Source organism: Antechinus flavipes, chromosome 3, assembly GCF_016432865.1.
Source record: "Antechinus flavipes isolate AdamAnt ecotype Samford, QLD, Australia chromosome 3, AdamAnt_v2, whole genome shotgun sequence".
In the NCBI taxonomy this organism is placed as follows: domain Eukaryota; kingdom Metazoa; phylum Chordata; class Mammalia; order Dasyuromorphia; family Dasyuridae; genus Antechinus; species Antechinus flavipes.
In genome coordinates, this window is record NC_067400.1 from 22,281,934 (window position 1) to 22,354,022 (window position 72,089).

The 72,089-nt window shown below is 33.5% G+C and overlaps 1 long non-coding RNA gene across 1 annotated transcript; it reads right to left on the reverse strand.

The window, feature by feature from the left end:
- Positions 1-7,244: 7,244 nt before the first annotated feature.
- LOC127557727 (uncharacterized) lies at positions 7,245-45,194 on the reverse strand. The gene is made up of 2 exons (XR_007952602.1): positions 45,081-45,194; positions 7,245-7,531 (listed from the first exon to the last, which is right to left on the reverse strand). It is a non-coding gene; the product is annotated as an uncharacterized LOC127557727 (long non-coding RNA).
- Between the last annotated feature and the right edge of the window lie 26,895 nt (positions 45,195-72,089).

Sequence of the window (72,089 nt, forward strand, 5' to 3'; positions counted from 1 at the left end):
TGGACAATAGATCCCAGAAAGCTACTGAGATTAAAAAAAAATTCACTGTGACTCAAATGGAGCTATGATCTCACTTGGCTATAAGTTTTGAAATGCTATAACATCCCAAGAAGGACTTTTGTAATATAGAAGAAATGAAGAGGAATATAGTGGTGAAACATTGAACTCCTATCCCTAACCCTGATGAAACCCTTCTGATTCCATCCTGGACCCGATTAAGATGAAAGTGAACAATATTTAATCAACTAAAAAAAATAAAGTCATGAAAAATGTTTATATGATCCAAGGTAATTCTCTAATAAACAAACAAATAAATAAATAATTAAAGATCAATCAACAAATAAATATATTTAAGCATATTATGTAAGTAAATATGTATATGTACACAAATGTGTATGTATGTATGTGTATATATATATATATATATATGTATATATATATACACATTCATACACACACACACACACATAGTTACATATATCCACTCAAGTACACTTACTTGCTTATATCATGAATGTTATATATATACATGCACATAAATATTGCATGTGTTTATGCATATATAAACATATATGTGTAAATAAATAATCTGTGAAGGTGCCATATAATCTTACATTCAAATATAATTCAGTCATAAACTTGGAGGAGAATGGAAAAGCCTATAGTAAATGTAAACAGCTATTATTACACATACATAGCTGTTCACATTTACCATAGGCTTTTCCATTCTGTATTATTACACATACATACACACATACTCACTAGATTCATAGATAAATAAATAGATGGTTTAATAAATAAATAAATGAAAAATAATTGAACCTATTAACTTGATTAACTTATTGAATTTTAAAATTATTAAAAAGAAAAATTATCAGTCATGAGACCTACCAGAGTAGGGAAAAGTAGAAAGATATCCATATGCTACAATGATGTATAATTCAAAAGTCAGAAGAACAAAAGGTACAAAACAATTGGCCAAGGATATGCTCACATAGTTAGCTGAAAATGTTTTTGAAGGAGGAATAAATCTACACATGTGCCCTATGCATATATTCACAATAGACATATATAATACATATGTGTATATACATAAGAAACATGTACATACATACACAATAATGGGTAGACATGGTCCAAGTTAAGCCTGTGATGCATCCTAACTATGAGATTTTGGACAATTCATTTAGCCTGCTAGTTTTAAGTAACTCTTTTTGGCATGTTAACATGGAGTACTTGTAGTAGGAAGGGTGATTATACATTGTCAAGTTCAACTCCTTCATTTCACAATAGAGGAAGCTGGAGCCTAAGAAATTTCACAGTCAAATTTTCCATACTACAACACAATGAAGATAACCTTGGAGTCCAAGGAGCCAGGAACTTGAGAGAATCTGAAGCAATGGGAAAGAAGCAAGTGGAATGGATCTAGCTTTAAATATGTCTCCACACAGAAACTTTGTCAAATAAGAACCTACTAGAATGAAGGAGAGATTATAAAGGGTCATAAAGCTAAGCGAGTCACTTGACCCAGATATAAAACTATCAACAGACTCTGAAGTGTGATTTCTATAAAACCTCTGACCTCTCCTGGCTGTATGATCCTGGGAATGTCTTTTAATATCTCAATGACCCAGGCATCTCTCAATGATTACAAATTACAGAACAGGTGCCAATAACCAATGGTACAGGGGATTTTCTCCCTTGAACTTCCTTGAATTAAAAAAAAAAGATAGATTAAACAAACTCAAAGGTAAGAAAGTGGGGTGGGAATGCCATTTTCATTTTGTAGTAGCATTTTATAAGATAGAGATTTCTAAATTTCTCCCTGTCTTCCTTTGTCTCTGGTTCTTTGTTTTTCCTCTCTGTAACTCATCATCTTTCTGTCCCGTCTCTGTCTCTTTCTGTTCCTGTCCCATTCTGCCTTTCTCTCTATCTCTGTATCAATCTCTCTGTCTCTCTTTATATATGTCATGTTTTTCTCACAAACTCTGTGCCTCTGTCTGTCTCTCTGTCTCTGTCTCTGTGTGTGTGTGTGTGTGTGAGTGTGTGTGTGTCTTTCTTTCTGTGTCTCTTTCTATTTGTCTTTGCCTCTGTCTCTGCCTGTCTTTGTCTCTTAGTCTCTGTCTCTGTCTTTCTGTGTCTTGTTCCCTCCATCTCTCTCTTTCTCTCCCTCCCTCCATCTCTCTCTCTCCTTCCATAGCCCTCACCCTCATGCTCGCTATACCTGTCTGTCTCTCCACTGTGTCTCTCTGCTTTATCTCTCCCTCTATCTCTCTATCTCTCTCCCCCCCCCTCTGTCTCACACAGACTCTGTACCTCTGTCCCTCTTTCTCTGACTCACTGCATCTGCCTCTTTTCCTGGGCAAATTCCTCAAATGTTCTTTAGTCCTTGAAAAGAACTCTTTTTGCATCTGTTTGTAAAAAAAAAAAATTCTTAGTGTATTATGATTAATCTAAGTTTCCAAATGTAAACCCCTTATATAATAATATGTCAGCATATTGCAGTTACGAAATCCTTACTTTTAAGTTAAAATTTCTTTTCCCCAAATCAGTGTATCTTTAGTTCTCCCTGCTTGAAACATTCTCATTTCTGAAAACAAAACTTTGTTGGAGATTTATTGGTCTCGATTGTCCCGTTAACAGATACCAAGGTTGGAACAAATATGCACACATACCTTCATGTTCATGTGTATGCATACATGGTTAAGGATAATAATTTGGAATCAAGATTCCAAATTACAGAATTATGTTTAATAGCTAAACTTGCTTTGAGATTCTATAATGAATCATTCAATAACTGGGAAAAAATAGTTCTAGGAAATTTAGAATTCAAGAATAGGATTCTATAATAATGTCTCATATTTATATCCACATTGAGGACTACAAATCATTATATATATATATTGTCTAAATCTGAACAAAAATAGCTAATTTTTTAGCTTGATGAAATGAATTCTAATACTGACATTTTTCTTATGTGACCTGGTCAAAATCAATTATCTGACCTCTATTTCCTCATTAATAACATGAGGAATTTTACTAGATAGCTTTAAAAGTTCCTTCAGGAGCTAAATCAATGAAGCTTATTAGGTTCATTTCATTAGATTTCATTTTGCATACCTGACTGAAAGTCCAGGATCCTATTTAATGTCTACCTCTGTACCTTTGCAGAAATAACATTAAACATATTGTCTAGTTCTATATCATTTTACAAATGTGGAAACTGAGACTTAGAAATGTTGTGATCTGCTAGCATCAGCAATAAAATTACAATAGCAAGTAAGCAGCAATTTCATTTCATGAATAACACTCAAGTTTCTCAATTCATTTTCTTTTCAGGGACATCATATACTTCTTATTCTTATTAAATAGTCATGCCCATTATTTTCATCGCGGTCACCAACTACTGGCTCTTATTCTTGGAACCAGAATTGGAGTTTGAGTTTGAATTACATAGATATCACATGATAACCAGCTTGAGGATGTAGATGATTCTCTGGGTTTGGAGTCAGAATGATACAGGTCCAGTGATCCTTATTAGCTATGGAATCATGTATAAAATACCACTTAATCTCTCTGAGTCTTAATTTCCCCTTTTATAAAAATTTGAAGTAAGGGAAAAGTACTTTGAATATATTAGGGTCATAAATATCAGATAAGATATTATTACAAATAGGCAGCATTATCCAGAAACTTTAACTATGGCAAGGCCCAAGATATTAATATTGCTATACCTCCTTTACCAAAAGGTACTGAAGTGGAAAAAGTCATAAAAAAGGTCAGGTGTTTTTTTTTTTTTGTTTTGTTTTTGTTTTTGCCAGTTTTCCTTGGTGGAAAATTGGAGTTGGAAAGGGATAAGGAATCATCTAGAATCTAGGTAAGGGAACATATGAATAAATCATGGTTGTGCTTCTTATTACCCACATGACTGCAGGAAAGTAAGTTCATGTCTCTGAATCTCAGATTTCTAGTATATAAAATGAAGGATTTGTACCTACTCTTCATCTAGGTCCCTAAGCCTATTGAGACACTGTAAGTAGACTTTGGGGTGAACAAATATGGAGGGATGTTACTTGCTTCTCATTAATTTGCCAGTTAGTATGCATCAAATAATATCCATTTGTTCTGAAGGATTATGGCAATGGTGTTCCTCAATCTCTTAAATGTGCCCAGATATCCTTCTGCTGTCTTCCCAAGTTAACCCTTAAAGGCAGGAGTGGACATGATTGACACCAGTGCAGATTCATCATTATAAGAAAGATACGCTAGATGAAGCAAATTGTCTCATTTCCCTCTGACCATCCAAAGTCTTGGCCATGATTTCTTCAAGTTTATGAGTCCATTTTTTGATGCTTATTCCCTTCTTAGTGCTCCTCCTAATTGTTAGCTCAGCCCTTTCCATCCAACCATGGTATTGCCAATACCTCCATTTTGGCTGACTTTTCCTTGGCATGCTGTACAGTTTCTGCTTCTTGGCTTGGTGTTAGGTTTTTGTTTGGTTTCCATTCCCAGTTCCATTTTCCCCGGCCCATTTTCCAAATAATTATAAAGTTACTCCCTCTGTCTGGGCCTGTTGGACATAATGGTCATTGAATTTCCCATCCATGACTTATAGAATGGGTCCCTATCACAGGTTTCTTGTTTGAACAAAGTAATTTCCAAATTAAAAGATATCTGGAAATTGATACTATTTAATACCCTATATCATGACTGTCATTTATTTTCTCAAATTTAGGGATAAAGTGAGAATGTCAGGAACAAATACCTTAGTTTAAAATTTAATAAAATGTGTATTGATAAAGCTAAGCTTTATATTTGTGCTTGAAGCTTAGGATCAAGTTATAGTCACTGAAGATAGAGATTCCTGGTTGCCATGCTTAATAAAGTCAATATTAAAGTTTAGATTTTAGAGTGAATTATATCTGTGGGGAGAACTCCAATATAGAAAATCCTCCTGACTTCCATGACAAATTGTAGCTTTAAGTTCAAGTTAGTTATGAAACAATTAGAAGACAATATCCCCTAAGAGGAAATTGAGGTATTCCATTTTTTTCACATAATATATTGACATTCTTTTTTCTTGCTATTTACAAAATATTTGTTAGATCATTAAAAAGTATAATTGTCATATTAATTAGCAAGTGATTTGGAGATTCACAAAGGTTTTATGTATTGGACTCCTGATTATAAGTTCTCTGATTTCCTATAATACTTGCTTTCTTTTTTCTTTTGATTTCTTATTTTATGTATTTATTTCTCTTTAATGAACAGTGCTTTTTAAATTATGTTGGGAGAGACAAATTAGATCCAAAGGGAAAATCAATGAGAGAGAAATAAAGAAAAAAAGGAAGTTAACATAGCATGTGTTCATTTACATTTAATCCCCATAGATCTTTTTTTTTTTTTTGGATATAGATGGCATTTTCTACACAACATTGCCTTGGACCATTGAACTGCTGAGAACAACCAAGTCTTTTATAGGTGATCATCACACAATCTTGCTATTATTTTATACAATTTATTTCTGGTTCTGCTTGTTTTGCTCAGCATCAGTTGGTACAAATCTTCCCAGCCCTTTCTGAAATCAGCCTGTTCATCTTTTTTTTTTTTTTTTTATAAAACAATAATATTCTATTGCCTTCAAATACCACAACTTGTTCATCTATCTCCCAAATGATAGGCATCTTACTCATTCTCTACTACTTTGCTACCACATAAAGATTTGCTACAGACATTTTTGCACATGTGGGTCCTTTTTTTGAGATACATCTCAGGAGTAGTACTGCTGGGTCAAAGGTTATACACAGTTTTATAGCCTGTTGGGCATACTTCCAAACTGCTAATATTTGCTTTAATGATTTTTAAAGTGATAATGGCTGAAAAGAGAGCAAGACAGAGTGTTGCTGGGAAGCTAATAGCTGTAAAAGTATGTAAGCTCTAAAAGGACATGAAACAAATGTCAATCTCTATGTGAAATAACTTTGAAATATGTTATCTATTTCCAAGAAACACAGTAAGATGGTGATTTTAGCCACATGAACAGAAAAGAGAATAGAAATTTTTTTACTACAATGCAGAGATTTTTTAAAAAATAAGTCCTTAAATGAGATTGTGTAATAAAACAATTTATTTTTATTTCTTTAGCTTAAATGAATCATTTGGGTACTTACTTTTAAAATATGGTTGTTAATTGATTAAAAAAGACTAGCTACATCTTCAGCTTTAACTAGTTTCAAGTCCATTTAACAAGATGGAACTCCCAGGATCAACTCATTACTTCTGATCTCATCACTATGCTGCTAACTCAAACATCAGATATTTCCTTGGCATTTTCTCTCTTCTGATGGCAGGACTGCAATGTATTAGTAAGCTTTCTTTTATAAAAAACAGAAATCAGACTGCCAAGTCCCACTGCTTTGGATCTGCAGCTCTGACTGGCTCCATTCTCAGTCATAACTAATATCACAACACCACTGTCCTGTTTCCTTTTTTGTGTGATCTTCTCCCTTTAGATTATAAATTAATTGAGAGCAGATACAGTCTTTCTCTTACTTCTTTGTATTCCCAGATTCTAATAGTGTGCATGGAACATAATAGGTACTTAATAAATGTGTATCAAATTGAATTGAAAAAAATCAAGGAAACCAAGTTTTCACATTCTAGAAATTTGAGGAATGAAAAGAAATTTTGATCAGATTTCACCTCTCTCCCATTTGTCCTTGAATAAAATTGTTGTTGATTACTGTTCTCTCTAGATGCCTATAAAACTTATCAGAGTATGGTTTAAGGATAATAATTTCCAAATATCTTGTTATTCTCTACATAGAACATGTAAAATATAATAAACTTCTAAAATGTTTTCATATTATTTACCCCAAAACATTCCTTCTCACATTGTAAGCCATAATACTTTGTGGCACAAATGAACTATAGAGATAGGAAATTTTTAGGGCCAATCCTGAGATTCCACTGGGAACCTCTTTCTTCTAAGAGTTAACTGTGTTATGTCCATAAATAAATGGATTCAAAGTACTCTTGTCAGTTAAATGCTTTAAATCCTATAAGCTGCTTTGATGGTAATATGAAAGATGCCTGAAATCACTTTGGTTATGGTGTACCAGCATGGGTGCAACTATTTTGTCTTATAGGCACATTTTACAAAATGATAGCTTACCATGGCACAGACATAGCTTTGCTGTGGACTAAAGTTTAGCTTGAAAATAAACGATTTAGCAAGATGCACCAGCCTTAATCAGGAATATATAATTGACTTCCATTGATTGCACCTGTTAGTAATTTTGTTTTCTGTTTGTTTTCCCTCCTTTCCCTCCTCCTTCTTGTTCTTGTTCTTCTTATTGTTCTTTATCTTGTTCTCTTTCTCCTCCTCTTCTTTCTTCTCCTCTTTCTCTTCCTCCTTCTCCTTTTCCTCCTCCTCCTCCTTCTTCTTTTCTCCTCCTCCTTTTCTTTCTCTTCCTACTCTTCTTTCTCTTCCTCTTTTTCTTTTTTCTCTTCACTTTTTTCTCCTCTACATCTACAAGATATGAAATAGCAATAATTATGATGCATAAATATAAAACATAGAAAACTATGAATAACATCCATATAAATGTGATAAGATAAAAAATTGCAGGATGAATTACAGTTAGTTAATTAAAATGGAGTTGCAGAGGACACAGGGGAAGGGATAGGAAAGAGAGTAGTTTATGTTTAAAATGAAATGGGTTGGGATTTTGAGAACAGGATGAGGTGAGCTGAGCACAATTTACCATAAAGATAGTATAGATAGATACTCAGTAGAAGCTGAGGAGATTTTCAGGGTGCCAGATATTAAAAAACTCACAATTTCCTAAGAGTGGAACAGAAGTACTTGTGTTGAATTTGACTCTGTCCCTTCTTTAAATTTGTTAATGGAAGAGGTTTATGATAGTTTGAGGGTAGACAATGATGATTCCTTGTTCTCTCCTTCTTGGGGATCATAATTTGAATAATTATTTTAAAAGTCAGGAAATTTAACATGTAATCAGCATCATAGACTAATCAAGAAAGCACTTTAGATGTTAACTAACTCATACTGTTCATTTTACACAAAATAAATCTTAGTGTCATTGTTAGGATACCACTAGAACTAGCTAAGATCAAAAAGACCCATATTCAAATCTTTCTTCAGATATTTAATAACTGTGAACTTTGAGAAAGACTTTTTTTTTAAGGTTTTTGGGTTTTTTGTTTGTTTAGTTGGGTTTTTGGGGGTTTTTGGGGTTTTTTTTGCGTGTGTGTGTGTCAAACTGAACAGGCAAACTTCCTCTTAGCTCATTTCCCCCTCTAAATATAAGAGCTTATGCATTCAAGGATCAAGCAGATTGAATTGTGATTTTAAATATGAAAGATAAATATGAAAGATAAAGAAAATAAATTCAAACCCATATCCTTGGATTGGTAACATGTGGTCTTTCCCTTAGTCTTTCAACTATTGATCTTTTTTTTTCCCTTGTGAAATAAGGAATTTGACTGAAATCAGTTTTGATCTAAGCATTAAATTTCTGATAATCATATAAATCATCAATACAAGGAGAGGTGTGATCAATTTATTTTGTTCATTAACTGTCATTGAACTATTTATTTGTTGTTCCATTTGCTGATGCTACTGTTGTTTTGTAATTCAAATAAGAGCCCTGAAGATTCAGAAAGGAAGGAGATTAAGAATATTAATAGGTGATGATTTAATTGCCCACACAATTCCCCTTGCTCTTTGTTTTGATGGCTCATTTCTCTAGAATACAAAAATTTTCATAGTATATTTCTTGGAATAACTCTGTAATATAGCTAGTGTGAATATAATGACCTGTATTCCTGCAAAGAGGAACCTAAGATCTAGAGTGGTTTAGTGAGTTTCCTACTGTGAGCTTCACAGCTAAAAGTGTGGCTGAGAATTGAACTTAGGTCTACAAAATATCCTTTCAAATACCAGACTATACTTTAGAGATGGGAATATCACAGAATCACAGAATACAGGAGTTGGAAGGGACCTTAATGTTCATAAACTCCAACCTTTATCTGAAAGGAGAACCTATGTTTTCCTTGATAAGTATTTAGCAAGCCTCTGACTAAAATCCTCAAATGAGGATGAACCATCATCCCTTGAGGCACTACCTTTTATTTTGTAACAGTGCTAATCCTGAGAAGGATTTTCCTAACAATTTTAAACTAAATTTGTATTATGTCATTATTGAAATTTTACATTATATGTGTATTTTACAGCTATTCATCACAGGGTATAGTTGTCTTCTGAACTTCTTTGCTTATGTTAGGAAAAAAAATACTGGGAAGGCTTATAGAACCAACCTCTCACTCTCTATTTTTTTCATGTATGAGTATGCTAAATATACCAATTAGATTAAAAAAAAAAACTTTGACATGAAAAAGCAGTTTTCTCAAGTTTTAAAATATATTTGGAAAGAATAAAAACAATAATATAAAGATTTACATGGCACTTTAAGGCTGGTAAAAAATTTTACACATGCTGACTCGTTCATTGGCTCATGATAAACAGGAAATAAACCAAGGCTTAAACGTTAGAGTCTTAAAAACAGAAAATTGTCCAGTGGTTACTAATGGTGTATCTCTTCAGGGTCCAATTATAAACCATGATTGCATGCCATGACATTATATTATGTTAACTGGAACAAATGCTAGTTAATATTTTTAAACTTTCTATCTTGGTAAATCCATCCTCCAGAGATGGAGTAGTTTTGTCTAGGATTTTCTGTTTTTGTTTTTGTTTTTGAAATATTTTGAGAAAATTAATACCCAATATCCTGGGAGAACACTCTTGCCCAAATGAAAGTAAATATGAAAACTTTCTAGAGCTCCAAATGTGAAAGGAAGATTCATTGACAAAAGTCAAGGAACTTCAGTCATCTATTTATTACCAGAGTCTGACAGGAAAGCTTAAAATAGTTTATTTCAAGTTTTTACAATCAACCCCTATAAAGTGGCCCGAAGGTGAGTAGAATGCAGCATTTCTTTTCTTTGTTGACCATTGTGCTAGATTGTGGTTTTCTAGATGGGCCATTTTGCTATTTTTTTTTTCTGAATTCAGTTCAGTTCATCCCTAATCATCTTATCAGGTTCACATTTATATCCAAATATCAGAACATACCTATTATCTTCTTACTATAAAATTTATATTATATTTTAGCTTAATTTAAGCAATAGATTTATTAATGAATGCTTATTCATTATATGCCTAGTGTGTCTCAGGCACTAGACTAAGTACTAGAGATGAAAATGAAACTGCCTTTATGTTCAAGGATTTTATTTATGCAACAAGTTAATCATCATAGCCATTATGCATTCTTTATTTAATATGATATTCCCTCTAAACACACTGACCTCCTAACCCCAGTTTATCTATTTACTCATTTTCATGTCTTCCCATAAATTCAGCATGCTGGGGGGAGAGAGAGCCTTCATTAAACATGTTGATAGCTTTCTTTGTATTATCTTAGCATCATCCTTTAAAACTATTCATGTACATTTAATTCCAATATACTTGTGTTGAAAAGCATCTAAAAGAAAACTATGGAGACTGAATGTGGATTAAACTTAATTTTCACTTTCTTCTTCTTGTTTTTGTTTGTTTGCTTGTTTTTTACAAATAGGTGTTAGACAGCAACACATACCCTAAGCTTATATATACCTTAATTCCTTTATTAGGTTAAGATACTGTTAAAGACATATTAGTTGCTATATATTTTCCCCTAATGGAGAGAAGAACATGTACACACATACATACATACATACATACTGATAGATAATATATAACAGTGTTACACATATGGGATTAATTTTGCATGAACTTTCAAATGTAAGTTCTCCATGAAATTTCAAATGTAATCTTGAATTCTTAATTCTTAATTTTACTTGAATATTTTACTTTTTTTTACCAAAAAATCCCCCCACATATAAAGATTTGGATTTTAAAAATAAAACCTATTGATAAAACTTAAATATGTTTAAAAGAAACAATCAATTTCTACATGCCTTTTGATGGATTCATTCAGTCAAATGCATAAACTTGGTGCGAACATTCCAGTTAATCAAGTTTAAATGGATTAAAGTGCTTCTAGCATTTGGATGAAATCAGATGATAAAGTATATTGATGCATTGGGATTAATTATATAATTCAATTTCTTCCCATACCTTTAAGAGTCTAGATCTATGACAAACAATGCCCTCACTTGGGGAATAGAGGGAGAAATTAGACACAGAGTTTCAGCATCTTAAAACATCACTGAGGTCTTATCAGAGATATAAAATGCATAATGAAAATTTCATGTGCATTATACAAAAAAGATGAAGAAAAAAACTCCTTATAAAGAGGAAGTATGAATTATGTCTTTATCACATGTTCTCATCAAGATTTAGCCAGCTTTTCTTTATCTCTAAAGATACCTGTGAACAAGTATGTCCCTTATTTGGGAAAAATGATTTTATATCATTGTTACCATACTGATTTTTAAAAGAGAATTAACTGTGATTAATTAAAATTAAGTAATAATCAATGGAAATCACCATGATAGAGAGTAATATTAGACTGTAGTATAATATTATACTACAAATATACCAATACTTCAACTACTCCTTGATCTCTGAGGAGATATGTATAGTTAGCAAAGTGAATGTAAATTGGAAAATAATCCATGGGAATTATAACTGAAGTCATCTAGTCAAATTCTTATCTTTTTCAGATAAAGAAACTGAGGCAGAGAAATTGTTTATAAAGTAGAAGAGTTACAATTTATCCCCATGTTTTCTATCTTTAAATTTATTAGTCTTCTTCACTTTGGTCTGTTGTGGACTATGAGGGATTATTTACATGTTTTCTGAATTATTCTGATACAAGCCTTTTTCTGTCCTGTTGCTATAAAATTTTTGGACAAAATGAAAGCCTTGAATCACTCCTCTCCCATTCTTTATATTCAGTTGGGGCAGGGTATAGAAGAAGAATAGTTTCCTTTTAGTTTAAAGCTGAAAGAGTCTATTGATTTTATCTTCCTACAATTGCCAGGAAGGAGAAAGAAAAAAATAAAGATAAAAAACTTTCTAATATTAGCAAAGATCCTCAGGATTCTATATTCATCACTTCAAGATATAAGATACAATACAAATACTAATGTCCTCATTACTGGTCTTGCCCTCATGATAAATCCTAGTGTTCCTTCAATCTTGCATGAATTAAGATATTCTTCAAGTCAGAAAATAACCAATCAATTAATACAGATAAATATATAGGTAGATAGATAGTCAGACAGACAGATAGATAGACAGATAGATAAATGGAGGAATAAATGAATAAGAGCATAGATTTTTTAAGGAAATAATGAATGAATGAATGACATCCTAAAGGGTAGGTGCTATTTTTTTTTTTAACTTATCTATTGCTTATCCCAATGGCAGGCAGAAAGTAGTCATTTAATAAATCTGTGCTGAACAATTGATTGATTTTAGACAGCCGAATTTGTGTGAATAAAGGGGTCTCTTCCTGACCCTAAGATAGAGTGGTAATACAGAAAGATAAACATGTAGGTAGTTATCATTTCAATAATTGCCTCAGACATTCTTCTTCTAAATTTTCAAATCCCATTCACATATAAGAGATTAAGAAAAGAAAAACAGAAAGGCAGTTCACCCCCCCCCCAACTCTGGTTATGAGAATCAAACAGAGTAAACTGATTTTTTTTAATGAAGTTTATAATTACAAGCTAGTCACCTTTGTGTGGACTATGAAAATTAAATAAAGTCTGCAATCTATCTAAGCCACATATTCCCCTATATTTTTTTAAAAAGCCCAAACAAACATTACTTATATGTCATATTGAGTTAGACTTTCAAAGAAATTTAGATATGATTTTAAAAATTAAAGTAAACTCAGCAAATAACCACGTAGTGCATTTTCCCAAGTATGAACAGTCAGTGTGCTTTATTTATTGTCCTTGCCAGCTTAATAGAACTCCAGGAGATCCCACTGCAAATCTTGTAAACCATTTCTACTCTTAGATAGAATACTGGACAAATTTCCTTAGCAAACCACCAAAACAATTCTGAGTCCTGTCGCTAGGGTCATGGATATGGACCATTTTGTTTATTTATGGGGAGATAGACATGATGATAGGATAGGGAGCTTCAGCCTTCACTCATCCAGCAAGATTCTTCAGGGTCATTTTCCCTTAAAGATTCCATAAACTCAGACCTCTTTGGAACTCTTGGAATGACAGTTTTCTTCAGAATTCTCCAACTGTTTTGTTGTTTTTGGTACTTTAGATTCCAACTTTGAAAAAACGTAAAAGAAGTCAAATCTACTTTGGGTTGCTGAAGGAAAACAAAATTCTGGAAGGTATGAGAGAAACTGGCAGTTTGCATTATGTCTCTACCTCAAATCAAAATATTCTTTTTTTTTATTTCCTAGGAAAGGTGAGACATTAGGTATAGAGTATTGTATACACTATCAAGTAAGTATTTATATTCTTTATTTCTGCTTAGTTTTATTTCCTCTTTGATTTAAAGAAAAACTTGATGTGTGTTATGGGGAAGTAGGAAGGAAAAGGGAATGTCTAGAAATGACTGTTGTTTCTTAATAAAACTTAAATCAATATGTCTGCCTTTGCTTTGTTAAAAAGGTTCTATGCTGTTTGTTGTGAATTCAGCATTGCTGATTTGAGGTTAGGGAAAAGGTTAGAGACCATATTTGTGTGGAAACTAGCCATGAAGTTGGCTTGTCAGTTTGGTTAAAGAAAGAAAAGCCTGAGGTCAACCTTAGATAAATTTGACAAGCTTTGGGGCTCTCCTAGGACTGAAAAGTAGATCCTCAATTCTAAGGAAATGAAACAGAAAGAGAAAAATAAAACCTTTGTGGTATCTAGGGCAGAGATAGGAGAGAAAGAGACAAAATCCTCAACCAAGTCATCAAATTCTAGATTAGAGTAAATTAAATTTGCAGTAAGGTCTCATCTTAATGCCTTAGTTAAGTAGATATCAGATTTGACATCTCCTGCTTTACTCACAAAAGTTGTAAATTTCTGTTATAGGCAGAAATAATATAAAGATTACTCACTACTCCTAAGACTTCAGACTTTTCTAATTGTCAGTCCCCTGTATGGGATCTGAGTCTATTAGGCCATGAAGTACTTGAGAACAGAGGATGCTTCTCTTATTTGTATCTCTTACATTGAACATAATGGCACCATTTAAAAAAAAGTATATTATTTTGTCATTTACCCATTTATAAACTATGTATAGGCTTATATAGTGTCATGGGACATTTTGAGATTGTGACTTTTCCATTGTCCATCATCAACTAACCATCCATCTGTCCATTTATATCTGGATATCAGTTTCTTATCTGAAAAATGAGTAAGTTGTACCACATTATTTGTTTCCATTTCTGAATTTTGAGATGAAGTAAAGTATTTTAAAACAAGTATTGAAAGGAAATCAAGTTTGCCATTGTAATCTTGTTTAAATGTGTCTGAGAAACTTAGGGAAGATTAAAAAAAAAACTGTAGTATAGTAGAAGAGTGTTGGATTTGCAATTAACTTACTTCAGGTAGTCACAGAAAAAAAAAATAACTCAACTGTAAAGTCCAGGCTAGCTCCCTGGAAGCCGCAGAATCAGCCATTATCAGTCAGGATAAGCAAAAGTCCTCGGACTTTAGGGGGAGAAATGAAGGAGAGGGACAAAACTGCCAGGAGTTTTGCTAAGGATCCTTCCTTGATTCCAGAATCTCTACGAATCTCCACACTTTTCTCCTCATCCTGAGGCCAACTGAAGTTCTCTCCCTCTCTCACTCCAGCCTCTAATCCTTATCTACAATTCCCTTAATCCCAAGCATTGAGCTAGCATTAACTGTGAGAAGAGAAATTCTAAACATGCGAATAGAGTTATTGCCTAATAGGAATTAGCCTTAAGTGCTCTGTTGTCTGATTCAAGTGCACTTATTCAGCGTTTCAGTGCTTTACATTCAACAATCTTGGTGTGATGTACCATTTGCCTCTGTTATAAGATCCTGTCTGTTCAGTACTTGAGGAGGTAAATTTTAACTTACTTTGCATAGGGCTACCCCCACCCCAGTCTGAAATGCCTTGACTTCATGTGGACTGGATATCATATATCCCCAAGTAAACATTAAGTCATATCAATGTGACCAAAATTTACAAGAAAGCACCTTTAACATCTAAGTAGCTGGAACTTTAGTCTCTCTCTGTCAAGAAAGTCATGGGGAGAGCTTCTTTGGCTTTTAGTTCTTTACTACTCAAACTTAGAAGACTAATTGGAGAAGTAAGGTAGAGAAGAGAAAGCATTGGACATATGAATACTACCATATGTTTCTAATTAGTATATCATCTGCTTCACAATTTTCTTGATACTGAACATTGGAATTGTTTTGCAATCACAGATGCACAGAAAACAGTCATTCTATGTACTATCAATTGTTTTTTTTTTATTTTTAAATAATTTCACAATGAGTTTGAAGATGCTATCCCCTTGTTTCAATTGATAAATATATTTTACATGCATTTTCCCCCAATGATCATTATTTGAATGCAATCCCATCCACACTGGAAATTCCCTGTTTGATTTATTCCCTCATGTTTCCAATCCATGGACTCTTAAGTCCCCTGAAGTGGAGCTCCAGAAACTCATCTGGAATATATAGGCTTATATAATAACACGGGGCACCATGAGATTAACTGACTCTCCCATTGTCCAATAACTATTCATCAGTCTGAATGTGAGCACAGGTCTCCCTGACTCCAGAGCTGGCTCTGTATCCATTATGCCACTTTTCCTCATAAATCTTCCAAACATTTCTTGTTCATACTAAGAAAGCTATAAAATGACATGATTTGAATAATGAACTTGGATTCGAGATAAAAACCTATTTCAAATATATAGTAATTGTGAAACTATCAGCAAGTTACTTTGTCTCTCCAAACCTCAGTTTCTTCATTTGTAAAATAAAAATAATCATACAAAAATGACCACAAAAATTCAGGGAAGAGTTCATCTCCTGGAAGACAGGGTTGTTGACAGAGTCAAACAGGACAAGAAGCACAAATACTGAGTGTTACACATTCTCACAAGAAAACAAAGAAAGAAATAAAAATCTTCTTTTCAATCTGACAATTAAGAGACCATTTATCACTCTGGAGAGAAAAATTTCAGTTGAGAGATGAGAGATAATGTCAGAAATCTGTTAGTAAAAGACTGAGGTATCAATAAGAAAAAAAGAGGCAGCACTTAGAGATTTTTTTAAGTCACTTTGGCTGAGAAAGGAAAGAGAAATACAAGGTAGTAACAAGAGTGGATGATGTTTCCTTGTAAGGGTTTGTTAAGGATAAAGATTTAGCATAGGAAGGAAGTTGAAACTTTTCCCTTTATTTGTATACACAGAATGTAGAATTACAGTTGGAAAGGATGGTCTAGATAGTATATTGCTTGGGAAACAAATATGAAAGATAACCCGATGGTCCTAGGAGATTTTGCCTAAGAAGATCCATATAATTGAAGGCTACAATGTTTACATCTGCTATGCACATTGTAGCAATTTCCTAAAACTATAACAGGCCTTGTGGACAAACCAACATATATCATCATCACTTATTTTCCCATTAATTTTAATCACTGAGATGGATAGTATATATAACCTTAATAGTAAAATGTATTATACTAACTTCGAATTAAATAGAAAAAAAATTGACAGAAAAAAACTTGAATAATCATCCTTTTAATTAAATCTTACAGCCCTATATTCCTTAGATGCAGATCTGAATTTATTTCAGCTGAACTTAGTCTAGTCAGGATACCTTAACATGTTTTTTGAAGATGCTAAAGTACATAGGTATAAATAAGTTCCAAACTAGATAAAGGATTTTTAAGATGAGATTTGGATTCCTTGATTCAACATATAATGCGTACAGATAGTCCTATTTGAGACTATAACAGAAATATTATTAATAATGGATGAAAACTACAGATTTCACTGGACAAAATTCTTGGCCCCTTTTCTATCTGTATTCCTCTTCTGGTGTGCTTATCATTGTGCTTTGCCCTTCTATCCACTTTCTGGATAGTTTTCTGTTGTTAAGTATAGTAGGGCACAAGTCCTAAGCCTTCTGTATAGAGACCTGATTTTTTTTTTCCTTTCCATTACAGAAGAAACTCCTGGTCTTTTGCTTTTATATCACTTCATAAACCAATCTTCCTAATTTACTCTCTGGTGGATCTGCACTCATCTCATTAAATTTACTGAGTCTATTATTTAATAACAAGGAGGAATACTTCACCTAGGAATCAGAACATAGAATACCTTTTTTTTCTATATTTTTGTTTAATTTGAAGTGTCCAATGCACACAAACATACACACACACACACTCACACAACTAATAAAGAACAAATGAATAAAGAATGAAAGGAGAAGAAAAATATAGGTTAGAGAGGAATATTGCCATCAGAAAATCAAAATAGTTCCTGAGGAAAATGAGAACTTGGCTAGAGTTATTAAGAGAACTAACTAAAAGAAAAAGGACAATTAGTAGTATGTGGCAATGTAGAAAAAAACCAGATTCCTGTATGGCTGCTCCTTTGTTTTTGCTCAGAATTATTACTACATGTTTTTATCAATCTTATTAGATAATTGTGTAACAGAAGTAATGTCCCTATGAAGATTCTGTTTACTTTCATCTCAAAATATCTGGTAGTTTATACAGTTATATTTTTTTCAAATTATCTTTAGATTGTTTTAGTTAGCCTCAATCTAAATCAGGGAACATAAAGTAAATGTGAATATGTGTGATATACTTCTTTGTCAGCTAAAGCACTCAAAGAACAAACATTTTAAATGAGTAAAATAAAATATGGTTATAAATGAAACAAAATATATTTAATTTGGAAGAATATCATGGACTCCAAGTTAAATTCCCTAATCTATATCACTTAGTTAAAATATCCCTCCTCAAGCTTTTTCTACCTGGCAAAAATTAAAATAGTATTTAAATATCCTTCCCACGTAACAGACCAAAACATAGCTAATCTCCATTGAAAATATTGTGATAGAGTGTATCTATCTTTCACTGTTGGTAAAACATTTTAATGCCATATTTATAGAGGTAATTACATATGATATTTCTCTCTCTCTCTATCTCACACACACACACACACACACACACACACACACACACACACACAAAGTGTGTTCTTATTTGTAGTGACATGGAAATCCATGTAGAGCCATAGTAAAGCTTATGGACCCCTTCTCTGTATATTATTCTTAATGCATAAAATAAAATTAACAGAATTACAAATTAAGTCAGTCACTTTTAAATGTTTATTAAGAGAAAAAATAAAGCAAAACAAAACATGGACGCAGATAAAGAATCCCTTGTCTAATTTCAATCCAAGCAAGTATTTTGAGGTAAGCCAAATCTATGGTCAGAATCTAATCAATCAATAGACAAGATGCTCAAAAGATCAGGGCCTAATTCCATTGAAGCCTGAGACTATTAACTCTATAACATTTTAAAGATAATTCTAAATTCTCATTTTCCTTGACTTGGTCCCTATGTCTAATTGTTCTTGCTGAGTCTACGAACTCTTCAAAAGCCTAAGTAATCAATAAAACAAAGGACACAGATTTATAGATGGAAATAATCTTAAAAGCAAAATAGTCCAACCTTCTCATTTATCACTTGAGGAATTGAAATCCAAACAGATTAAGCCTCCTGGCCAAAGTTATAGATGTTCAAAGTTGTTGAGTTGGAATTTCAACTGAAGTGCCATAACTCTTAGTCTAGCAGAATTTCCACATCTAATATGATCTTTTATTTGGTCTACTGTTTCCCAAGCAGTTACTGAATAATAGGGATATAATGCTATACTTCAAATAGTTTTGGGGTTTGTTTCAGAGCCACCAGAGGAGTAGACATTCCGGATAGTTGAGTGTCCTTTTCATTGTAAATCTGGATGTGGTACACACCAAGTGGAGCAGACCACCAGCCTTATATTTTTTCTGTCCTTCAAAAAAATGTGGAACCAAAAGATGCAGCCTGAAAGGAGGTAGTGCCACTTTGGGCTCTGAGCTGGCAAGCAACCTTCCCATGGCACCTCAAATTAGAATTCCAATTCACAAATTATCATTTTAACAGTATTAAAAAAAAAGGCATTTCTGACAAGTCTCCCCTCTCTATGTTCTCTCTGCTTCCATTTTCAATGCATGGCTGTGAAATATATACACTATGTGCATAAGTTAAATCATAGGTCACTTAAATTTCCTTCATTTAAAAGAGACAAACTTTAATGGAAAAAAAAGAAAACAGAAATTACTTTCTGAATTATTCAGAAATATCACAGGAGATGAAAACTGCTTAGTAGTTTCCACTGTGTAGATAATGCATCGTGATCAATAAGTAAATGGTAACCTTACCTTAAGAGCAAATATAGGGATGCATTATTAAAGAGGAATAAAATTGGTAGGCTTCATTATTCATGCAAATTTAATGGTGTGTGTATGGGTTAGAAGTCATACTTAAAAATTTAATCCAGTACATTCTAATTGGGGGAAAGATAGAATCCAAAGTAGTTTTTACACATAACTATGTTTATAATTATTACTATTTTTTTAAATCAGTGAAGCTGCAGAGAAAGAACTTTTGTTGCCATAGAAGCACAGACATGAAGTGACCATTGTCTTTCTCAAAATAGAGAATAAAATGGCTCCAGGCAGTTGGCAGCTTTCATCCTTGTAGCTTCCTGTTAAGGTATAATAACAGAATCACAAAATAGCAGAGTTGGAATGAGACCTCAGGAAACATTTAGTCCAAATCATGCCTGAAAAGAAATTCCCTCTCCCACCTACCTGACAAATGATCAATCAGTCAGAGCTTAAAAGTTCTAGAGAGGAGAAATTCTCAACATCCATATAGGACTATTTTAAGTGAATTCTACTATTTTTTATCATCATAACTCTTAGGAAACCCTAAAGCCTATATTTGATTCTTTGCAGCATGAAGTCATCTCTTGTAGTTGCACTAGCAGTGAATCTCTCACTGGTTCCAAAAGAAAGTCTGAAAACTTGAATATAGCTATAATGTTCCATTGCCTAACTCATTTTTTCTTCAATCCAAACATTCCCCTTTCTAAAACACACATTTTTGTTGCCCTTGCCCAACAAGAAAGATGAGAGAGGTACAATGACATTCTATTGATGGAAACAAATGCAATGCATTTTTAAAAGGAGAATCAAGTTTTAAAGTCCTTCTAGTCTCATCTCCCAGAATATTTTGAATTGAGACAGCCTTAACAACAGATCTAATCACAAAAGGATTATTTAATTAGGATAGCTAGATGGCATAGCAGATGTAGCATTATTCCTGGAGTCAAGACTTAAGTTTAAATTCAACCTCAGAAACTTTCTATAGAAAGTGAATTTGGTCAAGTCACATAACCACTATTTGCTTAGTTTCCTGTAAAATAGGGGTAATGATAGCCTTTAACTTAGAGGGTTTTTGTGAGGATCAAATAAGATTATATTTCTAAAGTATTTAGCAGTGCCTGGCACATAATAAGCAGTATATAAATTTTAGCTATTATTATTATTATATTATTAAATATATTGGTATTATAATCAATCATGTATAAGATACAGATTTTCAACTCTTTTTTACTCCTATCCATATCCCAATTCTTTTAAATTAAAACAATTCAAGAGAAAACTGTATGATTTTAAGCTTCCGTTTTTTCTTTGCCAAGAACAAAAGGAATATTGATTAAAATCGCAAGTCCTTTGCTTGAAATTGTCTTTTTTTGCTAGGTGAGATTTTTGATTATTGGAAAACAAGATATGCTTTCTGAATTTTGAAATGGGAAATATATACATGTAGTTTCAAACTATTAGATTATGTCAATATATATGAAGTTAAACAAATGGTTTGTTCACTAATAGATCTGGCTATGTCTACAACAAGCCATGTTTGCTCAGATGAAATTTTGATTATTACTTCTTTTTTCTATGTGTTTATAATTCTCTGAAGGCTTTGAACCTCCATATATACAACTTCAGTTAACCTTAAAGCAGGGAAAATGTTTACTTCCATCAATGAGCAGAACTCTTTGTCACACTTTTCTAAATTAAAAGAAGTCACATTTATAGTACTTGAAAAATAACAAGCACTTCTTAAATACTTGGTGACTGAATATTTGACCTTTTTGCTGATAACTAGAAGTAGAGGCAGGAATGGGACCTCTGTTTGTTAGCAATAATCATGCAAAATAAATGAGAGAAAGTTATTTTTCCTATCTTGCAGTATAGGGAATTGAAACTTAAAGAACGATAGACAAAATTAGAAGAAATATCATAAAGAAATTTAGTTCAACTTTCTTATTTTATAGGAGACTGAGGCTAGAAAGAGTTAAATGGTTTGTTCAGTGTTACCCACTTAAGAAGTCCTGGAGCAAAATATTCTGGCAACAATTCTTGCTACTCTTCTACCACAACACCCTGCCTAGAGAATAAGTACATTCTATACCATTGTATACTTACTCTCTGTCCCTCTGTCCCCTTGGTCTTAGGCAACTTCCTTAATTAGCAGTTAGTTAGTGTGGTACAGGTCATGATTTTCAAGGCAGAATATAGTTGTCTGAGTTTTGGCATTGCTGCTGGGTAACTGTTTTATTCTGGGTAAGTCAGTAAGTCCATAAGTATATCTTGGACAGATATTACAAAATCACAATGACCTAATTAGGTATAAATTCGAATTAGAAGTAAAGAGATGACTGGATTGTCTTTAGAAAATTCTGTATTACCTTTAATGATTCCAAGCCTCTCTCTTAGAAAGGAAAAAAAAGTGAATCTTCAAAATTCTTGCCTTATTCATGTAGTATTGCATATTTGAGAAGGCTGGGATATTAGTCTTTCATTAAATGAAATTTAAAATCACTTCACAAGAAATGGAGAACTTCGTGCACGTGAACATGATACAACATGTAGGAGCATTGTAAAGCAGAGACTTCAAACATATAGACTGGGGCCATATTAGAGCCCTACTCCTGCCTGAATCAGATTAAAATATAATTGGGAAATATTTTTTAAAAAATAAATCAAAAGATAATGGAACACAGATAACATTAACATCTGGTTTCCCTAACTCAATATACCCTAGTATAGATTCTTATAGATGCCCCTATTCTTATTTGAGTTTTGTAGAGGTCAGGAACACTGAAAAGGTATACTTAAGGCTCAGTATGATTGATTTAATCCTACAACAAGGTGTTGACTCAGTGGAATTGAGGAGACAATGGTTATCTAATTTACATATACTTAGTACTTAGCATGGTGATGTAACAGTTCTATAGTTGATGTAACAGTAATATGCAGAGACATTCCATCTCCCACCATCCTGGTGGCTCTCCTGCCTCCTGCATTCCTCCACTGAAATCAAGACTCATCTGAAGGTCCCCCAGAAAGCTAGCCTGGCCTCAGGAGAAGGAGACAGACTGAAGAAGATCATAAAGATTTTGGACTTTATCCCTGACTATTCTCATGGTGATTATTCTGCTGGGACCAAGGCTAGTCCTAAAATCTCCAGAAAGCTAAAGCAGATCACTACAGAGTTTAACAACATATGTGTAATTAATGAAATCTTGAAATGAGTGAATGAAAGGGAAGATGACTTTGTCATTGCAAGATTGCAAGATTAGGGGATGAACAATGCTTACTTATTTGGATAAAGTAATGGGAACATGTGCCTTAGAACTAAAGAAAAATAGATAGATACAGTTATGTTGCAGGCTTCATTGTTACATGTCATTCCCACATTACTAAAACCATAGTTTCATTTGAATGTTGGAATAAGTTTTTTTTTCCTTGATCTAAAACCAATCTTGATATTCTCAGATGTTTCCCAAAGGTGTTATCACAATTGCTCCTAAGTCCATGGTGTACTCATGCTCTTTTTATCCCACATCCTTCCTTGAAATAAGATAATCAAATCATTCACATTAAAATAGTAAAGATCTCTGAAATCCATCACACACTTCAGTATGGTCCTAGACAGAAGCAGCTGCCACATTTTCTAGTTTAGTCACAGTTACCCCACCAGCCTCAGCACATAGAGAAATACCAGCTATAGAAGCCACACTCAGCATCAGGTATACTGCAAGACCTTCAGCAGAGCTGGATACTACCTACCTAACTCCCCTTAGAGTATCAACAGAAACTTGGGGCCCCTGGAACCCTCAACACAACATCAATGCAGCAACCAGGGAAACAACCTGGACTTGCAGCCTCTGGCACAAAAAGCCTGAAATAGTGCCCCACCCTAGAAGTATTGATCAAATTTATATTTTAAAAAGATAAACAAACAAACAAACAAAAAAAACCTAAAGAAGAATCTGACCAATGAAAATTAACAAGTGACAAGGATGATCATGATTCAAATTCACAAGAGGCCAGAAATATCATATACCTCTGGAGAAAATTCCAAAGCAAAATAGAAAATGTTCTCAAGCTCAGAACTTGTTGAAGAGCTCAAAAAGGAGTTTTAAAATCAAATGAGAGAGGTAGAATAAAAATTGGGAAAATAAATGAGAGCTATCTAAGAAAATTATGGAAAATGAGTGATCAGCTTGGAAAAAAAGAACACACCTGCTTAAAAAGTAGACTTGCTCAAATGAAAAAGGAGAATACAAAAATTCACTGAAGAAAGCAACTTTAAAATATAATTGGCCAAATGTAAAAGGAAATACAAAAACTAATTGAGGTTAATAACACCTTAAAAGTCAGATTTTGGCAAGTTAAGTGAAAGCTTCTGTGAGACATCTAGAATCAATTTTTAAAATCCAATAGTATTTTTAAAAAGTAAGAAAATGTAAAATACCTTATTGGAAAAACAAGTGACCTGGAAAAGAATTCAAGGAGAAACAATGTCAGAATTATTAAACTGATTATAAGCCTATCAAAAGGAGGACTTGGAAACATCTAGTAGTAGATATTAAAGACTAGCCTACAACCCCAGTTTTCCTCACTTCCTTATACCAATTATGCAGTAATCATGCTGACTACATAAGCAGATTTCAGGTGGAAATATTTTTATCTTTAGCTCCATTGTTTCTAATTTCAGTGCCAGCCATTAAAAAAAAGTATTAGATATGCCTGTATAGATTTAGTGGCTAAATTATGAATATTTGAATGTCTAGACTTCATCTGTTCATTTTGCGGACTTCTATTAAGGATTATCTGTATGACCTAGCTACTAAGAGAGTACACTATTTCAAGAATAAATTTTCACAAGATTGGTTGTGGTATTGCTCATTTTCCAGCGAATTAAGGTGAGCCAGCAACTTAGTAAACAATAAGCTGCATATTGATGATCATGCAATTTTTTGAAACATCAATGCAGAATCATTTAATTGTCTTCAAGAAATATGTGAGCGAATAGAGGTCCTCAGAAATTCTTTTGGAAATTTATTTAAGAAGGGAAGAGCAGTAGTTCTAAGTTCTAGATAAGTGGGACCCAAGTAAGGATTTAACTTGAATTATTCATGTGACATCTTTAATTTTCTGCTTCACTGTCCACCTGAGGAAAGCTAAACTTCTAATGCAACACAAGTATACCTCACTTTACATACTTATTTGCAAGGTATTAATGGGAGGCAGCTAAGATAATATTTGTGTCTGGTAAAACAGCTTAAGGATCTAAAAGGAAAATCAGCAAATAAGAATCAAATCACACTTGTAGTAATGTAATATTTCTTTTTGCAAGTATTTCTGTTATGTAAAAGACAAATTTCTTTCAACAACTTCCATTCTCTCAGGAAATTTTCAAGAAAACAATTAAGGAGCATATATGTATACATACACGCAAAAACACACAAATATTTACTCCTAACCAAAAATCCAAATGCTTATAATAATATAAAATCTTTTGCTCCAGATATCTCTTTTGCTTTGAGATGTTGACAGGATATTTAACAAAAAGCCAGAGGGCTATGTTGGTATCTAGAAAAAAATATTAGAAGAATCAAAGAAGGGACAGCTAGGGGGTACAATAGATAGAGTACTAACCCTGGAATCAGGAGAAGCCCGAGATCCAATATGACTTCAGATAATTGGTACTTAGTAGCTGTGTGACCCTGGGCAAATCACTTAACCCCAATTACACAATGACAACAACAACAAAGAATCAAAGGAATGATTTTATCATAATGGATTGTTTTTAGAAAGACAGAGAAGTGGGCAAGATGATAAGATCCAGAAGAGATGAGGGCTGGCTTATATAGAAAAGATTATAAAGTAAAAGAAGATAGGGAACCCAGAAGTCAATGTATAATTAAGTAATCTGAAGCTTATAAAAGTTAAATGAATCTTTGAGAGTCACACTGTTAAGGCTCAAAAGGAGAACCGAACAGGTTGGGGTTGCTGACTGATGTCACAAGGTGTTGCAAAAAAAATTGCAGGCTTCAATCCATCTCCCAGTCAAAGGGAAACGTTTATTATAATTGTAATGCCAATTGAAGTGAGCTAAGTTCCAAAAGAATTTAGCAAATAATCAGGAACAAGAGATAAATTTATAGAAAAAAGACAGACCTGATAGTTCATGTAATTGACTTGCTTATGTTTTAGAGGTAGATTTGAGGAGTGGTCTAGTATGTGCTTCATTATTTGTCTCAGAAACCCTGTTATCATTGATCAATAGATTGTAATCTAGCAGTCAGCAATGTTTGTAGAACCATATTATAGCATATAGTATGGAGACTTTAGGATCCTTGACAAAGAGATTGTTAGAACAATCAAACTCCTAAAATCAAAGATCCTCGGGATTACTGCTACCTTTCTCCTAGATGTTGTACTCCATTAAAAATCTTCTAATAAGTGAATAAGGAAAGGGATAAAATCAGATTTCCTTCATTCCAAATCCAGGGGGCTCTCATCTTCTGTGCTACCTCTACAGAATATATAGTGACAATGTTGTACTATGTGGAGTTTAAATCTTATACTCATAACGGTTCTGTATTCAAGCTCTGCCACTAATGATAACACATTTTCTAATATCTTAGAATTAAATTTCATATTCTGAAAAATAGGAATTAAAGTACTTTTAATATTTGCCTTATAAGGCTTTTTTCATTCTCAATTCAGATAATTTCAATAAATCTTTCTGTCTATTCTAAGGTAAAATATAAATGTCAGTTATTGTTTCTAATCAAGCTATCAATTTTCAATAAATTTCCAATAAATACCATTTTTTTTTGCCTAGGAACATGTCATGTACAAATCTGAATAAAATCTCTACCCTTAAAATTTAGAGTTAAAAAGATAACGTCATCATCATCATCATAATAGTCAGTTTTTCTATAGCATTTTAAGTTTGCAAGATACTTTCAGATTTCACAACAATCCTGGGAGGTAGATGCTGAATTATTCTTATTTTTCATATAAAGAAACTGATGCAGACTCAAGTTAAGTGAATTTCTCAGAATCACAAATTACTACTAATATATTCGAACTTGGGTTTTCTTTAGTCCAAGTCTAGAACTCTATTATATCCATGCATAAGTAAATATAGAAGAGATTTTGAGTGATTTAAAGGGAAGGTTTTAGCAGATAAGAGTACTGAAAAATATTTCAAGTAAAACCTGTTATTTGAGTTGAACCCTGAAAGAAACTAGGGATTGTAAAAGACATAGTAGTGTGTGATTGTTAATCCAATAAAGCTTTTCAGCATTGGCAGAAATGTTTCTTCAGAAATAAAGAGGAAGTGGATTCAGTGGATTAAGTCAAATTTTTAAACTTAATAACAGGCCATAATGTTTCTTTAACATCATCAAGGTTTTTGCACAGGCTTGTATAGACACACACACACACACACACACACACACACACACATCACAGAATTTGAAATCTGTATTTCCTTTAGCCCATATATCAGTTCTTCTTATAATGGCAACAGCAAGGCTATGCAAGGCATTTAAGCAATGATTATCTTACCCTTATTATTATTATTCTTTATTGCATAATATTTATTATCGAGAAAGGCCTGATTACCGCAAACTGAACATCTTGATTCTGTCTTGTTAACCTATTAGTTCTCATACTATTGGCACACATATAGGCTTTTGACTGTGAGCTACTCAAGGAAAGAAGAAATACAAAAAAGCTTATTGCACTGAAATGGGGGAATCCTGATAGACTCCAAGAAAGTCATTATACCTTTGTTAATTAGAAAAGTGTGCTTTAGCTTGGATTAAAGCTAAAAAGGATAAGAAAATAAATTATTTCTTTCTCTCAAAATTAAATAGATTCATTGGAAATGAATTCAGTCATGTGTTGAACATCTTTAAAAGTTTAGCTGCAATTGACAGACCAACAATGGGCAATATAAATATATTTATACACATATTATATTTCTTTATACACACACATACACACACACACACACACATACACACACACACACACACACACACATATATATTCCCTACACTTGATCACTGAATGATCACTGAACTACCTCAGTCTGAGACCTGGGAAAGATCTTAGCTTAACAAGGCCAAGGTCTCCCACTGTTTCATGGGCCATTTTCAGATGTCGTGATCTATATCTTTCTAGTAGAACCAGATTTCTCTCAAGGAGAGCATAAGATTGGTAACTGTATAGCTCCCCTTCACTTACAAGTCATGGTATCACTTTCCTGATTTTATGATCAGAGCTATGGAGAAACAGCAATTAATAGGAAACAGGAATAATCATTCAAAATTACTTTAGGAAAAATATTAAAAAAACAACTTTTTCTTAAAAGACTTTCTGCTTATTTAACTTTCAAAAGTTTCGTCCATTGGGATACAATTGCTTCATTCAAAATAAGGGAAGGGTGTATATTCTGTGACAATGCAGCCGGAAGAAAAAAATCAGAAGGAAGCCCAGATTTAGAATGAAAAAAACCTGAGCTTGAATTGGGACTCTACTACTGCCTCTTTGGAAGAGATTAGTTAAAATATTTTTCTTCTTGGTTTCATTATGTTATTTCTACAGCAAATTTTAAGATCTCTTTCTGTTAGAGATATGACAGAATAGGAAAGAAATTGTGATTGTAAGAAAACTTCCCTTAGATAAAAGCCAAAGGAAAAATCTCTTACATGAGACAATTTTTTCTTCAAAGGAAGATCTGGTCAAAGCCATTGGTCATAGTCTATGAGTATGCTTCTGTATTCAAGTTTATTATTTACTTGAATAGTCTACTATTAATTATTGTTATGTTTTTATGTGCATTATTTTTATTATTTTAATCATCATCAATAAACACAAGGATTTCAACATACAAAGAACAAGAAGCTTTAAATATAAACTTTTTTTGAGTTTTTCACTATACAGCTAAAAAAGTTGAGGTGACATTCAAAGAGATTGAGCTTACTTTTAAGATCTTGAAATTTAATTATGGAATTTGTGTCAACATGGAAAACATGTATAAAATTAATAATTATAGTGAGATTTTATGTCGCATCTTTTCTCAGTGTTTTGAAAGATGTTCTAAGGACACAGAGGGGTGGGAGGAGGGAAGATTAGTAGAGATAAAACATGATTAGAAAAGGCATTGTGAGAAGATATTATTTTGCTTTATTGTATCAAATTCTTTACAGAAAACTAATCTCACTACAGGATAATATTTTCTCAATTTCATTGCAATTTCAATATCAATTTACATAGGTGACTCAGGATTTGAATGAATTTTTATTGCCTCTAACATAGGGAATGAATATGTATCAAACTTGTTTCATTTATCTGTACTTTGAACGTTATTTTCATGCATTATTCAAATTTAGAAACCATTTCTAAACATATATTTAAAGGTAAGTTTCAAATGTCATAGATAAAACTATTTAGCCATTTTTACCAGGCATAATACATTCTTAGATTGGTGACTCTTTAAAGGATACATGACTCCTAGAAATAGAGAGATACAGTAAATTAAAAATAAATAAACCAGTTCACATTTTGCCTCCAAGAAATTTAGGAAAGTAAAATGTCAATAGAAACATTTTACTTTTTTTTTTTAATAAAGATATTTACAACTGCTATATGTATAAAAACCTAGCATTCGTGATAATAAAAAAAATAAATTTTCCTTTTATATGGACATCAAATTATATTTAATTGGTATAAGTTCAAAAGAACTGAACAAAAGTTTACATCAATTGCATAACAACTATAACTTTAAAAAAAACCTTTTTTTTTTTTCACATGGAAAATAGTAGTCAGATACAAAAGAGGAATACAGTGAACTAAGGTTATTTAATGCCCTTTCTATAATTAACCTAAAGCATCAATGTAAGTGAGGTCATGCAGTTAATAGGATTCATAAAATATATTTATAATTATTAATGCCAATGAGCATTTACAGAACACTTTAAAACATGTACTTACTTTGTGGCACTTAAATGAATCTGTGGCCATGGAAATAGAAGTTAACCACCCTTTAAATTATGTTAGTCAAGGTATTGTCTTACAACAGGTGTTCAGTCGTGTAGGTAAACTCAATGCCCTCTGTATGACTAAAAGGGAGGGAGTGAGTGAGGGAGGGAGTGAGGAAGGGGAGAAGAGAGGGATGGAGGGAGGGAGAGAGGAAGAGGGAGAGGGAGGGAGGGAGCAAGGAAGAGAGTGCCTGGGGGAATGAGCCGGAGAGCACGGGGAAGCAAGCGGTAGCACACTGGGGATAGAGGAAAAAAGGGAGGGAGCGAGGGAAGGAGCAAGGGAAAGAGTGAGGGAGAGAGTGAGGAAGGGAGAGAACAGGGAAGGGACAGAAAGAGGGAGGGAGGGAGGGAGAGAAAGGGAGGGAAAGAAGAAGAGAGAGAGAGGGAGAGAGGGATGGAACAAGGGAGTGAGTGAGGGAGGGAGCAAGATAGGGAGGGAAAGAGGGAGGGAACGAGGGGGAGAGAGAGATGGAGGGAGGGAGAGAGGGGAAAGAGAGAGAGAGGAGACAGGGAGAGAAAGGAGAGAAGGAACAGGGAAGGGAGCGTGCAAAGGAGTGAGCGGGAGCATGCAGGGGAGCGAGTGGATGGGCGGGAAAGCAAGTGGAAGCACGCTGGGGACAGAGGAAAAGTAGGAGGGAACGAGAGAGGGAGTGAGGGAGAGAGGGAGGGAGCGAGGGAGAAGGAGGGAGGGAGCAAAGGAGGGAGAGAAGGAGGGAGGGAGGGAGGGGGAGAGGGAGAAGAAGAGGGAAGAAGGGAGAGAGAGAGAGAGAAAGGGAGGGAAATAGGGAGGGAGATGGAGAGAGGGAGAGAGAGAGATGGAGGGAGAGAGAGAGAGATGGAGGGAGGGAGGGAGGGAGAAAGAGAGAGAGATGGAGGGAGGGAGAGAGAGAGAGAAGGAGAGAGAGGAGAGAGAGGGAGGGAACAGGAAAGGGAACATGTGGGGGAGTGAGCGGAAGCACATGGGGAAGTGAGTCAAAGCGCCATGGGGAAGTGAGTGGAAGCACCCTGGGGACAGAGGAAAAGAGGGAGGGAGTGAAGGAGGGAGCGAGGGAGGGAACAAGGGAGGGAGAGAGGGAAGGATTTAGGAAATTCAACAGATTTGACTCTTTTTAAAAATAAATAAGCAACTCTATCTTTAGAAGTTAAAATTTATGCGAATTAAGTTAATTTAAAAGAAATAATACAACATATGATAAAATCTTGGAAGAAATGTTCTTTTGCACTTTAAGTAAATAATACATTCAAAGAATTATGGGTGGTAAAGCAGGCGAGAAATTGTTGAAGAACAACAATTCTTGAAGAAGTTTTCTCTAGATATTGGAGTATATAAATAATCTTTAAATGTGATTATGATAGCTGTAAATCAAGGGTGATATAATTGAGATAACAGAATACCATGGATAAGCGTGTTTTTGTTTGGATATTGTGACTGGGAAAATTGAATAGACTAATGAAGAAAAGAATATGAAAGGTTTTAATTCCATTAGGTTTAATATGATTGGATAGGCAATAGTAACCTATCAGAATAAGCTGAAAGGACAAAGCTCATTGAAATAGAAGCGAGAGGCTCCCAAAGTCAAGAAGTAATATTAGATGAGTTTTCATTCTTTCTTTTTTCTTTCATTCTTTCTTTTTCCTTTTTTCTTTTTTCTTTTCTTTTCTTTTTTCTTTTTCTTTTTCTTTTTTCTTTTTTCTTTTCTTTTCTTTTTCTTTTTTTTCTTTTTTTTTTTTTGCTTAGAGTGTCACAACTAGTAATCAAGGGTCTGATTTTGAATTTGAACTCAAGTCCTGCAGACTCCAGGGCTAGTCCACTGCACCATTTAACAGCCCCACCAATTTGATGAGACTGACTTTGTTCAGGTCTATGCTCAAGGAATACCACTTTGTATTTTTCTTTTAAAAACATTTTATTTTTTATTGATATGTTTTGTTTTCACATTTAGTTAGCCATTCCTCCCCAGCCCCACTTCCTACATAGATAAGTTTTTTGTATTTTTTTTTAATCTTTGTAACCAAAGAGGGGAAAAAAAGCAGTTCAATAAAATTAGTACATCTATCACGTATATAAACTGATGAGGGATGTTACTGTAAACTGGGGGATGGTTGGGTTTGAGGTGCAGAAATTTGAGGCAAGGAGGCCAATTAAGAAGCTTTTATTTAAGTTAGAGATATAATCTTTCTTTGTGACACCTCAACTAGGTTAGTGGTCCTTTGAGTGGAGAAAAAGGGATAAAAGGTTAGATAAAGTTGCATAGATAGAAATGACTTGGCTGATGATTGAATAAAAGGAGAGAGGGAAAAGTTTAGGGGGACTCCAATTTTGTAGACCTGGCAGTTAGAAAGAGTATTAGAGAGAAAGTGTGTGATGGATAGAGCACAGACTCAGGACTGGGAAGCCTTGATTTTATTCCCAGATCTGCCATTTATGCACATGTAGCTCCTAAGTCTTGTCAGTCCCCTTAGCCTCAGTTTCCTCTTGTAGAAATTGGGTTCCTAATTCGGAACTATGATCAAAAAAGGCATCAAACTGTGCCTACCCTTTGATCCATTAGTTTTTCTACTGGGATTATATACCAATGAGATCTTAAAGGAGTGTGCAAAAATGTTTGTGGCAGCCCTTTTTGTAGTGGCAAGAAATGGGAAACTGAGTGGATACCCATCAATTGGAGAATGGCTGAATAAATTATGGTATATGAATGTTATGGATTATTATTTTTCTGTAAGAAACCATCAGCAGGATGATTTCAGAAAGGCCTGAAGAGACTTATATAAACTGATATTAAGTGAAATGAGCAGAACCAGAAGATCATTATACACGGCAACAACAAAATTATACAATGATCAATTCTGATGGACATGGATCTATTCACTTCATCACTTCATCACTTGTTCAGTGATAAAGAGAGCCATCTATACCCAGAGAGAGGACCATGGAATCTGAGTGTGGACAACACCATAGCATTCTCATTCTCTCTGTTGGTGTTTGCTTGCATTTTGTTTTCTTTCTCAGTTTTTTTTTTCCTTCGTGATTTGATTTTTCTTGTGCAGCAAGATAACTATATAATTATGTATACATATATTGGATTTAACATTTATTGTAACATATTTAACATGTATTGGATTACCTGCCAGCTAGGGGAGGGGGTGAGGGGAAAGAAGGAGTAAATTTGGAAGAAAAGATTTTGCAAGGATCAATGTTGAAAAATTAACCATGTACATGTTTTATAAATAAAAAGCTTTAATAAAAAAAAAAAACTAAAAAGTAAGTGGGCTCCATAATATTCAAAGGGCTGTTCTGCGAAAAATACTTTGTACCCTTAAAGCTTTATAGAAACTAAATATTGTATGACATTGTCAGGAACTAAAATAATGGGAGCTATTATGTGCCTTAGCTGGTCGGGGTGAAGACTTTTCCAAATTCAGAATATTTTTTTAAATAAAGCTCTGAGCTTTTAACCATCCATATATTTTAGTTAAAATACCATTAACTGAATGCCACCATTTTGTGACAATGCTTATATTGTCATAAGATTATAGATTTAGAACAATTTTTCAAAATGTGTTCTTAGAACTAATATTACAATTAATTTCTTATTGAACAAAGCCCAAATTAGAAGTCTTAATTCTAGTTCATTCTCTCTCTCTTTCTCTATCTCTCTTCTTTGCACATATAAATATACATATATAAGTAGAGATTTATATTTTGATGTATTGATACATTGATACCTATACATGAATATCTCCATATCTATATAGCTCTAAATCATAGTAATAAGTATAAATTATCAGTACTTAAATTATCAGTAAGATCTAACACATACACTTATACCCACATGCATGCCTGGGTATGTGTATGGATAGACAGATAGATAGATAGATGAATAAATAGATAGATGGAAAATGGAGAGACAGAGACAGAAAGGCAAGGGAAGAGGGGGAGAGAAAGAGAGAAAAAGAGAGAGAGAGACAGTGAGAAAGACACACACAGAGAGACAGACAGAGACACAGAGAGACAGAGATAGAGACAGAGACTCAGAGAGAGAGAGAAAGAAAGAGACAGAGACAGAGAGATTGCTAAGCCATTTAGGTGATTCAGTAGCTAGAGGGAGTGCTGGGTCTGGACTCAGGAAGACATCTTTATGAGTTCAAACTGGACTTTGACACTTATTGAGCTGCCAGATCCTGGGCAAGTCACTTAACCCTATTACCCTCAAATTCTTCATCTTTAACATCAGTTAGAAAAGGAAATGACAAGCCAATATTTTTGCCAAGAAAACCCCAAATGGAATTACGAATATCTGGACACAACTGAAAAACAGCTTCATAAAGGGCAGCTACGTAACGAAGAGGATAGAAAGTTAAGTCTAGAATCTGGAAGACCTGAATTCAAATCTGAACTAAATTATTTACTATATCTGAGCCAAGTCAATCTCTGCCTAGGAAGAGCTAAGTGGCACAGTGGACAGTCAGAAAGAAAAGAGTTCAAATTTCACTACATCATTTTATCTGTTTTCTTTAACATACTGGAGAAGGGAATGGGAAACCATTCTAGCGCCTTTGCTAAGAAAACCCCATGGACTTAATGGTCCATGGAAGAATGAAGTAGTGAAAAGTTAAAGACTAACTAATTAATCAGTGTATATTGGCTATAAAATCTCACACATTGTAATAAGTATTTTATGAAAATTTGTGATGACTGTGTATTTAAAATCAGCCGGAGTCAGGAATTCAGGTTAAGGGAAAATCTTCAATCTTTATTGAAGTGAAGAGATGAAAAAGGATTGCGATAGCAATATGGGCAGCTGCGACAGGAAGCCAGCTAGCAGAGGGGGATTGCAGATGAAGGGCCGTTGCAATAGCAATGTGAGCAGCTGTGTCAAGATGGCAGCCAGCAGTCTCTCTTTCTGCTTCCTTTTCCACTCCCCTGCCTCCACCCACCAAAAACGTCATTTCCTATATAACACATCAGGACTTGCACAAAGAGTGGGCGGGGACCATTCTTTCTCCAAGCATATATATTAATAGAGTATGGTTCAATTACTATTTAGCCTCATGTGCTTGGGACCTCAGTGCATCAACTCAAGCCTCAGCCCATTACAAAAATTGTTTCATTTGATCTTCACAACAGCCCCAGAAAGTCACTGTTGTTTTGAGGAAATTGAAGCAAACAGTTTATATGACTTACTAAAGACCAAACATCGAGTGTCTGAATTGGATTTGAACTTGTCTTCCTGACACTCTACTATGCTCTCTATAGCTCTTAATATAAAGATAGTGATAGCTGGTGTTTGTACATATTGGTTTACACCTTATCTTCCTCCACTGGAATATGAGCTCCATAAAGACAAGGGCTGTATTTTTTTTTTCCATCTATGCATCTCCAGAACTTAACATAATGTAGACCATATGGAACACTTAATACACTCTTACTGATTGTCAAAATAGCTGTTGTCTGTTGGAAAATCTGTAGATTATACCTTTGGGATAGTTCAAAATTTTGATTTCTATGGTTTTTATAATTCCATCCATGTTGATATCTCTTTCAGTAGTCCAGATATCATCCCATCTATGTTTTCGTTGTCACTATTGCATATGCATTCATCAGTCCTTCAAGGGCTCCATGCAAAAGCTTTAAGGCTTTTCTTGAGTAATCTGAATTCTACTTAGATACCAAAGTAGCTACTGACTGAATTTCATACGATACCACATCTTTATGTACCTTATGTTCTTTAACATATATTAACTCATTTTTATTTACAATTATGATAACAGATCTCTATGGATTTACTGTAACATATTCAAGCTTTAAATTGTCAAGAATTCCAACTAGTATACATTGTACTTGAAAGTGTTAGGATGAACATTACCAAAAATATATAAAAAAAGAAAAGGATAGAAATCTTTTTATCTAGATACACAAGCTTACACAGTAATTTTAATAGATTGTGATTTGGGAATAATATTATGTTAATATTCCCAAGTAGGAAGCATTTCAACTTTAAAAGTTACACAAGAATTTAAATTTCAGTGTGTTCTGGTATCAAAGCTTTTTTTTTTCATTCTACAGAAATGTATCCAATACTTCATCTAGCTGATTGGGTATGTCAATTTATATGTTTTCTTTGGAAAGTTAGTTTTAATAACCCTTCTGGAATGATTTATTTTTAATATGTTTAGCAATTTTATTTTTTTTATTTTTGATCTCTTGTGTACATCATTTAAATTACTTCCTCATAAGAGTCAAACCTTGTTGCTAACATTTAATGATTTACGGGAAGATTTTTAAAACACATTAAATTTTTGAGCAATTCCTCTCTTCATATTTTTAATGCAATTTGTTGAAAATCTAAGGATTTTCCCCATTCTCTGCCAAAATTGTTTGCCCAGCATTTTACTTTTAAGTGGATGATTATTCAATGGCATATTAATGTCTAATTTTCCCATAGATATTTATATATTAGATTTCAATTTCCCTAGAGTGTAGGTGCTTCCTATCCTAAAAGAGAGACAATATAGGCTGCTCCCTTCAACCTTAGCTTAACATTTCCTAGAAGACAGTCTTTGACGTTAGTTTTGGCTGAAGGCCACCCCCTCTTCATGACCAAATCTAAAATCAGGTAGGCTGTTTTAAAAACAAAAACAAAACCAAATAATCTTACATGTACTCTAGCTCAGTATATATTTGAAACTATTCCATTTTTGTCAAACTTCTTGGAACTTATGTTCTAGATATACTAAAGTTCAAGACTAGTGGTCCAACAACAGACATTTACTGATATATAAGTGATAAAAGTATAAGAAAATTTTTAAAAAATATTTTGGAATGGCCAATAGTCACAGAAAATCATGCTCTACAATTTGGATCTATGCTCAAAAACTTATCAAACTGTGCATATCCTTTAACCCAGCAGTATTCCTACTAGGATTATATCCCAAAGAGACCTCAAAGGAGGGAAAGGGACCCACATGTGCAAAAATGTTTGTGGTGCCCTTTTTGTAGTGACAAGAAACTGAAAACTGAATGGATGCCCTTTAATTGGAGAATGGCTGAATAAATTATGGTATGTGAATGTTATGGAATATTATTGTTCTGTAAGAAACGATCAGCAAGATGATTTCAGAGACGCCTGGAGTTATATGAACTGTTGCTAAGGAAAAATAAGCAGAACCAAGAGATAATTATACATGGCAATAACAAGACTATAAGAAGATCAGTTCTGATAGATGTGGCTCTCTTCAACATTCAGATGATTCAAACCATTTCCAATTGTTCAGTGATTAAGAGAGCCATCTGTACCCAGAGAAAGGACTGTGGGAACTGAGTGTGGACCACAAAATAGAATTCTAACTCTTTCTGTTGTTGTTTGCTTGCATTTTTTTTCTTTCCCAGTTTTTTTTCTTTTCTTTTCTTCCTTCTTGAGCCAATTTTTCTTGTGTAGCAAGATAATTTTATAAATATGTATACATATATTTGATTTAACATATATTTTAACATAGAAAATCATGCTCTAGTCAACAATAATGAAGATATTGCCATTATCATGAGTATAAATGAAAACAATTCTTTAGATTATTTTCACATAAGATAATTCTGGGAAAAATAAGGAAAATGAAATTAATCAATATTTCAGAATAATTTGAAGGTAGGAAGGTACACTCAATAATATACTGTTTGTGGATGTCTGAACAGGTCCACCTGTTATGGAAATCAGTTTGGAAATTTGCACCAAAAGGAATTAAGTTTACCTACTTTTGACCAATGTATACTACTCTTAGGCATATACAAGGAGGGCAAATGTAGGAGACATTCCATATAAATACAATATTCATTATTGTTGTTGTTATTGTTAGACAGAAAAAATAATAAAATATACATAGTTGTAGAATGACAACAAATCCTGAATATACAAATAATTGAATGTTCTTTTTTTCTGTAAGAAACTCTAAAGATGATGGATTCAGAAGGAAAAAAAAAAAAAAAACATGAGCTGTGTGAGCTTGAGGAGGAATACTTTTATTCATATGTAACTATGTATAAAATGTAGTTATTTAAACACATTAACTACATAGTTAACATAAATGAAAATAATATTAAAATGAAATTGAATATCATGGAGTTATGACAAATTATAATTCTGAGAAAAATGAGAAAATGCAGTTCTCTCCTTAAGAGATGGTGGGCAATCAGTATAGCAGGGTGCAGGTGTTAGTAGATGTAGTCGTTAGGTATTTTTACTTATTTTTTTTCCTTTTTAATTATAAATGGAGGCTCACTGTAAATGTTTTTTTTTTCCTTCCCCTAAGAATATGAGTGGAGGATATACATGCGAAAATGATTGCAATGTAAAATAAATGGCATTGTTTTGTTTAATTGGTCACATCTGTGAAATGGCATTGGAGTAGGAATTCAGTGAAGGACATTTATGCTATCAGGATAAAATGGAGAGGTTTTATGAATCAGGCTTTTGTTTTCTGTTAACTCTTTCTATTGCCCTTGTAAATTAGTGTTTGTGCCTAATTTAGTTATATCCTTGTATTCCATTATTGGTTTCCTTTTATGCTAATGATTCTTATCTTGGATATTGTCATCTTTCCTTGCCTACACCAGGAACTTTTGAGATTTGTCTTCATCCTGTAGTTTTCTACCGGTTCTACGAGTTTTAGGTATTCTCACAAGTTCAATAGTTTGAAAGGGACAGCCTACCCTAGGCTTTCTATGTACAGAGTACCTAAATACCCAAATTTACTCAGTCCACCTGCATTCTACTTATTATCTGTCTCTCTCTCCCCTTTGTTAATCGTCACTGAAAAAATTTCATTAATATGACATCACTGTAATGAATTCCTATATATTCCACTGAAGTTGCCTCTGTTTACTCATTCGGTGTGATGATTTGTAATATACATAGTTATCAAAGGCTTTTCTGAAACGAAAATCAATCATTTCTAATCTACTGCTTCTCTGCTATCAATCCAGAAATATATTTAATGAACTCAGGCCAATTTCTCAAGCAGGGTCTCCTCTTGAAGTATCTGAACAAGCTGCCAAATATAATATTTCTCTTCTGGAGGTTATGTTACATGGCTAACCTTAACAAAGTTTACAGAACATTTATGGGAACCTGTCTTAATCTCTTGTTGGATAGAGGATTTAACACTACAGCAATTCAATTTTTTTTCTTTGACTTTGTTGTTTCTCAATGAAAACTGGAAAATTAGGTTAAGAGAGAAAAATTAGAAGGAAAAGGAAAAAAAAAAAACACCAGGAAACACATTTGTGTTTTTCTATCTTTTTATCTCTCTCTATATATATACATAGATATACACATAGAGAGATATACACACATACATATAGGTAGGCATGTATGTATGTATCTTCAAATTCAGCAGTGATGAGACCAAATTAGTGTTTTACTAGGGCAGGAAAAGGGTTGAGTCATTATCAGATTGAATAAGTCCAAAGCAAACCTTTTCTACCACTATTCTTTTTGTTTTTGGAACAAAAAAGAGTAAGAAATCCAGCTTTCTGATTGATTTACCTTAGAAGTTTCCCAGAAGGTTCTCTGAGTTTGGGTGACATTGGTAAGGATAACTAAAAGGGTCCTTATTTTTAAAAAAGCTGTTTGCACTCCTGTACTATGCAGGAGAGCTTTGAGAAACCAGAATGGACACAGACCTGAAGCACTGCAACATTCGCTGTATGCTCTTGAGGCAGCTGTGATATTGAAAACAGCACCAGCTTTAGAGACTCTTAGCCCAGAGAAGGTAAGGGTATTGGGCAACTTGTCAGAGATTATAAGGGATACCTGTGCAGGCTCAACTATATTTGGCAACTCTATTGCCTACAAACAGTTCTGGAGCAAAATTCTAGGGCAGAGAAAAGTTCTTTTGGTTAATCATAAAGAAGTAGAAATACTGGATACAATTTCAAGACCAAGAGGAGTGCTAGTGCTGATGGCAGTGGGCTCAGTCACAATTCCAGAGATGAGGAGAGTTAAGGCTTGTGATTAGAAAGGAAGAGTGACTTTAATGGGAAAAGACCAGAGTGCAGGTCAGGATAGCAGTGACAGTAGCTGCCCCTGGATTACATCATCTTGAAAGTAATCCACAGATTATAGATCTCAAAATAGTTCTGTAAACAGTATAGTAGCATGAAAAAGCATGAATCTTGGGGCAGATTTTTACCCACACCAGAAAATACCACCTTAAAACAGGCACACAAATCCAGTGGAAAAAAAAAAAAAACTCTTATCTACCTGTCAAGACAAACCCAGGAACTATATGAATACAAATTCCAAATATCAATTGCTCATGGGTAGACCAAGCTATAATATATAATATAATAAAAATGACAATTCTTCCTAAATTGGTCTGCTTATTTAGTGCCAATCAAACAGCCAAAACTTATTTTAAAGAACTTCTATTTTGTAGAAATCCTCTGAAACAACAAATGGTAAAGAATATCGAGGGAATTAATGAAAAAAATACAAATGATGGTGACTTAGTAGTACCAAACTGAAAACTGCAATATAAAGCAACATTCAGAAAAATTATTTGGCACTGGTGAATCAGTGCAATAGATTAGATATGACATAATAAGCAAGACCTACAGCAATCTAATATTTCATAAACCCCCCAAACTCCACTTTCTGGGATAGGAACTCACTCTTAGAAAAAAAAATGCTAGAAAAACAGGAAAATAATATGTCAGAAATTTGGCATAGACCTGCATCTCATACCCTATACCAAAATAAGGTCAAAATGATTGGTACATAAAGGATGACACCATAAACAGATTAAGAAAATAGGGGATAATTTACTTGTCAGATCTTTAGAGAAGGGAGAAATTTATCACCAAACAAGAACCAGAAAACCTTATGAAAGGCAAAATGGACAATTTGCATTACAATAAATTAAAAACCAACAGAAACAACATTAAAAGAGAAGTACAAAGTTGGGAAATAGTTAAACAATTTGTTCATATGATTGTGATGGAATAATACTGTTATTTTCTAAGAAATGAGGAGGAAGTTGACTTCTCAGTGAGTGGAGAAAGGATGGGGAGGAAGGAGAGAATTTAGATCTGAAACTTAAAAGAGAAAGACTATTCTTTAAAATAATAAAAAAAGAAGTTGGGGATTTTCACTGAAATTCAGTGAATTTCAGTGAACCTATGAGATGACACAGCAATTAAGTCCTTCCTTTAAAAAAGGTTTGTAAAATTAAGACAAAATAATAAAATAGAGATAGACAGAGGCCTGAAAATTATAACCTTAAATAGGAATGACTTTTTATCAAAAATAGAACAGCAGAATGAATTTCTAAAAAGCAAATTCTTTAAAATAGAGAAATCTAAAATAAAAATGAGGATGGAGAACAAGATGTACTACACATGAAGTGATTTTAAGACACAGGAATTATAATACTAACATTAGACAAAGCTAGAAAAATAAACAGTGTCAAGAGGGCTGAATGGATAAGCTGCATTTTATTTTAGGGGACCACATGTAAAAAATGTAATTATTTGAAAAAATAGAGAATGGAATTTAGTAACTTTTTAAGAATGCCTAGAAAAGAGAATAATTAGTACAACAGAGGTAATCACAAAATAAATGATTTTTATGTGTATGCAACATAAAATATTTTGTGCAAAATAAATGAATTAAAAATAAGAGAAATGATCAAACACCTCTAGTAAAAATGTAATAAGAAAAAAAAATATGAGGAAATAGGAAAATATTAGAAATAGAAACACAAAATCCTACAAAACTCAGCCTATTAATACATAAAAATAGAAGGATTTAAACCAAAAGAGTCAATATCCAAAAGATTATTGGTCAGGAGAATTAAACTGAGAAAAAAGGTGTATGTAGGGGGGAATATTGCAAAATGCTTTCTTGTTTCCCCAATTGTTGGTGTTTTTGTTGTTCTTTAAAATAATAAGAAGAAGAACGGTTCTTTCTGGGGGAGAGGGAGTTTCTCGGGGGAGGTTTTCTGGAGGCAGCTTTAGTTTCAGTTCAGATCAATAATTATCCCAAATGCAGCCAGCTGGTAAAAATACAAATGTTTATTTCTCCTTCCAAGTCTTGTCTCTTTCCTTGGGCCCGGATAGCTAGATTCTTAGAGGCCTATCGCTCTGCTTGGTTCCAAGAGCTCCCTCAGAATCTCTCCAAATCCAAAGGTTTGTCCTTCAGCCTCTGCCTCTGCTTTCTTCAGCCTCCAGCTAGCACAAAGATGAATCCATCTCTCTTGCCTTCCGAAGTAATTCTCTCCTGGCTCTAGCTCAACTCCGAATCGTGGCTTCTTCTGACTTGACGCTCTCCTCTCCATGTAATTTGGCTGAATTCTATCTGAGAGCCTCTGTCTGTATCTTATATATGAGAGAGAGGAATTGTGGGATACGAGAGAGAGAGTTTATGAGTTTTCTCCCATAGTGCAATCTGGCCCTAAGAGCTTCAAGGGAAGTTTGAATTCACAAAGTTACACAGTTTATTTTGTGAATCCCCCATAGTTGTGAACTCCAATGAGTAAAGGTGTGAACACAAGCATTGTATCAATTAGTTCTATTTAGTACCTTGTTTCAAGTTCTGGCCCAAAACATCAACTCTAATGAGTTAGCATTTTGTAAAGATTCCAACACCCAATGAGATAAGTGATTCCCAATCTGGGGAAAGTTGTATTTTTGCCTAAATATTATGCAAGTATTTAAAACGATTTATCTATTTTATGCTTAACTATTATGTTTAACTATTTTGCAATGTTTATGTGTATATGCATATTGTTGGAATCCTTACTAACTGCTAAGTAATTAGAGTTGATCTAATCTTACAAGAAGTTGTTTTGGCCAGAACCTGAAACAAGGTACTAAGTAGAACTAATCAAGACAAGGCTTGTGTTCCCACCTTTACTCATTGGAGTCCACAAGTATGCTAGCTTCACAAAGTACACTTTCTAACTTCAAGGGAGTCCACACCTTAAAGCTCTTTGGGCCAGAGAGCACTATGGGAGAAAACCCATAATCCCATTCTCTCAGAAGGTTCAGATATAAGGCGAGACAGCCATTCCAGAATACATTTTTTCCTCTTGGCTGGCTGATCGCGCTGGACTCGAGAGGAACGACTCTGCTGCAGCGAACATTTTGACGGATTTCAGTGGAGCTACGCCAGAAGCCCTCTCTCCGCTGCAAGTTGGTGGCTGGGCTCCCCAGAAGGAGATAAGAGAGACCTTCCATCTCTGTCTTGGTTGGAGGCAGAAGAAAGCAGAGGCAGAGGCTGAAGGACAGAACCTTTGGATTTGGAGACATCTGAAGGGCTCCAAGCCTCTAAACCGGCTGTGCCTTGAGAAGAACAAACTCCAACATTTGAACTCTAACAGCATATATATAATTATAAATTTATATGTTATATATAATGTATGTAGGTAGATAGAATTAAAAGTCAGCATAAATTGTATACTCCTCATGTGGTTTGAACTGTATGCTCATATTAAACATGTAATATATAAATGTTACTTTATATATTTATTTGCATATTAGTTCAAGTAATTTGGTAAAGTTTTCCTTTTCTATAATGAGTTTATTATTTTGCTTTCATTAGCATGTCAAAACAAATAACAAATTAATGAATAAAACAAATTAATCTTTATTGTTATCTTCATTTTTTTGTTTCCGTTATCAAGAAAATCAAATATGTAGAAATAGACTATCACATTACATTCTGACAGCAGTTATATTAAGCATTTTGCCAGTATATCAGTACCTAAGCTAATGAGTTGATAGGAAACTCTGGAAATTTGCCCTTTTTTGTTGTTCTATTTATCTAATAGATCCATTTCATATGATGTTTTAATTAGCTTCTAAGATGGGCCTTATCAATGTTTAAAAGAGCTCTGTTAATAATGTATTAATATTTTACAGACAGAGAAATACCTTCTGGCCTCCTTTGATATTGATTATACACTTGGTTGCTGAGTAGTAATGAGTCATCCTCTGATTTGTTGCTAAATTCACTTTCTGCTTCTGAGTCCTTTTCTTTAGTGCATGGTTTTACCATTTCAGTACATTAAAATATTCTGTGCTTAATTAGGTAAATATAAGAACATCACTCTGGAAGTTTACTACATTGTATTTTAGATTAGAGGTACAAGAGTTGCACATCCCCTCCCAACATCATGCTAGTCAGAACCCTAGAAATAAATTGTGGAATTCAGAAATGCCTCAAACAAAGCTACTACAGGGAATACATGTACACTGGGAAATAATGGGAAGGAAGATGAATTAAATGGTACTGTGTTTAATAATTACTACTTGTTCATCTTTATTGAGGTAGATCTTAGTTACTTCATTATTGCTACACACTGATTTGCATCATCTTGTCACCAAATGTCTTGGTACTATTTCAGGAAATACACACTCTCATAGCAAAAAAAAAAAAAAAAAAAAAAAAAATCCATCAAATCTGAATTTCTATTTTGAGAGGACTGTTGGTCAAGGTATATTTCTCTGTGTGTTATAATCTAGGAAGTCCTGGTAATAATCCTCTACTTTATGCTACAGTCAAATTGTCCAAAGACTCTTCTAATGCTCTTGTAAAGTTTTTAGTCTTATAAATCAAGTTTAATCTAGGTTAGATGTATGAAAGAAATGATATTTAAGTAGTATGTAAATGTGAAATCAATTTTCCTTCAAAAAAGCTTACTTTTCCAGTTGATTCTTCTATAGGACATAACTTACCTGTCTAGTTTTAGAATATATAATTAGGAATAGATAGACAGAGATAGAAAGATGGAAAGAAAGAAGACAGAAAAAGAGAAAGAAAGAGAAAGATAGAAGTATAATTATAGGCATATGTATGCATGTTTGACCATGTCACTCACATATTGAATAAAATCTAATAATGTTATATTACCCATATGATCAATTGTAAATTCCTCTGACTGAATTTTACAGACTGATGCACACATATCTATCTCTGTCTATCTCTGTCTTTCTTCTCTCTCGCCATATATATATTTCACTCTCTTTCTTTCTCTCCCCCCAACTTTATACTGACTTCTTAATTAGCCAATTATACTATAAGAATTTGTTAAGAAGTTACAAAGTGGCAAGCATTAGGTTAAGTTCTCAGAGTAAAAATGCAAACATAAAGAAAGTCATTATCTTTATCAAGAAGGTTATATTCTAATTATTAAAGATAATAGAGAAAAAGGAACTGAAAATTGCTGAGTGGGAAAGATACTAGTTCAAAGACAAGGTAGACAAAGTCCTTTAGAAATGAGTCAGTAGCACACCTAGGAAAGGATATTTGGCCTGGAGTTATTGTCCTACAGTTTCAAGACACAAATAATCCAGGAGCAATAATAACTGCCAACCCCTCCCACCCCAGGCTCCAGTGGTCATTTCTAGTGGGGCAAAGTTGATATTTCCTCTTCTTCATCTCTCCTGCCCACTGCTCCATTGCCTCCTGAATGGATCTTACCTCACACACATGCACACACATTAAAAAAAAAAAAAAAACAAAAAAAAAACAAAAAAAAAAAAAAACTGAAAAATATCTTACCTTAAAAAGGTCAAGGTCTCCCACTGAATCCTGGATCACCACCAGTCATCCTGACTTGTATATTTCCACTGGAGTCTAATGACTCTTGAAGAGAGAGGGGGGCTGATAGCTGAAAAGTTCTGTCTCACTTAAATCTAAATCACTTGTTAGTCAGGATATCACTTTTGTGATGTCATAGATCTTCAGGAACAAAAAAAAAAAAAAAAAAAAAAAACAGACAATTCTGTCTGACACTTTATGACTTCATTTGGGTTTTCTTGGGAAAGATATTGGAATGGTTTTGCCTTCTCCAGATCATTTTACAGATAAACAAACTGAGGCAAACATGGTTAAATGATTTGTCCAGGATCACACAGCTAATAAGTGTCTCAGGCCAAATTTGAAGTTGGGAAGATGTCTTCCTAATTCTAATCCTAGTACTCCAGCCGCTGTTCCACCTGGCTGCTCTCCTAAATTACTGGCAGAATTTATAATAGAAAACATGTTTTCTAGGACTATTCACTATGTTAAGAAAGCTGTAAGTAAATATCATTGAACCCTTGAAAAAACAAACTGTACGATTATTTAATGTTTCTGGTTCCAGTCTTGCTCACATTTTGGGAAAGTAGTTCCACTGAGGTTTTTTTTAAAAATCCCCTATGATTAAGACAATCTCAATGGAAGCAAACAGTCAAATTTTACTACTCTGTGACAGGTATTATGTTTGAACACTAACAAAGGCAACATAGTAATATCTTTACATTTCACTGTATGACCTAGACTATGTCCCAAATAAATGCTTGTTGGAATTGTTTACCTAGTATGTCAAACTTCTTTAGGATTGAAATTAGCTTAGACCTTGAATAGATTTTGCTGTCTTTTGTTAATTGAGTTCTGATGCAAATACAGAAGATAGTAAGGGATGTATTTATAGTATACTCTTCTGTTTTCCTATATATATTATATCTTCAATGCCATTTTTGCTCTGTTTTTCAGGCATTAAAGAGCTGAGATAGAACTAACTATAACCCACTTAGACATGAATCTGGAAAACTCCCAATTTATACATCTGTTCTCTCAAATTGGTCTATATACGCTTTAGCTAAATATGAATGCTGTGGGTAGACCAATCTCGGGACATGATGTCAACAATCTATTCCTCTCTCTCTCTCTCTCTCTCTCTCTCTCTCTCTCTCTCTCTCTCTCTCTCTCTCATACATACTTACACACATATATAATACACATACATTCTACATGCTTATACATAAATATGTATAAAATAGATAGATCAAATGTATATCAAAGTTGAAGAAATGCAAAAATAAATAACATTGAAATTAGGAGAGAACCATATTTACTTAGAAATGATATACTTTTAGGGCAGCTAGGTTGTGCAGTGGATAGAGCACCAGCCTTCAAGTCAGAAGGACATGAGTTCAAATCTGGACTTAGACACTTAACACTGCCTAAGTGTGTGCCCCTGGGGAATTCTCTTAAGCCCAATTGCCTCACCAAAAACTTAAAAAAAATTGATTTACTTTCTTTTTTTTTTCATTTATCCAATTTTCCTTTTTAATTATTTTTTTAAATTTTTTATTACAGCTTTTTATTTACAAGATATATGCATGGGTAATTTTTCAACACTAACCCTTGCAAAATCTTCTGATCCAACTTTTCCCCTCCTTTGCTCTATCCCCTCCCTTAGATGGTGAGTAGACCAATACATGTTAAAGTATATGTTAAATATAACACAACACAACACACATACACACACACACATCCATACAGTTATTTTGCTGCACAAGAAAAATCAGACTTAGAAATAAGGTAAAAATAACTTGAGAAGAAAATTAAAAATGCAAGCAGAAAAACAGAAGGAAAATGCTATGTTGCGGTTCATACTCATTTCCCATAGTTCTTTCACTGGGTATAACTGGTTCACTTCATTATTGAACAAATGGAACTTATTTAATTTATCTCATTGTTGAAGAGGTCACATCCATCAGAACTGATCATGATATAGTATTGTTGTTGAAGTAAGTAATGATCTTCTAGTACTGTTCATTTCACTCAGCATCAGTTTATGTAAGTCTCTCCAGGACTTTCTGAAATCATCCTGCTGGTCATTTCTTACAGAATAATAATCCATAACATTCATATACCACAACTTATTCAGCCATTTCCTAACTGATGGACATCTATTCAGTTTACAATTTCTGGCCACTACAAAACTGCCATAAACATTCTTGCACATACAGGTCCCTTTCCCTTCTTTAAAATCTCCTTGGAATATAAACCCAGTAGTAACACTGTTGGATCAAAGGATATGTACTGTTTGATAACATTTTGAGCATAGTTCCAAATTGCTCTCCAGAATGACTGGATGCATTCACAATTCCACCAATAATGTATCAGTGTCCCAATTTTCCCACATCCCCTCCAACATTCAGCATTATTTTTTCCTGTCATCCTAGCCAATTTGACAGGTGTATAGTGGTATCTCAGAGTTGTCTTAATTTGCATTTCTCTGATTAATAATGATTTGGAAAAAAATAAAAGCAATAATAATTATTTGGAGCATCTTTTCATATGGCTAGAAATAGTTTCCATTTCTTCATCCGAAAATTGTCTGTTCATATTCTTTGACCATTTATCAATTGGAGAATGGCTTGATTTCTTATAAATTATATTCAATCCTCTATATATTTTAGAAATGAGGCCTTTATCAGAACCTTTGACTGTAAAATTGTTTTTTCCAGTTTATTGCTTCCCTTCTAATCTTGTTTGCATTAGGTTTATTTATACAAAAGATTTTTAATTTGATAGAATCAAAATTTTCTATTTTGTGATCAATAATGATCTCTAGTTCTTCTTTGGTCACAAATTCCTTCCTCCTCCACATGTCTGAGAGGTAAACTAGCCTATGTTCTTCTAATTTATTTATAATCTCATTCTTTATGCCTAAATCATAGACCCATTTTGATCTTATCTTGGTGTACAATGTTAAGTGTGGGTCAATGCCTAGTTTTTGCCATACTAATTTCCAATTTTCCCAGTAGTTTTCTTCAAACAGTGAATTCTTATCCCAAAAGCTGGGGTCTTTGGGTTTGTCAAACACTAGATTGTTATAGTTATTGACTATTTTAGCCTATGAAACTAACCTATTCCATTGATCAAACAGTTTATTTCTTAGCCAATACCAAATAGTTTTGGTGACCCCTGCTTTATAATATAGTTTTAGATCTGGTACAGCTAGGCCACCTTTATTTGATTTTTTTCTCATTAGTTCCCTTCAAAGTCTTGACCTTTTGTTTTTCCAGATGAATTTTGTTGTTATTATTTTTTTTTTTACCAAGAAATAGTTTTTTTGGAGTCTGATTGGTAGAGCACTAATTAAATAGATTAGTTTAGGCAGTATTGTCATCTTGATTACATTTGCCCGACCTATCCAAGAGCACTTAATATTTTTTCCATTTGGTTAGATCTGACTTTATTTGTGTGGAAAGTGTTTTGTCATTTTGCTCATATAGTTCCTGATTTTTCCTTGGCAGATAGATTCCCAAATATTTTATACTATTGGCAATTGTTTTAAATGGAATTTTTTTTTGTATCTCTAACTGTTGGATTTTGTTAGTGATGTATAAGAATGCTGATGATTTATGTGGATTTATTTTGTATCCTGCAACTTTGCTAAAGTTGTGGATTATTTCTAATAGCTTTTTAGTAGAATCTCTAGGGTTCTCTAAGTATATCATCATATCATCTGCAAAAAGTGATAATTTGGTTTCCTCATTACCTACTCTAATTCCTTTAATCTCTTTCTCATTACCAAAGCTAGTATTTCTGATACAATATTGAATAGTAATGGTGATAGTGTCAAATTTGTTATACTCATGATCTTATTGGGAATGGTTCTGGTTTACTCCCATTACATATGATGCTTACTGACAGTAAACATCAAATGTTTACTGACAATTTTAAATAAATTCTCCTGACTATTTTAAGGAAAAGTCCATTTATTCCTATACTCTCAAGTGTCTTTAATAGGAATGGATGTTGGATTTTATCAAATGATTTTTCTGCATCTATTGAAATGATCATATGTTTTTTTGTTAATTTAGTTATTGATATAATCAAGTATGCTAATAGTTTTCCTAATATTGAACCAGCCCTGCATTCCTGGTATGAATCCTATGTAGTCGAAATGATTTACTTTCAACCCTCTGTGTCATCACAATGTTTTAGCAAGCTCCAAACTTCATTAAAATTCATTGTCACTCTTCTAAGTTATTTTTTCTTTTATATCTATCGCAAATGCATGCTTCTAATTCTGCTTTTTCTAAGTACCATTAATTCTTAGAGATTTTTTCTAGAGTTCTTTGTATTTGTCATACTTGTCAGTCACAAACCCATGTTATTACCCCAAAAATATTACTCCAAAATACCACTCATATGTTGTTAGATATTTAGTTTTCTCCAATTTCTCCCAGTTATTTTCCATGATATTTTTAGTGTACCCTTCTTTATTATGATATTATTTTCACATTTTTGCAGTTTCTTTGGTATGTGTATATTTGTGTCAGTGTGTAGAAAAAAAGAAAAAGCAAGATTCCTGCAAAGTACTTAAAGTGATAAATATGTATAAAATCTTCCCAATTATCATTGAAATTGCTCTATGAATTTCCTTTTAGATTTGATGGGAAAATATGATAATTACCATATTATATGTGAATAAGATAAGTTTGTATTGATGTCCTCTCTTGTGGACTGAATGTTTGAAAAAGTATGTTGATAAAAGTCAATCTATCTTTAATCAGGAATAGTACATTTTTGTAAATGTAAAGTAATGAGAATTTCCATTTAGAATTTTTAAAACAGAAAAGGCATTGAAATAAATTGATAGAACTTGTAGGACTATGGGTCAACCTTGCCAGTGCTATGGTCTAAATTTCTGCCATATATACAAGAAAATCAGGGGGAAACTATGTCAGTCTAAATCTGTTCATTCCAAGTTAGTGTCAGAATACTTCTTAAATGTATATTATAAACAAAGCACAGTGCTAGGAACTGAAGTTTATACAAAATTCAGATAACCCAAGGTCTATGACTCATAGGACTTCTATTTGTTTGGCAATTATGACCTTTAAATAAATTATTAATAACAAATAATATTTGTCTCTCTGCCTCTGTCTCTGTCTCTCCACATATGTGTGTTTATATTTCATAAAGCATACACACTCTCTCTGTTTGTCTGTCTCTGTCTCTCTGTCTCTCTCTGTATCTCTCTCCCTCTCTCCCATAGGCTATATAGTAATAAAGAACTGCATGAGGTGGGAAGTAGGAAAGATAATTACTGACTGTGAAGATCAGGGGCAGTCTTCTGGAGGAGGTGACATTTGAGTCAGGTTTTAAATGAGGGAAAAGAGAAGGGCAGAGTTGTGTAGTGGATAAAGATGAATTCATAGCTTGATCAGGCCTCAGATATATAGAAGCCATGCGTGTCTGGGCAAATCACTTACCCTTTCTGAGTTCCCACTCAATTATTTTTTTTAATCATGAATTTATTTTCCCTGAAAAAGATATTTCACCTTACCATCATGTTCTTTCCCAATAAAACCGCAAGTGAACATACAGAAAAGAAGAAAGAAGGAAGAGGAAAAGGAAGAGGAGAAGGAAAGGAGAAGGAGAAGAACAACAACCTACACCAATAAAAACCAACAACAATAATAACAACAGAATAAGGGAGAATACAACCAAAATATAGTGAACAGCATAAACATTTGTAGAGTAGGTCCAGCTCATTTAAATGGAATTCTTCATGCCTATGTTAGATGTCAATTTTGATGAATGTTATAAAGATGATTCTTGTAGAACTTTATTGTGTCTGAGATTTTGTCATTCCAAGTAGTTACTGATCATACACTCTTATTTCTAGGGTTCTGATTTCTTGGTCTGGCTCTGACTTGTGATCCCTGTTTGAGCTTTGAAAGTCCCACTGTAAAATTCTTCACTATTCCTATGGGGCTATCTATTTCCTTAACTATTTTTAGAGATGGAAGTTTTTTTTTTCTTCTGTTTAAAAGCAAAATTCATAAAAAATGAAAATTATATAGTGTACAAAGAGAAGGAGTGGCAGGTCAGGTGTGTACGTAAGTGTGTGTGTGTGTGTGTGTGTAGGAGAATGTCAGATAAAGTTTCTGGATAAAAGTGACTTTTGAGAACAAAAGGGCCCTCTTTGTTCTCACTCTTGATGCTTACTCTTTCTGATTATGATTAATTGGTTCACTCTGTAAAGATGCATCAGCTTTTTTTTTTTTTTTGAAATTCAATAGGAAACACCTGGTTTATAAGCGGTACCAGTTCTGAGGTTTAAGAAATAGAAGAAGTTGTAAAGAATTTTTCATTAAATGAACACACATTTATATTTCTTCGAGTCATTTGCCAATGAACACATTAAATTCCTGCTTATATATCAGTAGTCATTATATCCAATGGACATACTAATTTTGAATTTACATGCAAATAGAAAAAAGTAACTCAGGTCATCAGCGAAGTTACTTCTAGCAATTGTGCTGATAATGCATTCCAAAGACATTTCCAGGATAGTAAGCTTTTTGACATTAAATGCCAAATCTTTAGTCATGCACCTCCTTCAAAAGAACATTTTAATGAGGTGCACATATTGTCTTTTGCCTTTCATTTAAAATTTGATGACAGAATAAGGGATTTAGCCACATCAAACAGATATTCGTTGCCGCACTCCTAGAGCTAAATTAATTTTAAAAGCAACACCAAGATTACAATGAAAGATTACAGTAGCTCAGGCGAGCTACTCAGAGGTCATTTTTCTTGGATGATTGGTATATGCAACCCTTAATTTGTGCAAATTGTGGGTAATTTTATAAACCATTTTGATGTTTCATCATCAGATTCTAGTATGAAAACAGTATGCCAGAATGCAGATTCAAAAATAATTTCTGGAGGTTCCAAATAGGAAATATCTGAGGATGTAATCAAGTTGACTCTCCAGTAGAAAATAGGCTGATTCTGCAGGGATCTCAAAAAAGATGGGTGGACTTTTGTTATTATTGATTTTGACAACTGTATTTCCATAGGAAATTAAAGTAAGGAGATTCAAACACAGTGCTAGAAATATGGGATACAAATCACCCAATATTATAAACATGACATTCACATTCAGTTACTGGTCCACTCACTGAAAAAAAATAATAAAAATCAAGAAAGCCAAAAGTAATGAGATAATGGGGAGAAATGATAGGGTATACTTTTTAAAATTTTTATTATAGCTTTTTATATACAAAACATATGCTTGGGTAATGTTTCAACATTGACCCTTGCAAAAACTTCTGTTTCAACTTTTCCCCCTTCCTTCCATCCCCTTTCCTAGATGCAGGTAGTCCCATTCATGTTAAATATGTTAAAGTATATGTTAAATACAATATATGTATACAAATTTATAAAATTATCTTGTTGCATAAGAAAGATCCAATTTAGAAAAAAGGTAAAAATAACCTGAGAAGAGAAAACAAAAATGTAAGCAAACAATAACAGAAAGAATGGAAATGTTATGTTGTGGTCCATCCTCATTTCCCAGTGTTCTTTCTCTGTGTGTAGATTGTTCTGTTCATTACAGATGAATTGAAACTGATTTGGATCCTCTCATTGTTGAAGAGAGCCATGTCCATCAGAATTGATCATCATGTAGTATTGTTAGTGACATATATAATGATCTCCTGGTTCTGCTCACTTCACTTCGCATCAGTTCATGTAAGTCTCTCCAATCCTCTCTGTATTCATCCTGCTGGTCATTTCTTATAGAACAATAATATTCCATAACATTCATATACCACAATTTATTCAGCCATTCTTCAATTGGTGGGTATCCCTTTAATTTCCAGTTTCTAGCCACTGGGAAAAGGGCAGCCACAAACATTTTTGCACATATGGGTCTCTTTAGGGATATTTTTTGAAAACAAGCAAGACTTGATTTAATCGGTCCCTAACAGAAGAGAACAAAATTTAGGCTAAGGAGAGAACAAAATGATAAACAGGAAGGAAAAGTCTGAGATAAGTGAGGATTGCTTGAGGTAGTATAGAACTGACAACAATGAGTGCTCTCCATTTGAAAGGAGTACATCTAGTTTACTGACAGAACTTTCAGCTACATGAGCACTCAACTTTTAGTGATCTTGGGAAATTCTCTAAGAATAAAGGGAAGTACAATGAGTCTGCAAAAACCTTGACATTTAGGAATTGAAAACTATAGAAAACATTGTTAATATATTTTTAACTTTCATGAAAGTTAATTTTCCCATATTGTGGTCATTCATGGATTTATTCATCCCTTCTCCATTTTTATTTTTATTTTTGACACTGAGAATTCCTGTTGTATTTCATCTGGAATTGAAATGGTCATAGTTGAAATCAACCCCATTGCTAATTACAAGGAAACTTTGACCCCCTCTGTTTCTCCTATAAACTGGTTTATTTCTCCTTAGGAATCTTATTCCCTATCTATGGCCATGTACCCCTTCTTATTTTGCGTGGATCAGCACATTAGTGAAGGATTTACAATTGCTCCATCAGTTTTAGTCAGATTGACAGAAAAATACTGTCTTTTCAGCATCATAAGAGATGGATTAGAAAAGAGAAATGTGACCCATTCTGTTTGACCCCAAAGGACTAAATGAAGTACCATGAGTTCAAGTGAGAGAGGGACAAATTTGGTCTTGATGCAAGGAAGGCCTTGTGATAATTTGACTTATCCAAAATGGAATAGGCTACTGAAGAGGTATTCACCCCTCCCTCATAGGATGTTTGCAATCAGCATATCCAAATATTACACTACAAGTAGAAGTAGAAGAAGATGAACATTTTTTTGGTGAAAGATGGCTTCCAAAAACCCATTCACCTAATTTATATATTGATTAGTGTAATGAATATGAGAAAATGACTCTAATCATTGTTTATCAGTGCGGATTTTGAGGCTTTAATGAAATTAAGACAATGAAATTCTGCTACATTTTAATGTGTTTTTATGAATTTCTCCTACCCCCCAAATCTTTGGATTTAGAAAACATTGTTGGATGGGAAATAACCCCACTTTTTTCATGAGCTGATTCATTACTTCTTCTATTTATGCACATAATGTATTCACTACAATTTTTCCATATATGTCAACAATCAACCAATAAGCACTTATGAAGGAATTATTACATGCCTGAGTTCTTTAAGACTATAGCATTTCTAGCAATCCAAAAATGTTTATGGGCTTAATAACAAATTATGTTTCTCTCTTCTGAAAAGCAGACTAACTTCAGAATAATTTTTAACAATAATGGTTTCCATTCATAATCATAATCGCTAATACTTATATATCATTTTAAGCTTGTAAAATGTTTTATAAAAATCTCATTTCATCTTCATAACTTCATTGGAAAATAGACATTATTACTAGCTCTACTTTATAAGTGAGGAAATTTACTTCCAGGGGTGAAGCCAAGATGGTGAAATAAAGCAAGGAAGCTGCTTGATCAATCTTCTCAATTTCCCTTGCACACTGCATGAAACCATGCTTCTGATCAGGGTCTAATGGAATGAAACCGCTCTCCAACTCAAGATAGACTGAAAAAGCTTCAAGAAAGATCTGTCTCACTGGGGTAAAAACAATATTCAGCCCAGCTTAGACATACTCTGGAAAAGCAGTGAGAGGTTCTTAATCACAGAAAATCAGCAACTGAGACCCTCTTTACTGGCTCAGTAGAGAAGCAGACCAGTGGAATAGGCTCCAGTTCCAGCTCAGAAAGTAAAATCTGTGAAAACAGGCTATTTCCTGAAAAAAGCAAGCAAAGTTAATCCCTGAAAACATAAAGAGCCCCTGTTCTCTAAGCCAAGGCTCAGGGCTATAAAAGTAGCATGAGATTCTGCCCTCTTTACTCCAAGAGCATTAATCGGCTAAAAAAGTAAAAAAAAAAAAAAAATTATAAAAGAAAAGGAGTGAACATGAACAAGAAATGGAAAAGAATCCTGACCATAGGAAGTTACTACTAGGGGGGCAGGGAAGACCAAAACATCACCTCAGAAGAGAACAAAATGTCTACAGAGAAAATGTCAAAGAATGAAATGAATTGTTTTCAAATTCAAAGAGATTTCTTAAAAGTGATCATAAAAGACTTTAAAAGGTAAATAAGAGGGATACAAGAAACAATAAGAAATGAAAACTAGGCAAAAGACTCTTATTGAGTTATTTACTTTCTTTTATTCAATTCTGATTTTTTGTGAATTATTTTTGTAAGTTAGCTTTTTTATCTCCTTTTGACTTTGCTGATCGAACTTTCAAATGAGTTGCTTTGTTCATTGATTTTTTTTTTGCCTGTTCACAATTTCTGTTATTTAACAAGTGGGTTTCTTTCTACATTTAGTCAAATATATTTTGTAAGGAATTATATGCTTTTTTTTTCCCATTTCTCTAAATCTACATTTAAAGAATTTTCTTCAGGTAATTTCTGTATTTCCTTTTACAAGATCTCCTGCAAATTCCTTATTTCCTTTCCCCATTTTTCTACTAACTTTCTTTTAAGATTCTCTAAGATGGAATTTGTTCCATGAGAGCATTGTAAGAAGGAGATCAACTCATATCAATAATCCTTTATGGCTTCATTTGGAGATGATTTGTCTTCAGAATCCTCAGGGTTTGAGGACTGTTCTTTTCTGTCCCATAAAAGCTATTTGTGATCAGAGTTTGTTTTTTGTTTATTTTTCTCTAATTTTTAAAGTTTGCGGTTTCTTCTTGTGGCAAAGGGGAGATTCCCTCAAGCTTCCTCTACAGGTGATATGGTTTCACACTATCTGGGACTGAGACTGCTGACTTCCTTCCTGTGGTGAGTGGGAAGGGCAAATTCCCATGTTATTCTGGGATTTACTGGCTCACTATTTGCCTTTTATAATTGCATTGGATGTCTCGCAGCTAGTCTGTCAATATACTGGTTTCTGAACTAGGAGACAGTAGCCAATAGTGCTATCTTTTGGCTAAAAGCTTCCCAATAGACTCTCCTTGTGCATAGATGCCACACTCTCTGGTTCCCTGTGCTGTGCTGACACTCAGCTGCCTGTCCATTGCCTTATTGGAATAGACCTTTTCTGAAGTTCTTCCAAAATATCTTTGCTAGGAATTTGTTACGCTTTGAATAATTGTATTCTGTCACTCCCACTCCATTTCAGAGACTTGATATGGTATTGATATGAGGGAAGCCAGGAAGAGCTCAGTCAAAGACCTGTCTACTCTCTACCAACTTCAAGAGAAAGTCAACAGCTTGAAAAAGGAATGAAAAAATCCCTTGAAGAAAACAACACTTTCAAAAGTATAATTAAATAAATGGAAAAGGAGACACAAAAGCTCACTAAAGAAAATCAAGGATTAAAAATTAGAACAAGGCAAATGAAGCTAATAATTCTATGAGAAAGCAAGAATTAGTCAAACAAATGAAAAAGAATGAAAGAAATGTGAGATGCCTCAACACCCTTTTTGGATAATATATCCAAAAGAGACAATTTAAATATTATTGTACTACCTGAAGGGTATGAGCAAAAAAAAAAAAAAAAAGACTCTAGATAGAGTTCTTCAAGAGAACATCAAGGAAAACTGCCCTGATAGTCTAGTAACAGAACGGGTAATACTTATTGAAAGAATCCATTGATTATATTCAAAAGAGGTCTCACAAGGAAAACCCAAGCAACATGTTGTAAAATTCTGCAAGGTGCCAGACAAAAATAATTCAAATGTCAAGGAGAAAGAGTTAGGGTCACCTGGAATCTTGCAGTGTCTACAACCAAAACCCAGAGAGTTGAAATACTATATTCTAAATGGCAAAGGACTTAGGGTTACAACCAAAATTAATTACTTAGCAAGACTGAGCATTATCTTTCAGGAGAGGAAATGGAACTTCAATGAAGTGAAAGACTTTCAATTATTTATATTGAAAAATAAAACAGAACTAAATAGAAAATTTAATCTGCAAACATAGGGTCCAAGACTTAAGAAGCATAGAAAGGTAAATGGGGGGAAATATATATTATTTAAAGGTTTAACTGTTTACACCCCTAGATGGGACAATGTTATCTGTAACTTGAGAATTGTATCTGATAATGAAACAGACAGAGGGAGACATCACATGGATGTGTGATGTAGTTGGCAATGGATTCTGATGTGATGATATCAAAGAAAAAGACATTAAAGAGTGGATAAAGGTGTGCATTGAAAGAAGAGAAAAAGGAAGGGACAATGGGACAAATTAGATCACATGAAGAGGCAAAAAGACCTATTACAATTGAAAGAAAAAAGGGAAAGGGATGAATGACCATTGTCTGAAGCTCAATCTCATCAATTTTGCCTCTAAGAGGGAGTAACTTAATCATTCAGTTGGGTATAGAAATCTATGTAACCCTATAAAAAGTAGGAGAAGAAAAAGGAAATAAAATATAGGAGCAGAATAGAAGGAAGGGCATGGAAGGGAGGACAAAAGGTAAGAGAAGGGAAAGGGGAGATAGAAGATAAAGTAGTGGGTAAGTGTATTTAAAAAACACTACTAAGGATAGGGTGGAAAGATTGAAGAAAAGTAGATACAGAGAAGAAAATAGGATAAAGGGAAATACAGAGCTGGCAATCATAACTGTGAATGTGAATGGGATGAACTCTCCCATAAAATAGCAAAGTGTATTAAAACACAAAATCCTATGATATGTTGTTTATAAGAAACATATTTGACATAGAGAGACACATATAGAGTAAAGATAAAAAGCTGGAACTGAATTTATTTTGTTTCAACTGAAGTAAAAAAAAAAAAGAAAGAAAGAATGAGTAGCAATTTTGATCTCAGATAAAGTAAAAGTAAAAATAGATCTAATTAGAAGAGATAAGGCAGTAAACTATCTCTTGATAAGAGTCTGGTAAAAAATGAAGTAGTAATGATACTTGTATATCATTGAAGTAGTAATGATAAATGTATATACAACAAGTGATAGAGCAGAAAACTCCTGGTGAAGATCTTAAGCCAGTTGCAGAAAAAAAAAAATAGCTGCCAAAAGTATTCTAGTGGGAGACCTCAAGTTTCTCTCAGAATCAGACAAATTTAACCACAATATAAACAAGAAAGAAACTAGTGAGGTAAACAGATTTTAGAAAATCCACATATGATAAACCTCTGGAGAAAAATGAATAGGAACAGAAAGTAGTACCCCTTTTTCTGAGCAGTACATGGCACCTGTACAAAAACTGACCATGTATTAGGGCATAAAAACTTTTCCTTCAAATACAAAATGGTAGAAATACTAAATGCTTCCTTTTCAGACCACAATGTGAATATATACATATATACATACACACACACATATATATATATGTGTGTGTGTATGTATATATGTATATATTCAATAGAGAGTCAAGGAAAGATAGACTAAATATCAATTGGAAATTAAATAATCTAATTCTAAAGAATGAATAGGCCAAATAACAAATCACAGAAACTATCCATAATTTCATCCAAGAAAATGACAATGAGACAACAGATCAAAACATCAAGAATGTGTGATGATCAACTATAACTGACTTGGTTTTTTCTCAGTGGTTCAGTGATCTAAGGCAATCTCAACAGACTGGGTGGAAAATGCCATCTGCTTCCAGAAAAGAACCATGGAGATTTAATATAAATCAACACATGCTATGTTCATTTCTTTTTCTGTATTATTTTCTCTCCCATGATTTTTCCCGTCTGCTCTGATTTTTCTCTCCCAACATAATTCATAAAGCAGTGTGCGTTAAAAATAACTACATATTTTTAAATTTAAAAAAAAATTAGGAAATTGAGGCAGACAGAGATTAAATAACTTGCAAGAGATACAGAACTCAATCAATGTCTGGGGCAGAACTTGAACTTGGGTCTCGCTAACTCCAAGGTGTTATTTATTCATTGTTCAACTTAGCAGTCTGTACTAGAACACTATTTTTTATTTTCTTTTAGTCACAGAAATTTAAGCAGACCAACTACACAAACATGAATGGCTTGTCCTCTATTAGTTTAGAGACTGACCACAAAAATCCTCAGTATAAAAGTGTCCAGAAAACCATTCTTCTCTCCACTTAGTTATCCAGCTTTGTGACAAATGTTCATAATGAAAGAAACACTATAAAATTAAATCTCTTCCAAGTCAAAAGGAATATCTTCCCAATAAAATGACTCAACTTTATGCAGTAGAAATAAGCATTGGATTTAGTGTCTGAAAAATTAGATTCAAATCTCTGTTCTGTTTTTTTCTATATTAGATCATGAATAATCTTAACATGAATTAATAGATCAATAATTAGGAAATATTTATTAAATACAAATTGTTCCAGAAACTTTGTCACCTTAGTTTACTTATCTGTAAAATGAGAGGAATAGGCTAGTTTACTTTGAATGTCCCCTTCAATTTCAAATCAATGACTCCATGACATAATGTAATCAGTTAAAGATAATATATCTTATCCAATCTATCATCTGTCTTGTCTATCTATGCATCTATCATCTTATCTTTTTTCTCTATCATCTGTCTATCATCTATCAAACTATCTATCATGTTATCTATTTATCCATCATGTATTATTCATCTATCTATCTTACTGTCATTTATCTATATGTCCACTTATCTATTTTATTGTTTAATTTATATTTGTCCCAATTCTCTTAGTGACAAGTAAATCAGGAAGTCTGGGTGATGGATCTAACGCAGTAAACTTCTCATTAAATGAAACAAAATAATTGGAGGTGACCTGAGAAAGCAGAATATACAATAAGCTAAATTTTGAAGGTGGAGGAATACCCTAGGGAAAAAATAATATATAAGCTCATTTTTTTTTGTCAAAATCATAAGAAGTGAAGGAAAAGAAGTGGCCCTGGATATGTTTATCCAAGAGTATAAATCATTCCATATTTTATATGTAGAAAGCTGAAGATAAAGGAGTAGAAGCAAGAGAGGAATGAAGGCAGTCCTGCAAAGTTAGAAAACTGTCTAATAAGGTCAGTTCCTCTTAGTTATGTCCTCTGGATCCATTATTCATCAATGATCTTTCATCTTGCACAGCCAAGAAATGAGAAAATGTATCTTGCCATGAATTTTTGAACAGAATACCTGAAATAAGTGAAACTGTGACATGATTAACATAAAATACTGTCTGGGATAACATTCCTGCTTACAGTGTTAAGTATTATTAAAGCTGGAAGATAAAATAATTTAGGGAAAGGTGGCATTGAAAATAGAATATCTTATTTAGTTTCAGGTCCCTTAAAAAAGTGACAACTTTAGATAGACTCTTTTAACCCTTTGAAAATTAAAAATACTCAAGGAATATGAGTGGAATAAGGGATCAAGAAGACCTCGATTCAGATTCTGCCACTGATACTTTCTACTGTAGAGAATGTTTGCTGGTTAGTAGTTCCTTAAGTAAAGCAGCCTTCCTCTTCCTTCCCCTGTTATGTCACTGAATGTCTTCGATCCACCAACATCCTCACTTTTCACTTCTGGAATTATAACAATTCAATCATAATTAATTGAATTCTGTCATTGCTCCTCAAAGTATGGTATCAATCTCCTTCCACTGTGGGAAGTTGCCATCCCAGTAACTTTCTAAATCAAACCTTGGCCACTACTTCCTAATTTCATTGCCTCAATTATAATCAAAATTCTTTGAGGATAGAGATCTTTGCGTTTGTAATTATATATCCTGTTTTTTTAAAAAAATAGTAAGTAGTAAATGAATGCTTTTTAAAAAGTGTATCCATTCATTAGCTCACTCATTCACTTCTCTTCCTTTACCTGTTCATTCATCCTTTCATGCAAATCTGGTCAAATGATTTCATATAAGTATCAGTTTAATCTTTTGTAAAATGGACATACCTATACTACCTACCACTCTGGGTTTTATGACAAATGAAATATGTTCATAAAACAACTTTGAAGTAGTTTGATTATATCTGCATTTATATATGTAAATGCACTTTAACATGCAAATATGATATCCATTTATATATATATATATATATATATTCATTCATTTTGTTATCTTGCTACAAAATCCTCGTATTTATATTTAGAATCTGACTTTTTTTTTAAAGATGAAGATTTTAATTTAGATTTTAGATCTTTAAAAGCAAGAATTTAATTATATATCTAGATGATTTCAGTGCTCAAAATCTGATCATTCGGTATTCTTTTTATTGTTATTGTAGTTCCATTCAACAACCAGCTTCACTAATCCTTTTCCCAACAAACTGAGGTATTTTATTCATTTATTTGTTGATTTTCAAGATGGATAGTGATGAAGTCCAGGATAACTAGGTGGGGTTGGCAAGAGAAAGTCTGAAGTACTGATGAGATTATAATATGCCCTGAGGTAAGCAGAGAAGGGATCAACTCAGTCTCACAGTCCCATCCCTCTGAAGGTGGGAAACCCCACCTTACTGTATCTAATCAAAAAGCCAAGTTATGTTGTCAAAATATTATAAATCTACCTAAATCATCTTTGCTCAAATACTTTTTCAGTCTGCCATGTTTTACCTCTGGTGTCTTTCTCCTTTTATTGGTAACTATTTTAGGATTATCTATTGATTTAGCCTTCAGGTCAATGCTGTACTCCCACCTCATAGCATATTTTTTTCTCCTGATTTATTTTGAATTCCACTGGGGAGGTTCTCTTTTCCATTGTTAATTGTTAAAACCCATTTTCTTGATAACTATAATCTAACTATCTCTACTAAATCTATTTCATATTTACTCTATTTTATCTCTTAATTTTATCCATAACTTATTCTCATAAATAAAGGTAATTTTTGGCAAAGAGAAAAGTTGTTTCAAATTCTTCATATGTACTTTTCTCTTTGTGCCTCATATTCCAAAACAGGAATTGCTACTGAACCCCAGCCTCATCATTTAGTGCCCATCCTCATCAGTTGTACAAGTTAGAACTATAAGATAATTGATGGGATTTTAGAAAACCTATAAGATAAGAAAAAAAATCACTTTAGCCATTATGTTTTAAAAGTTATAGTATGGGAAAATATCAATTTGCTATTCTTATAAAGAATTCATGTTGTTTCATTAAATTGACCAGTTTCTTTGACATAAATAGTAAATAGATTGGCCTTTGTTTAAAGACCTGTATTAAGTGAACTTCATCTTTGCCCTTTGAAGTTTCTCATTTATTTTGGGGGTAACCCTAATTCTTAGGAATGCCATGTCCCCATAAAAATCAAATATAAAGTAAATTTCCTGAAGTATTTGACAAACAATTAGGGAGAAATGACCCTGATGTTTTTGGACTCCCAGTTTCTCAATTTGATGCTGTAGTTATGTAACCGTGCATCTGTGGGAGGTGATTTTTACCAAATCAGTTTATAAGAGCAGTGGATAAACAAAAACCATTAAAGTTGTTGAGGAACAAATCTGTGCATCAAGGGGGGAAAAAGTCTCTTTCTAGACCAGCAAAAAGCTTTGTGTTGGAATACAGGCCAGGCAGGCAGCAAATTGAACCCAGGAGATAGCTTATCTGTGGAAAGTAATTGAGCAAATTTTATATATACATATGTGTGTGTGTGTGTGTGTGTGTGTATGTATATATATATATTCTCAATGTATCGGTAGTTTTATACATATATATATATATATAAAACTACTGATACATTGAGAATTTCCATTGGGTCCCATAACACTTTTAAAATGTTGTAACTTCTTCCCTGTCTCTAATCGCCCTCCCCAATTTAGGCTCTATATTAACCTTCTTACCCATTCCATAACCTGCTACTTAATCCCACATTTCTGGCTTTGCATACAGTGAGAAGATTGAAATTTGAATGAGCTCCAAGTCTTTCTGTGCTGTATTTGGAGGTTCTGAATGAGTTTGTACTTCCCTGATTCATTTACACCATAGCAATAACACTTGGCACAGAGCAATCTCCATAGCAATAAACAAAATTGAAAAAAAAAAAAAAAACCCTCCAAGCCATAAAGCACAAAAATAGCACAGTTCACACCCATTCTAAATCATTTCTCCCTATTAGAAATGTATTTCAATGATTTGGTTGGTCTGTTACATGAAACTGCCTTCTAGTGTCTTCTAAAATAGGGAAATAGGTTGTGAATTATTTAACTGCACCATGGCTAAGAATTAAGGTTTGATTGACAGCACATGAAAAATTTGCTCTTTTTAGAACTTGATTTCAAACACTACAGATTTCAAAAGTTTCCAATATTTCTTTTAATTTTCTCTTCATCAGAAGAAAATACTTCATATTTCAAGTGATTTAAATATATTAAAACAAAATATATACAATAACATTTTAAATTGGTTACATATTAATGACAAGCACTGCAATGCAGTAGATAGTACTCTCAGAACCAAGAAAATGAGTTAAATTCTAAGCTATGAAACATGTGGATTATGTGACCCTGAAGAACTAACACAATTGCTTTATTTTCCCGGTCATTCTCTAAGATAGACAGTGTAGTGTCAAGTATGCTGCTGCAACCATCGTCATTCCCCAGTGGAGACAAACAAGATTATAATGTGATTGGGAAATATGTTTTTAAAATAAATAAAATTCATAATAGAAAACATATGATATAGATATGTGGTTTTCCAAGTCAATCTGTAGGCCCCAAAGAAATGTCACAATCACAAATCCATAGATTTGTGACTAAGTGATAATGAACTATCAAAAATGTGATTACTTTTGTACTTTGAAAGTGAGTGGGTTGGATTGTTTTATTAAATAAAAGTTATTTTAATGACCGCTGTTCTTTTTTAAAAAAGATGGAAGGAAGGAAGGACGAAAGGAAAGAGAAAAGGGAAGAAAAGAGGAAGGGATAGTTGGAGGAGAAAATTGAGGAAATCAAGATACAAATGAAAAGAACAGTTCTTTAAAATAGTGATGAGACAATGATGTTTATGGTATTATTTATTATTATTATTTTATCATCAATCTAGGATGTAAAATCTGGGGTTTCAGCAGGGGGATTGGTTCTAGTGATGAAGTTGTATTGCTAAATGTCATGAAAACGACCTGGAAGCTGTATCCAGATGGGTCTGCATCAATGTGTAGATGTGTTGAGTTTTCCCCTATCAAAAGATTACAGTTTCAGGGTAGGAAAAGAACCGTTCAATTGAATGGATGGAAATAGAGACTACCTAGTAGCAAATGGTTTATCAACAAACCATTAGGAAGCATCTGCTGTGTTTCAGTTTCCTTTCTAGCTGTCAAGGATATATGTTCTAAGTATGAAACAAGTCTCTACTCATGGTTTATGATAAATTGTAAGGACATTTCAGAGAGAAGGAGACTAGAAGTCCTGGGGATCACTTAAAGCTCTTTGATGAAAAGGGTGCTTGAAATTTCTGTGAGAAGAAAGGATTCAATTGGAGGGAGGGTAAGAAAACATTCTGGCAAAGTAGAGCAACTATAATAAAGATACAAAGAAGTAGAGATTGTATTGTGGCAGGAGAAGGAGAGGGAACTTGTCTAAGTCACAGAGTTTGGGAGTGGGAGTAATATCTACTGAGATTAGAGAGAGACTTGGAGAAGGATGTGTGAGGTTTGAAAAACTAAATTTATGATATTTTTATTTAATTCTAAAGCTAATTGGAAGGCACCTGAATAAATTAATCAATTAGCGTACTATTAGCACTTGTGTGCCAAAAATTGTGCTAGGCAATGAAGAGGTTGTGTAGGCAAGTCACACAGTCAGATCTGCACTTATGAAAATGACTTGTGCAGCAGTGTGGAAGAGAGACTGGGCAAGGAGAAATGAATTGAGAAGCATTAAGGGATTTTCCCAGAGTCATACAATTAGTCTTTGATGTGGAATTGAACCCAGAGTTTCCTGCATCTTAGTTTAGTGTGCAGTCCAAAATACCCTGTGGCCTCTATGTGATGATCATCTTAACCCCCCAAAATATTTAGAACTCTCTGATACTTCCTCTGTTGAGCATGTGTGAAAAGCAATGGAGCTTTCCATGAGCATATGTTTTATGCATCCAATTTCCCTGCTTATTTCTCTCAATGGGCTCCATTTTCAAACCCTTGATTTAAAGAAAGAATTCACATAAAATCTGAGCAGGAGAAGAACACCTGGGAGTTCTGTGTGTGGAGAGAGGTCTGTTCTTATTGTGGTTTCATTGGTTATCTTAATAGAAATAATATTGTAGTTTAAGGAGATTTGGGGTAAATTTTCATACAAAAAGAAAGAAAAGACATTTTGCATATTTGTTTCCTCCATTTGCTTTCATAAAATTTAGGTATAATAAAATCATTTGGAATTCAGTCATTTCAGTTGTATCTCATTCTTTATAACCCTCATTTTGGGGTTTTCTTGGCAAAAATACAAAAGTGATTTGCCATTTCCTTTTCTAATTCATTTTACAGATGAGGCAGAGGGTTAAGTATCTTGGTTAGGGACACACAGCTAGAATGGATCTGGCTTACATTTGAAGTCATTGAGTCTTCCTGATTCCAATTTATCCACCATTCCACCTACTTATCTTTCAAGTCTGTCCTAATATTCTTAAGAAAGTATGGAAACCAACCAATGGAAGCCATCTGGATTAGGGGCTATGAATAAAAGTATTTTTTGTCATAAAGCAGACATAGGGCCCTTTCACTAATTGGTGAAGGCAACAGAATTAGATTTAGTATATCACAGTAACCTGAGGGAGTTCCAATATCCTTAATTCAATTAAATAAACAAACAAGATAAGATGCTTCTAAATGCCAGTCACCATAAGCCAATATGCTAGGTATAGCTAATGCAAAGAGAGAATGACCAAACAGAAAGATACAGGACACACCCTCAAAGAAGTTAATACTTTATTGGGGGACAATGTGGGAATGGTCATATGTACAAATAAATTTCTAATATACCTATAATATACAAATACATTTCTAAAAAAATTAATAAGGAAATTCAATTAAAAATTGGTTTTGGAAGCTTGAATAGGAAATTAGAGAACCAAAAAGGTTTCTTGAAGAAGATGGAGTCCAAGAAGATGGTGTTTTATAGATTCTTTAAAGTGTGGATGAGGAGAAAACAAATATGAGATAAGGAAAACCGCCTTTGGGATAGCATAGACATTGGAGCTGGTACATAAAACTATGGGAAGAGCTACCAAGCCAATATGATTAGAATACTTCTGCTATAGCTGCTTTCTCATAACTACTAGCAAGTGTGCAAATACACCCAGTATTTGCAAAACCAAAACAGAAATAAAACACAAGGTAGGGTCAGCACTTTCCATTCTGGAAATGGCTTTGGGAAAGCTAATTTGGGATCCCTTAAGCTTCTCCTAATAGGTTTCACTAATGTTCCCCTCCCCCATTCTTAATTGAGTAAATTAAACAATAAAACATAATAAAAGTTACCCATCGCCTGATTCCGTGGCTGCTCTCGCCAGCTGCTCCAATGTTATTGAGTAATACATTATCAGGATGATGGTGTATTTGTGATGATAAATCACACTGATACATAATTAGAGTAAGTGCATTCTTATGATATATTAACTCAATAACCCAGTAGCAGCTAGAAGGAGAACATTTTAGAAGCTCCCATTCCACAAGCTTATTTTTTAAGTGTGTTACATGGATCCTTTATGCAGATTCACACTATATAAATAATGAATAGAACATTTCTTTCTTTTTTTTTTTTCCTTTTCCTTTCTGCCTGCTAGGATCCTGACCTGTTGTGGTACAGAACAAAATGAAAGAAACTCATTCTGCAGGAGTGCCAACTCAGAATTTTATATAAGTTTGGCAAAGGGAGAAAACATTAATATAGTGAAGGAAAAAAGATAACTCAATGTCTCTGATCTGAAAGCAACACCAGTGAACAGCTAGTCAAGCCATGGACAAATGGTCAGAAGGCTTTTCGTTGAAGACATCTGGTATAAAAGGATTCACAACTCCTTAGAGCTATCCATGGCACTTTTGGATAACTGTCATCATTACTTGATTTGTTTGTTGTTGTTATAGCAAACCTAAATTTCCCTTATTGTCAGTTGCAGTCATTGATCCTACTCCATCTGTCTTACACTAACAGGACAAGTCTAAATTCCTCTACCAGACAATAGTCCTTTAAGTGTATGAAAACAGCAGCAGTCTGCTAACCTTTCCACTACAAGGGCATCATGGGATCATAGAGTTAAAATTATAAGAGACTATAGATCTCATTTAGTACAACTCTTGCATTTTACAGTTGAGAATATTGTGGCAGAGAGAGATTAAGCACTTTGTTTCAAGAAATTCAAGGAATTAAGTGTCAAATAGGATTTAAACTCATATTTTCTACCTTCAAATCAAGTGTTCCTTCCTTTTTTAAATATCCCCACTTTTTTTTTCTTTGATGAAAGGTATCAACATATAAGAATTCCCTAGCTACTCTCTTTAAATAGTAGAGAATTGGTGGATTAACTCCCAGAAATCCACAATTGCTCCTAACCCCAATAACACTTTCCAACTAAAAAGAGGGAGGGGCCCTGGGGCAGCTATTTCTAAGGAGCAATGGATTTCATCACTGATTTTATTTTATAGAATAATAAGTTTCCTGAAACAAAAAATAACAAGAAGGCAATCAAATGCGAAATGTTCAGGACAATTCTCTAGGTGCTCTCTTTGTGTATTGGAGGATCTTTGAGAAGCTCTAATTTCTTTTCCATAGCCTATCCAAGCAGAAGAATTGCATTTAAGGGACCAAAACTAAGTACAAGGAATTACACACTATTTCAAGGGAGGAGAGAATATACTTAAGTAATTTTAATTATCTTGTTTTCCAAAATAAAAGAGAAATATTGACTTTTCCCTCATTCTATACATATGTTCCTTTTCTTGATAATATAGGGAAATCACTCAGAATCAGCCAGTTAATAAGCATTTATTAAGTACCTTTTATGGTCAAGGCACTATGTTAAGCCCTGGATATACAAAGGCAAAAGAAAGTCCTTGTTCTTGAGGAGCTCATATTTTAATGAGAAAATGAAAATGAAAACAGCTAAATACATATGATATAGATATACCTCAGAGATATTGTGGGTGCAGCTCCAGAGCACTATAATAAAGCAAATATCATTACAATACAATAAAAAATCAATTCAATAAAGTGTTACATTTTTTTTTTGCTTTGTCAGTGCAAGCAAAAGTTATTTTTACATTATTTGGTTTCTCACTAATTTTATTTTTTTAAGTCGTGCCTGACTCTTTATGATCCCCTTTGGGGTTTTCCTGGCAAAAACACTGGAGTGGTTTGCCAATTCCTTCTCTAGCTCATTTTGCAGATTAGGAAAGTGAGGCAAATTGGGTTAAGTAACTTTTCTAGGGTCACACACATGAATGATGCCAGATTTCAAGTCAGGAAGGTTCCTAATTTACATTATGGCACTCTGCCCATTGTATACCTAGCCATCCTGTTTATATTATATTATTGACTGTTAAGTTTTTGAAGGTATCATTTCTTTAAAAAAAAAGGTACAAACCTTATTTTTAAAATACTTTATTGGTTAAAAAAATGCCAACCATCATCTGAGTCTTCAGTATCATATTTTTTTTTTTGGTTCAGCTTCTCATCTCACTGTCTACTAAATGATCAAGATGATGTTTTCTTAAAGTTAGGATAATTGTAGCAATTTCTTAAATCAAGACAATAATGACATTTGCTGCAATGATTAACTCTTTCGTTCACTTGAACACTTAGACATCATTGAAGAGTTATTAATTGACCTAATTTTAGTATTAAATCTCACAGTATAGGGAGGAATGAGGGGTAGTAGAGAGATTGGTCAGTAAAGCAGTAAGAACACAAACACAACATTTATCAATTGATTTCACCTTCCTATATGTTTGTGGTGCCTCAAAATAATTATAATATAAACATCAAAGATCACGGATCACCAAATCAGCAAAACAAAGTGATAATGAAAAAAAATTGTAATATGGCTTAAAATGTGACATGGAGACCTAACATGAGCACTTGCTAGTGGGAAAAAAATGGTTCCAATGGATCTGTTACATGTAGGGTTGCTTCAAACCTTCAATTAGTAAAAATACAATATCTAAGAAGCATCATAAAGCAAGGTACAGTAAAATGCACTATATAGAATAAATTAGAGGTAATCAACAGGGGCCATGTAAAATAATGCTAAAAGGAATTGGAAAAGTTTCATGTAAATGGTGGGTATTGAAGTAAAGCAGGGGATTCCAGACATTGGAATGAGGGAAGAATGAGAACTCCAAGAAATACTAAGGAAATTATCCAGAAGTCAGAAATCACCATTTTGTTCTAGGAACTGCATGAAAGCAGATTTCACTGTATATAATATCATAGGGAACACATAGGCTGACTGATGTAGTAAAAAGTTTAGGAAGGGGCAAGAGGAGGCTGAAGGGAAGAACAGATTATAATGAGTTTGAAAGACAGAAGATTTTAGATTTGATCCTGGATAAGAGCCATTTAGTAGGATGGTTTGGACAGCTGGGTTGCATATGGACTTCAGAGAGAAGAGAATTGAGGTGGGGTGACTAGCAGATATGTAGGGGTGAAGAGGTATGAAAGCCTGTATCAGCTTTATGAAGTGTTAAAGAAAAGAAGAGAAACCCAATACAATTTAAGTTAAAGGTACTGACAGATACATCATAGTTTTAAATCTTGGATTATGAAGATCAAAGAAATTTAGCAGCATTATTTGTTTTAACATCAAATAATACATTTTCTGTTCATTGGCAGAGTGTTAAAGTTTAAGATAATGAGAATCATCTTTCTCTAGAATGTCTGTCTCTTTCACTTTGCACAGAACTCTCCATAATGTCCCAGGCAAATAAATGTATATAATAAATTCTTTCAGATAACAGTGAGAATGATCTTGGTAGCTTGTGGTTTGGTTGGATCTCTTCACCTTTCAATGTCCAATTATGGTTAATAGAGCCCTAGGGCTTATTGACTGTGCTGAGACCATAATCACAGGGCCATTAGCAATGGGGTCACTATTAGCCATCATTACCATCCCTGTCATCATCCTTTATCCACATCATCCCTTTATCTACAAGTCACTGATGGCCCAAGAGTACTGAATGTTCTTCTTAATGAGCTTTCTAATGGAGCAGACAATATACTTCTTGCAAAGCTGAAGAGCTTCAAATTGGTTATAGTTCTAATTTTCTAGAAGAGCCTTGAAGCAAATTTCAATGGTTTATGAGCTTGAATGTATTCTTCTGAAATTTATAATCTGACCAAAGGACTGACTCTAGGCTCGTCAGGCGAATTCATAGATTTTCTTATCTGAAACTATTATTAAAAGCAATAACAATACTAATGATAGCAATAATAATAGCTAATATGTTTATATTTTAACCTTTGCAAAGTACACTTACATCAACCACCTCATATAATCCTCCCAACAATCCTATGTGCCAAGCTCTATTATAATTATTATTATCATTTTACAGATGATGTGACTGAGGCTGAAAGATGCTGATTTTTCCATAGTCACATAATGCTCTATTTAGCACAATTTCTCCTAAAAACTCAGCAGTGCCACTACTATGTCTATATCCCCAAAAAGGGAAAAGGATCCAAATGTGCAAAAATATTTGTAGCAATCCTTTTTATTGTAGAAATCAGCTGGAAACTTAGCGGATCTCATTAGTTGGGGAATGGCTGTTATGTTTTATGAATGTAATGGAATATTATTGTTCTATAAGAAACAATCAGAAGGGTAAAAGGCCTAGATAAATTTACATGAAATGATGCTAAGTAAGTGAATAGAACCAAAAGAACATTGCACACAACAACGACAAGATTATATGATGATCAATTATGATATACTTTTGGTTCTTTTTAACAGTAAGATGATTCAGGCTAATTCCAATAGGTTTGTGATAGAGAGAGACATCTGCACCTACAGAATATTATGCTGAATGTGGATCAAAATATAGTATTTTCACTTTTTTCATTGTTATGTTTGTTTGCTTGGTTGTTTTTTTTCTTTCTCATTTTTTCTCTTTTTTGATCTGATTTTTCTTGTACATCATCATAAATGTGGAAATATATTTAGAAGAATCATATTGGATTACTTGCTGTCTAAGAGAGAAGGGAAAAGGAGAAAAAAATCTGGAACACTAGGTTTTGCGAGGGTGAATGCTGAAAACTTACTTTCTATGTATTTTGAAAGAAAAATTTAAAAAGCTATTATAAAAATTGATAGTTAAATTTAATAAAATTTTGTTTCCTTCATATTTAGCATGATATTAAAAGAGATTTGGTTCTAGCTGATTTTAATAGTTATGATGAAAAAATGTTCTAGAAATAGAATATTAAGTATTGTGATTTCTTGGAAATTACTGAACTCCACTTAATTTGCATTCCTATACAAAACCTACAGTTTCCTGTACCACTTTTTAAAAAGGAGTAACAGAAAACATGCCCCATCACATTCTACAAACATTACTTAAGCACCTGTGACATTTTAGACACTATGTTAGTTACTAGAGATACAAATATATAGCTAATCCCTTCTCTGAAGATGGTTGTATTTTATCAGAAAATATCCAAGAAGAAACATTCTGTTGATGACAATATTCAGAAAAAATACAAGGCAACAGATACAAGAAAAGAAGTACATTAGGAGTTGGAGGTTCATTTATGATTTTCATCTGACAATTCATACTTAAGGTATTTCTTGAAGAAAAAGAGGGATAATATGAGGTAGAATCAAGGATGTAATGAATACTAGGCAAGGGTGATCAGGCAGGGCAAAGTTAGGGACAAGGCTAGAAAGGCAGAATAATAAATTTAGGAAAATCTGCTGGGGCCAGGTGGTAAAATAATTTATAAATAAACATATATGAATTACATATAAGTAATATATCTTCATATATATTTGGTTTTATATGCACTTACACACACACATATATATACATATTATGTATAGACATATATACATAAACA